Below are 67708 nucleotides of genomic sequence, written 5' to 3'. Positions count from 1 at the left end.
TGCAGGTGCACAAAATGCACTTTACTTTGTATAAGGAGAAATCGGAAAAATATATATAGTGCTATCATCAGAAATTAAACTAAGTTCATAAATATAGTAACTAACTAAATAACGAATTCATGTATATAATATCTTACTCTACTACAAACCTCTCTTAGAATGAAAACTAAAAACCAAAATAAAAAACTTATAAATCACATTGAAGTATATTAAATATGGTATGTAAATTGATTTTTTGGAGATAAAGAAAAATACAGTAAAGTCGGATTAATAAAAAAAGAACCGATTGATTGGAAAAATTAAATTAAAAACGGAGGGATTCTGTGGAATCATGTGTAGGTGGATACAGGTTTATTGTGTGTGGTGAATTTTTGGGGGCATTAGATTGGATTGATCTAAATGGCTTAGATTAGTTTGTAATTTGTATTTTACTTTTGGTTTGTATTTGATCACTAGCCTACAACATAAATGAAATTGATAGATAATATAGTTAGTCTACGTGTATAATATCATTGTTACTTTATCTTTAAAGATGTCAGAAGATACGAAAATCAAACAATGCGAAAGGTATGTGAATATAGAGATAAACATTCAGAATCACTGTAATAATGGGTGGTTGAAAAAAAAATTCAAGTCAGTCAGCCAATAACATCGAACACTGTAAAAATGTCACCAAATTATCTGTCTACTAACATTAAAAGAGGTGAAAAAAAAATATTAAGATGCAAAATTTCCAGACAATTTTTTACGAATGGTTCACTCAATATGAGAATTGAATATTGTATATACATCCCACTCGTTCAAAAAACAAAATTGTTTCTAAAAAGATGTTAAAAAGTCAGCAGATTTCTACCCTGCTAATATTGAAAGAGGTGATACTAAAAGGCACTAAGGTACAAAATTTCTGAAACTAGTCGTTTTTTACGAGTGGTTCATAATTCAATATCAAAATTGTATAAACATGTCCCAGTTATTGAGAAAGTAAAAATCTTTTGAAAAAGATGTTTTCTATAAATATTCCAAACATAAGTTTTTCTCAAAGTTGGGTCAAGCGATTCAAATCTAGACACGGCATCAAATCATATTCTCGTTTTGGGGAAAGTGAATCATTTAATATGAAAAACTTGGAGAGAATCTATAAATTATAAGAGTAATAATTGATCAATTTTCTCTAAAAAAAATTATTCAACATGATTATTTTATAAACTATAACATGTCCATTCTCTTGCAGCAAAACAACTTGAAGATAAGAAACAAGATAAAAAAGAATCCCTATTGTTATTTGTCATAACAAGGAGGGTTCATAAATTTTTTATTGTAATTTATTGATAAATATGTTAAATAAAGTGTTTCAAGAATATAGACTTGAGTAGTTCGAAATGTGAATATCATGCCAACTAACATGCATGGATAACTGGTTCTTTATTTATCAATTATATTTGACAAATTTACAAGAAAATGAGTGGCGAAAAATTCTCTTAATGGTTGATAATTGTCGTGCTCACCAAAAAGTTATTGAAGTCCACAAAAATATTGTATTGTTTTTATTACCACCTAGCAAAATATCAAATATCCAATCTTGTGATCTTGGTATCATAACAAATTTCAAATCTCATTATTGTCGGAGATTTTTTCATAGTCTTTAGGAGGGATTTGAAACGCGGACTCCAAATCCAGAGAAAATAAATATTTTACATGCAATGAATTTTACAATTGTAGCATGGTCGATAAATGTTCAATCAAAGACAATTTCAAAAACTAAAGTAAGTGGATCCTGCAGTTTCAGAAGATGCAGACCAACTAGCTAAAGATCTCCAACAATTAAGTCTTCTCATTAAAAAAATGAAATATTGTGACGCACTGGATGTTGAAAGGGTTATTGATTATTTATCCGGGTAAAAATGATACAGTGGTAGACTTTTTGGACGATAAAACAAATCATTAGTAGTGTTATGGGAAATGAAAAAAAATATGAGCTCGAGATGACATTACAGAGTTAGAACCAGCCTCACGAAAGGATGTCCTGAGAGTAACAATTATATTACGTAATTTTGTCTTGCAATATGAACATAGTTCGCAAGAACTAAATAATGCATGAAGAATGATTCAAGATGCAGGTTTGAAGTGTAAGAAGACATGAGCGTGTAAAGAAAGTAAGTTTGATTGAAGCCATATTTTAAAATGTATCATAGAATAGATACTTATAATTTCATTGTAATATGCAATTATTAATAATACAATATAGAGAAAAGTTATTTGGAGTCCCACCATTTTTGGAGTTCCCGGAGTCCCAATCCTGACCCTCCATTTCATTCTCATCTGACGGCTGTAGTTTAATTAGAATTATATAAAATTTAAATAATTAACTACTTTATCTTTCCAAATTAAGCGCTCACTCATCTCTTCCACGATTGTAGCGTTAGTTATTTTGTTGCTGAGTTTGTGGGAAGATATTATCCTGCCATTTGTTCTGCAACCTTGTTATTTTACACCAACTATGAGAAAGATTGTAGAAGGGGGGGTTGAATACAATCTTTTACAAACTTAAAAGATTCAAGAATGGTACACTAAGAACACAGTAAACAGAAAAACACCAAGTATTAAAAATACGGGTGGATTGAATGATCCACCCGTGAGATTTTATATAGAAGAATCTGTGGATTGTTTACAATTCGCACAGCTGCTGGTTCATCACTCAACAAGTTCTAACTCTCAGATTTTTCTCTCAAGTAATTTGAACAAGTTCAACTGATGCTGCTAACTTGGTTATATACCCCAAGTTTTACAAAGCTTTTAGCTAGATTACAAAATGCACTCTAATCTAAAAACAATGCTGCACAACTTTGTCTTATGCATGCTTTCTGAGATGTCTTCATCTTTGACCATCATCTTGATTTGATCCAGATTGCACTGCATGAGATAAGTATGTTTCTGCTTCTTCTTTATTTTCCTAATTAGGCTTCCATGTCTATTTTAGTGTAATTCGATCCATGTGATTTGTCAGACTTAAGCTCTAGTCACTTTCAACTGCTCTTTGCTTCATCAGTTGAAGGTTCTGGTTGCTTTCAACTGCTATTGACTTTATCAGTTGAATGCCTGGCTCATCAGTTGAATGAATTACAAACTCCATCCGTTGAATGCTGTTCCAGTCTTATCAGTTGAATTCCTCAGCATTATCCGTTGAACACTTTGTCTTCAGTTGAATGCTTGATTTTCATCAGTTGAAACATCATCCAGTCTTTATCAGTTGAACAGTTACATCTCATCAGTTGAATATCCTTCACTTAGATAAAATTACATGGCATTGGATATTTACAATTAGCCATCCTATTCTACCCATCCGTTGATAATTCCCAAAGACAAGAAATGTAACAATTACAACTGAAATTTGATAAAGATTCTAAGTAAGACATGTTACAAAAATGTTTATGTTATCATCAAAAATTATTGATTCCTAACAAACCTTTTCAGTGGTGCGTTATTTCTTTTTCTTTTTGTTCTGCGCATTCTCTATCGGACACCCAGTTGTGTACATATTTTTTGTAAACCGCAGAACATAGTTGTGTCCTGCATAGTTTCATGTTCTTAATTTTGTTTTTTCTCTGTTGTTAATATTTGTAGAATACGTGTACAAACTGGGTTGGTGATTTGCAGATATTCTGTATGATATATGAGTTGCAGCATACCCTGAAAAGATTCCGCATTGAATATATAAATTATGAGTTTTTTTAGTAATGCAAAGCCAAGTTGTGTATATCTTATTTGTAAACTGCAGAACATAGACCATAGTTATGTCCTGCATAATTTAATGTTCTATGCTTAGCATTGTGTTCTGTGTTACATCCGATCCGTGTCCTACATGCTATTTGGCATTATTTATGTAATGTCTATGTTGTGCTGCATGATAAAATTCTAATGTGCGTATTTATGGTACTGCAATACCTGTAGCTATATAAATTATTTGAATAATATTTCTAATGTCTGAATGCAGGACAAAAGTTGGATAGAGGGCTATGCACGATTGTTTCGGAGCTTAAGATTAGGGATATTAGAGAGTTTTAAAAATTTAAAATATGTAACTGCTTGTATCCTGCAGACCGTAGGATGGAAAGATGATCCAACGGTGTTAAGAGTGGACTCCAAGGACTCCAGGAGTTATGGGTTTCCAAGGAGCCCAACTCTATATATATATATATAAATAAAATATGAGACTTTTTTTTTTTTGAAAGTAAATAAAATATGAGACTTGTATACTTTAATAAAAATATCTTATAAACTTAACAAATTATTAATTTATATTATAGTGCCGAGCTAAAACAAAAAAAAAATTAATTAATTAAGGTGATTAATTTAAGTATTAATTTATCGAGGTTTTAGTGTATGCACGACATTGTATCTTGAATTTATGAAACAAGAAATAAGGGTCTGTGTCGTATTCTAAAAAGGGTGTTAGTTCTTTTTTTTCCTTTTTTGATCTGATTTATTAGAGAACTTAACAAGTCTTTAGATTATTTGAAATCCGAAATTTATGACCTCGAACATTGTACGTTTAGACTAATTGTAAACGAGGAGCTTTGTTTTTTTTAAAATAAATATTTAAAGGATATATATGTAAACCTTTTGTTAATAGAAAGGAAAGAAAGAAGAAAAATCGTATTGCGGTGTGGGCAATACGATTTTTGGTTATAATCGCAAACCAAATCACATGTGCAGTTTGGTCAATTTCTCAAATCGCCACCGTATCACAAAGAATTAAAACTACATAAATCACACCATGAAAAGATTGTGTAGTTGCGGCGCGGTTTAGACATCCAAATAGTTTGTCAAAATTAAATTATAAATTTTTCAATAATCAAATATTTTTAGAAAAAAAATATGAAAATACAAATGATGAAAGTGGAAATTAAGTCAACGAATACATGTTCAGATTAAATTGAACTTCTATATTTTAGCAAATTATAATGGACCTTAAATTTCTTGAATTATAATATCACACTAGAACTCCACCTTTCAACTAGTTATATTTTTGTAGATGTGATAACAAGCGTTTAAACAAGTCTGCAGATTTGATAGGTTTGGTAGTTTGATTCTCACTTGACCAGTTGAACACATATTACATAATGTAAAATTATAAATTAATATATATTGTAATATGTATTATAAGAGGAATACATAATATATTTATTATATAATATATTAAATACGTTGCGATTTAAATCGTATTTTGTAAAATTAAAACCGTAACTCGCACCAAATGACAAATTTCAAACCGTAACATTACAAAAATTAAAGATCATATATCGCAATACGATTTGATGCTGTGAGGGCGGTTTTTAAGATTTTTATTGTTTCTTGCTCGCCATATTACATTACAGAGTAATGTGTTAGTTTGTGCATGGTTTATAGTTTGGGCTTAGATCCAAAGTTAATCTTGTGATGTGGTTGTGGAGTTTTGTATGACAAAAAATGGTGAGCCACGAAATTTAATCGACCAACTAGTTACATTGTTGATTTGGTTTTTGTTTCGATGTAATTTTTAAATATTTTAGACCAAATCAAAATTGAACCAAAGAGAAAAATAACTATATTAAATTTTCAATTCTAACAAATATATAAATAATATGACATATATATATACACATATATACTATTTATCTAGATAAATTTTGTGAACGTCTACGCACACCAAAAGACATGGATACTAATCTCTTTTGTACGTGGGATCATTTTTTTAAAAAATATTTATTTTTTATGCACTTACCAAAAGACATGGATACTAATCATTTCTCTACGTGAGATCATTTTGTTTAATAACTTTTATTTTTTCTACACTTATATATTATTATGAAAAAGATAGACTGGCTGTACATATTTTCGATATAAAAAAAAGACACAAAAACATGCATAATGTTGAAACAATGAATAAGTACCTGTTGAAAAGCAGTAATTTTTTACCAAAGTAAAGAACAAACACTTTTAAGAGAAACTAAACTCTGTTATATACACACACTTAAGTGAGATTGCTCAAGTGAAAATAAGAAAACAAAGATTGCTCAAGTAAAAAGTAAGGAAACAAAGTTTATATTTGTTGTAGATTATTTTGTTAAGATTTATATTGATTCATTTTTGTTATTCCTTCAACTTATTATTTATACGAAAAAAAAAATATGTCTTTTGTTTTAATAATTGTTGGCTTTGATAATTGCTTGTTTGTTGATTTTGTGATATAATAATTCTTCTAGTTTAAAATTTTTATTTGAACTTTAAAGAAATTTATGAGATATTATATGTTTTTATTTGAATGGAGTTCGAAATTTTGATTATTAGGGACAAAAACGAACCCGCTTATTTATAATGATCCGTTAAGACTTAAGGAATGTAGCGTGCTATATTAGTATGATCTATATCGAGTAAAATTTTAAATTTGAGATATCTATTTGGTCATCTAATAGTTCACATTATTTGTTGTTTGATATAGTAAAATTATAAATGTCAGTCATCTGTTTGATTATAGCCACTCCGCTTATCACACGTGTCTTCTAAACTGTGGTCAGAAATGGGTCCTCACAAAAATTATATTTTGTACTTTAAAATATTGAAAATCATAACCTATCCAGAGATGGCACTAGGTATTATTATACAAGAATTTCATTTCTATGAATTAGATCCATTCATATATTTCGTTTTTTTAATCATTTTCCTAACAAAATTATTTTTGATTCACATAATCTTTTTCCTTATAATCATATATTTACTATATAAATGTTTAATAAAAATTAAATATAATTAAGCAATTCTTTCGGTAAGAAAAGGCCCGATTACTTGGGGAACAACCACGTAGTACTTGAACTTAAAACTTAAATGAGATTATTGCAGTTTGTAACTCTCAACTTTGGCTGATTGGCAGATGAGTACCCAAACTTTGAAACATGACAGTTAACACCCTAAAGTTTATAATTTGTTATAGTTTGTAACCCTTCTGTTAAAAATTTATGTTAAAGTTAAATATAAGGTGTAGTTCAGGTGCATTTCGTACTTGCATAATATAATTTTTATTTTTTATCGAAAAAATTATCTAATAATTCGATTTTATGGCCTAAAATATTTTTTTACTTTATTACTAATACTCCCAACTATCATAACTTAAAAGAAATTAAATATAAGAATTTTAATCTCATTAAAATTGCCTAAAATATATTTTTCTCGAATAATAATTTCTTAAATTGTAAGAAATCTAATCTCATATTTCGTTTGCATAATATGATTTTAAAACATACAATTAAATCATACTTTATTTAATTAGAAAACTGTATGTTATTATAAAAGAATTAATATTTTTAAATATTAAATCGAATTATTATAAATGACATTTTGAAGTTATATTATGCAAGTACGAAAATGCCCCTGAATTAACACCTCATATTTATTTTTAACGGAATTTTTAACGGAAGGGTTAGAAACTGCAACACATCATGAACTTCGAGTTGTCAATTGTCACGTTTAAGAGTATATGTCCTCATCCGCCAATGAGCCAAACTTGAGGCTTACAAAACGGTAATAATCTCAACTTAGAACTAAGACCAGGTGCAAGGACAAGATGTGTTACAAAGACACAGCTGAGTGTAAAACCAACGTACGTGTCGCATAGTCAGTCCTCTTTATTTGTGTTTTGGGTACTCCACACACATCAATTACATCTCTCTAGATTTTATCAAAGCCCTCTTTTGGGGTTCAACTGGTATGTTTCTGTATCTCTTCTCTCCCCTTACTAGATAATTGTTCTTCTGTTTGTCTCCACACTATGTTCTGCTCAGTTAATATTTGTTTTGGTCTTGATTTTGTGTGCTTTCTGTTAATGATTTGTTTATCAGTTTATGTTCTTTGCATGTTTTGATTAGGGCTTTACTTGATGTCTGTTAAATTCGGTGATATCGATCTCAACTCAGATTTGTTGCCCATTGAAGAAAATAAGGATTTTGATGAGAATAGAACGGCTAGGATGGTGAATTCATTGGCTGATGATACCCTAATCAATCAATCTAGTAATCAGATTAGAGTTGATGGGGCTAGGGTTTGTGGGGTTGAGGAAATTAGGGTTTCTGGGTCTGGGAAGGCGGTGGACTCGGAGGTGGGGGGTGTGCTGAAAAGTGGTGGTACTGAAACTAGTGATGGTGGGGAACAATTGAATGGGATGGTCTCGGAGGATTTGAATGGAGTAGCTGGGGAAGGAGGAACTGAGGTTAGAACTGATTTGGGTGTGAAGAATAACGGTGTAGCTGCGGTTCATAGCAGTGTAGATATGGAAGATGCTTCTTTCCAAGGGGGGAACAATGTGCTGAGTCTTGTTGTGAATCTATGCACGGATGATGCTGCATTTGGGGAAACAAAATTTAATAGTATGGAAGGGGAGAGAGTAAATGAGATGAATAATCTCTCGGAGAATCCAAGTATTGTTTTGGACGGCTTAGTAAACAATGCCGCCACTCAGTTAAACAGTATTGAGATTGAAAACCCGGGCGTAACATCTGAAGAGAAAGAGGCATGCATTAAAGAGGTAGCAAATAGTAACAAAGGATGCCAAAAAAATGATGTAATCAAGGAGGACTTGCACATAGAAAAGGAAGGTGATTATCATGTGTCTGATCTTGTTTGGGGCAAGGTTACGAGTCATCCATGGTGGCCTGGCCAGATATATGATCCTTCATGTGCATCAAAGAAGGCATTGAAGTACAAAAAGAAAGACTCCTTCCTGATAGCTTATTTTGGGGACCAAAGTTTTGCCTGGAATGATGCTTCACGTATCAAGCCATTTCGGATGTATTTCTCTCAGTTGGAGAAACAAAGTAATATGGAATCGTATACTCATGCTGTGAGTTGTGCTTTGGAAGAAGTTTCAAGGAGAGTGGAGTATGAACTTACGTGTTCTTGCTTACCAAAAGAATTGGTTTCTAAAATTGAATCGCAAGAAGTTGTCAACGCTGGCATTCGAAAAAAGAAAGGTGTCACTGTCGGTGGAGACATCTTTTCAACAGCTGCTTCTTTTGCACCTGACGGACTTGTTCAATATTTGAAAGAAATAGCTGCAACTCCTTTAGATACAATTAATAGTTTGGAATTTGTTACTGCAAGAGCTCAGTTGTTGGCGTTTCACCGGTGGAAAGGCAAAGGCCATGCTCAACGACCTTCTTTCACAATGCTTGGTGGTTTGTTTGAGAGTGATGATTTCCTTATATCTGAGAAAGAAAGAGATCTTAGTAAATTGACTGATTATGCACTTGCAGCTACAAACGTTGATGGGGAAGGGAAATCTGTTGTGGAAGATAGTTCTTTTAGTAAGCAAAAACACATCACTAGGGATGGTTTACGTCCCAGGAAAAAGAAGTGCATGGTAGACTTGATGCCTGAGGACTACCTAGATGACGAGGATGATGTGGAAGAGGAAGTTGTCGAGAAATACATATACCCAGCTGGTAAGGAAAGCCTTATGGTTGAATCTACTAGGCCTACAATCTCAAGAGGGAATAGTGGGAAGATTCACGTGTCACCTGCTGAAAAGCTTTTTGAAGTTGGAGATCGCATACGCAAGGTTGCAAGCCAACTTTCAGGGTCTGTATCATTTCTCAGATCTGGTGAAAGCACATCTCAGCATGTGAAAATAGAGGGACTAAATCATTGCAGGTCTTCTGGTGTTTCATTTTCCGGTCTTGAGAAGGTTCCAAAAGCTGACATGGGAAATGAATATCCTGTAGCTGAGATGTTGTTTCATCTATCCTTAGTCGCGGGGAGTCCAATGGAAGTTGGCAGCAACAAACTAATTTCAGTGATTAGGTTTTTCACTGATTTCAGAAATTCAGTTTGCTTGGATCCAGAAAACAGTCAATTGTTAACAAGTGAGTTGTCGACTAACTGTAACCCAAAGAATTCCATTGATGGGTTCAATGGAGTTGAAGCATCATACCAAACAAACATGATCAGTCAGAAAATTTCTAGGGAGCATATATTAAATGAAGTTGAGACCGAAAAGGAAATGACTAATGTTGAAGAAGCAGCGGGACAATCTAACGTGAATCCAAGTGATGCTAATGAGGAGCCTGAAAAGGATAGTCCTACTGCATTTATACTCAACTTCAGTGATTTGGAATCTATTCCTTCAGAAGAAAACTTGAACAAGATATTTAGCAGACATGGTCCCTTGATTGAATCGGATACTGAAATTTTGAAGAAAAGCAACCGTGCAAAAGTGGTCTTCAAGAGGCGTGATGATGCTGAAAGTGCCTTCAGCAGTCCGGGGAAGTTCAGCATTTTTGGTGCATCCCTTATTAGATATCAGTTAAACTATTCACCTTCACCGCGTAAACCTTCAAATTTGGGGAGGAAGCGGAAGAGAAAAGATGTGACATCTGATAATGATAAAGGGAAGGGGCATCAGGTGATGATCGAGTCCCAGTGATTTGCATAGATCATCTTTAATTTGTTTTCTTGGTAATTAGGTTGAATCCTTTGTCGTGACATCTTTGTAGAAATGTTAATTACTTTGAAATTGTAGGATTTATTTCTTTGTTTGGATGTTGGGTTTTCTATCTAGTTTGGTTATTTGGATTAAATATTAGATTCCTAGTTCTTTTTATTACTCAAATATTGTCAGTAAGGAAAGAAATAAGTGACGAGTAACTTAGCCCGGAGATATTTGATGACGGGTAAATATTGTTATTTATATTATATTAATATTTTCAGGAGTGTCAATTTTCATATTATATATGGTACTTATTATATTATATTATATGATATGCTGGATAACAATTTAAGGAATCTCAGTTTTCATATTATATATAACTGGCTATATGTTTTGAAAGTATTTTCATAAGAAATTTAATAATGTAAAATGCATGGTCAAGATCAATTTATGTATTGTATTACATCTTAGTTTCTAGAATAGCTAACAATTTTGTTGTATGATATGTTAAGTATTGTAAAAGATTCTATCATATATTACTCGCTCTATAGTGAATCATTTAAATTAATTAGAGTTCGATTGAAATTTGAGAATTTATCAAGTATACAGTTTTTTCAATTTTATTTACAAATATACTATTTTTTCTAAAATCGTGCAGATATACGATATTCACCTCTTATACCACTAACATTATTATCCACATGCTTTCTTTCCTGTATTCAGCGGCATATGTCGTTTTGATGGGGTTATCACCTACCATCACAAAATCTATGTTTTGGTTGCTTAAACAACACATTAACGCCATCAATGTCATTATACACACTCATTTATAAAATAAATCACCCGAATAACCTACTGGAAAATCAAAATGAACACTCCAAACGACATCGTTTCAATCTCATTCTTCAACTTCCCCGAAGAAGTTCAACTCAGAATCCTCTTTTTCCTAACCCCGTCATAAATCACAACTTTTTCCTGCACATCAAAATGATACGTCTCGTTCTTGAACACCGATTCAAAGCTCTAGTTCTTTCTCCGTGACCGCAAGTTCGGCTAAAAAACTCAAATTAAAGTATGGGGTTTTAGGAATTGAATGCGCGTCGATCGGTTGTTCGATATGTTTATTTTAGTTGGTTACTTTGAGTTGATTTGTAATTTTAGTTGCTTTTTAGATTGCAACATTCATATTAGATATGGCTCCGCAAGAGGGTTTTTTGCCTTTACAGCCAGTTCCCCCTCCGTCCCTCTCATTTTTTTTACGGTTTTTTCCATTGCTCGACACACATTTTAAGGCTCTTATGTAACATAGGTCTATTACTTATTTTTTAAATTTTCTTTTTGTGTATAAAAATTCAAATATCAATTTTTTATTCAAAAAAAAATTAAAATATAAATTACGAAATTATGTTTTCTAGAAGTATTAAAATGCGTGTCAAACTCTCGTCCCCCAAGGTAAAGAACCTAGGGGGACAGAGGGAGTACAACTTATTATGCAAGTAAAGTGAATATAATTTTCAAAAGATTTTTTCAAAATTGCATTTCTGGTTGCATATATGGTTACTAACAGTTGGAGATATGGTTGCATATGCAACCACCGTATTCTTGCAATTTTTTTTTAAAAATAGTTTTTTTTTTCAATTTGTTTTAAAAAGTGACAGTATATTTGCAAAAATTCTTTTAAGCTTGGTTATTTATAAAAAATAGCCCTTTAATTTTTAGTGAAATTTTATATAACAGTTATAATAAATAATATATAAACTATGAAAATTTTGTTTTATTAATATGAAAAGAATTGAACTTGATAAAAAGTCGCAGAATTGATAGGATTTTAGCCCATGCTTCAAAATCTCATGGATTTTGGTGGAATTTCAAAAAATTTAAAATATATTGGAAAATCCCACAAAATCTATCATTTTATGAAATCCAAAAAAATCCATCAATATTTGAATACCATCAGATTTTAATGGATTTTAAACAATCCCAACCGAATATCATCAAATTTTAAAGTATAATGTAAAATCCTAATTGAATACCACCAGATTTAGCATAAATTAAAATTCCAATTGCATACCCCATAATTTAATTTGATTTCAAACAATTTCAATGGTATACCCTCGGATTTCATGAATGAAAATAATGGTTTAAAATCCCAATCCAATACACACCCGCGAGTCTTTGATTTACTATTTTTTTTTTAGTTTTGATTTACGATTGTTAAAAAAGAAAAAAAAAAAATAGAAAAGAGGGCGAACCGCCTTTGTAAATTTTCAAATTTCAGCTCTCTGCCCCTTTAATTTGGTATTCTCTATTTGTTCCCATTTCATCTCTTCCTCATCTTCGAATTCGCTCCTCACTCGCCCCCACTCTCATTTGTGTTTTAAATCTCCCACATCAATCAATTAATCAATCCGTGTATCAATGGAAAAGAGTGATTGCTTCTCTCTGATCGACGAAAACGATTCTCTTATATCCCCCGATGCTGATGATGCTGCTGATCTCACTCACCTCCACTCAGGTTTGTCCCTTCATTCGATTTCACATTTTTCGATGCATCATCGTTTCCTTTTTCTAATTTATGTATGTCTCTACGAGCGGGGTACACTGGATATGTTTAATTTGGTTTGGTTTATGTCTGTTCTATCTATGTACTTGTAGACTGTATGTTACATTTTTTATTTAAGTATTAATAAGCCACATTTGAATCGACATTTGTTTTATATATATCGGGGTTCGATTGTTCTATAACTTTGAATTTTACTATTAATTATCATGTAGAATTGGAACGCGTTGAGTCAATAGGAGATTTAAGTGCAGACAGTAAGTGTAGTGAACAATTGCCACAACTGCTTGAAACAACGGAACCTGATATTCAGAAGAAAAAAGGAAAGTTGAATCTGCGAAAGAGTTTGGCGTGGAACAGTGCCTTCTTTGAGAGTCCAGGTTTAACTTTTAATCAAATTTATGATTTTTGTTTTTGTATTGTTACATTTAGTATGATTGTGCAAGCTTTTGGTTCTGAGAGATTTTTCGATCAATTTAGGTTTTCTGGATGCTGATGAGATTTCAACCATAATTGATGGGGCGGAAAAGGGCAAGAAGCAACTTTTACCTGGGATTGATGAGGATATAAGCAGATCTTCCGAGTCAATCTCAACTTTAGCAAGTGATAATTTGGCACTAGAAAGTCTCGAGAATGAATTGTTTAAGGACATCAGAGCTTCAATCCAGAAATCTAGCATCTCAGCATCAAATCGCAAGGCAGCACCTAAGGAGACAGATAAACTGGTTAAACGTTGTAAGTAACTATCTCATTATTTTGTCTGGCATTACTTCTCACTTAAAGTAACTTGAGAACTCATTACCACATATATTGTATATGCCTCAAGTCAGCAATGTATATGTGTGTTTATTCTAAAACTGATCTTGTCACAAGTTACACAAAGTTGCCATGGCCACCACATAGGATGTCAGTTTGCCTCTTTAGAAAATTTTCAGTACCCCAGGAATAAAATACTACTTGTAATGTTAAGTAATCAAGTTAGCATTTGTATTAGTAAGATAGTTATTGGCAGGATGTTTGTTGTGCTCTTCTTAACTTTGACAGGCATCCAAGTCAATGCTTGCATTAGTCACTTTGGCCGGAGGACATATTGACTGTGTCTGTGTCCAATCACACATGAATGAAATTTGCGCGTCTTGTTTTAGCTCCCCTCTTTCATAACTTTATGCTACTATATGTTTAGCAGACATTTAGTAGTGCACGAAAGGCCATAAGCTACGCAGCCATTTGCGAGGACTTCTTTTGGTCTTAAGTTTCATTGACTTTGGGATACTGGCATCTACTGGTATTAAATATTTTAAGTGGGACTCTTGTGTGCGGATCACGTACCTGAGAGAGCTCACTCTGAAGTGTGCTATATGACTAGACGTTTATGTAGCATTATTTGTCAATATTGAACATGATGTGCTGGATCAATAATGCTAAGATTGTTATCAGATGTCCTGATCAACCACTGAAATTTTGTGAAAATTATTGCAATATGTAACTGGAAGATGCTCTTCATTATTGATTTTCTGTTAATTTGTGCAATTTGTAGTGTTATATCTCCTGAAAATTGATTTTAATATAGTGCTTTGCTCACAGCTGTTAAGAAGGAGGACATCACTTCAAGAAATGGGGTAAGTTCAGTTACTAGAAGACTGTACTAGAAGTTTCCATATGCTTATTCATCTGAAATATCTCTTTTTTGGACTTTCAGATTGCAACAAATGTTACTTCTATTAGGCAAAGTCGCGGAATGCTAGGATCTGCAAGGATTTCAAAGAAGGATTCCAGTTCTGCATTAGTTAAACAGGTATAACTCATAAGTTAGCTGAATGTATACATGGTAATTGTGTTATGTTTGCAAATGAGTCACGTTGTACATTTAAATTGGTCAGGTTTCCTGTGTAGATCATACACTTCTTTATTGTTTTAGGATATGCAAATACTTGACATGAAATTGGAAATCTCCTTATACTTATATTGAAAGATGCTACATCATTTTTGTAATTGTAAGACGCAGATACGGTTTTCTTTGGCTTCTACTAACATAGTGATTATATCTTGATTTGATAAAGGCTGGTTTTCGCAATGGAAAATCCAGTTCATCACTTCCTCAATTGCCAAAAGTCATCCCCAAGCCGGAAGCTATGCCAGCAGTAACAACCAAAAGGGCTGTTTTAGGGGCCAACCGTATTAAAACCGAAACTAACAAGTCGAAAGGTATATCTGGCTTTCAAAAATATAGATGTATTTACTTTCAACTTATCCTGCTGACATGAACCGAATAATTGTGACAGTTGGAGGTAAAGTACAAGTTCATGTTCCTGTAACAACTGGGTTGGATAATCCGCGAAGAAGTGTGTCTAGGCCTGCATCACTTCAGAAAGCACCAGGCTTGGCTTCTTCTAATGCTGCTAAGAAGGAGGTAGGAAGATCTTCTAGCTCGAGTAACAATTCTAACAGTACTTTCACTGAGAAGATTCAGAAATCTACATCTATATCGGGAACTACAAAAAAACCCTCCAAACCTATTATTCAAGCTTCATCAAAGATTCCATTGAGTAGAAAGGCACCTAGTAAATCCGGTCTGCCAGCTACGTTGACATCGTCTAAGATTTCATCAAGCATATCACCTTCTAGTTCTATAAGTGAATGGTCTTCAGCGTCATCAAGAACAAGCATTGATACCAATAGTTCCCGCAGATCCATGGATAGTGAAACCCCTTCTATTATGTGTTCTGATGTTCAGTCAAATGATGGCATCTTAGACGGGATTCTGAACCAGTTCAAAGAATCTCCTAGTCAAGATATGAAGATAAATAATGCACAAACCAAGGTGGTTTCCCGATCCCTTATGATGAAACCCTCTGGACTTCGAATGCCGTCTCCAAAAATTGGGTTCTTTGATGGAGTAAGTTTACTTGCTGAAATTTTGTGCTCTTGCAATCGTATTGGATGTTATTTGTCCAGGGCAGTAAATTGCCAATACTTGTCAATTGGTATAATTTTAAAGAAACAAAAGTATATTGTTTTTCATGCTTAGCTTCTGGTATAAAGTTTGCATTAAAAAAATTCAAATTACATTACTCTGAATAGCACAACATGCTTCATTGAGCAATGTTTCCTGAAATAATGCTAGTATATGTTTTTGATGCTGCACAGGCCAAATCTATGGTCCATACTCCCAATGCATGCAGGGAATCCCAATTGCGCGTACCAACTGGTTTGCCCAAAATCGGAGCTGCAATCCGTAGCCCAGTTGGGAGGTCGAAGAAAGCAGAAGGAAATATGCCATCTGGGAAAAAGACAATATCAGGTGCAAACACAGTGTTGAATACTATAAAATCAGCTTCTCCAAGACCATCTCAAGAATCATCGAGGGCTTCGATGGAAGGCCATGGTGATTCGAAGAGTGTATCAAGTCTTAACATATCTTCTGAGGTGGGGAGTTCAAACAAGGGAACTGGAAAGCCATGGCTTGAAATGACAAGTACAAAAATTGAGCTTCCAGGTCAACAATCTAACTCTCCTAAAGCATTTCAAGAAAGTGCTTCTTCTGGTATGTCTTCAGAGCAAACTCAGTTACACTTACCAGCTGGTTTGCCCAAAATCATAGCTGGAATTCAAAGCTCATCTCCGAGCTCGAAAATAGAAGGGAGTATTTTAGCTGGGAAAAAGGCAACAGCAGGTGCAAACACAGTGCTGGATACTCCAAATGCTGCTGATCCAGAACCACTGAGGGCTCTAACGATGAAGGTCCATGGTAATCATAGGAGTTCATTAGGTCCGGACATATCTTCTGAGGCGAGGAGTTTAGATGAGGGAACTGGAAAGCTGTGGTCAAAAATGACTTTGACAAGTATTAACACTGAGGTTGAAAGTCAGAATTTGAATTCTCTAAAACCATTTCAAGGAAGTGCTTCTGTTGGCCTGTCTCCAGAAAAATCTCAGTCATGCTTACCAATTGTTTTGCCCAATACTGAAGCTTTAATTAGTAATCCCGTTGGGAGCTCGAAGAAAGAAGAAAAGATTATGACTGGGGAGAAGGCAACATCAATTGCAATTGCAGTGCTGGATACTTCCATACCTGCTTCTCCAACACCATCTCAAGAATCATCAAGGGATATGACATGCCATGGTGATTCTAAAAGTGTATCGAGTCCTAATTTATCTTCTGGGATTAGGAGTTTCAACAAGGGCACTGGAAAGCCATGGCCTGAAATGACATTTGCAAGTGCAAACATTGAGTTTGAAGATCAAAATTCTGATTCTGCGGTACCATTTCCAGAGAGTGCCTTTTCTGGTCTGTCTCAAGAGCAATCTCAATCGCACTTACCAATTTGTTCGCCCAAACTCAGAGCTGCAATTGATAGCCCAGTTGGGAGCTCGAAGAAAGCAGAAGGCAAGATTCCAACTAGTGAAAAGACAACAGAAGGTGCAAATGCAGTGCTGTATGAGTCAGAATCTGCTGCTTCAGAAGCCTCTCAAGAATTATCAAGGGATTCAGTAAAGGACCATGGTAAGCATAGGAATTTGGTAAGTATGGGCATATCTTCTGAGGTGACGAGCACAAACATTGAGCTTGAAGGTCAAATATCTGATCCTTCCAAACTGGGTCAAGATAATGCTTCTTTTGGCATGTCTCCAGAGCAGCAATTGTGCTTACCAACTTGTTTGCCCAAAACCGGAGCTTCAATTCATAGCCCAGTTGGGAAGAAAGCAGAAGGTGCAATTGCAGTGCTGGATAAGTCAGAATCTGCTACTCCAGAACAATCTCAAGAATTATCAAGGGAGTTAATGGACCATGGTGATCATATTAATATAGTAAGTATAGACATATCTTCTGAGATGACGAGTTCAGATGATGTAACCAGAGAGCCATGTTCGGAAATGATATCGACAATTACAAACAAAGAGCTTGAAGGTCAAAAAGTTGATTCTCCTAAACTGTCTCATGAAAGTGCTTCTTTTGGCATGTCTCCAGAGCATCAATCGTGCCTATCAACTGGTTCGCCCAAAATCAAAGCTCCAAGACATAGCCCAGTTGGGATCTTGAAGAAAGCAGAAGGAAATACTCCAACTGGGACCCAGACAACTGAAGGTGCAAACACAGTGCTGGATAAGTCAGAGTCTGCAACTCCAGAAACACTGCAAGAATCAACAGGGGAGTTAATGAAGGGCCTTGGTGATCATAGGAGTGTGTTAAGTGTGGACATATCGTCTGAGGTTACAAATTCAGTCGAGGCAGCCAGAAATCCATGTTCAGAAATTAAATTGGCAAGTACAAAAAGTGAGCTTGAAAGTCAAAAAGCTGATTCTCCTCAACTGTTTCACGAAAGTGCTTCTTTTGGCATGTCTCCTGGCCAACCAACTGGTTTGCCCAAAATCAGAAATGCAATTCATAGCCCAGTTGGGAGCTCAAAGAAAGCAGAAGGAAGGAGTCCTGTTGGGACCAAGACACCTGAAGGTGCAAACACAGCCCTGGAAAAGTTAGAATCTGCAACTTCAGAACTATCGCAAGAATCAACAGGGGATTTAATGAAGGACCATGGTAACCATAGGAGTTTGTTAAGCTTAGACATATCTTCTGAGGTGATGAGTTCAGTTGAGGTAACTAGAATTCCATGTTCAGAAATGGCATTGACAAGTACAAACATTGAGCTTGAAGGTCAAAATTCTTATTTTCCTGAACCATTTCAAAAAAATGGTTTTGGTTTGTCTCCAGAGCAGGAACTGTGCCTCCCAACTGGTTTGCCCAAAACCGGAGCTGCAAGTTGTAATACAGTCGGGAGCTTGAAGAAAGGAGAGTTTTTAGCCGGGGAGAAGGCAACAGTAGGTGCCACAGTGTTGCATACTCCAAAACCTACTCCAGAACCATCTCAAGAATCACTGAGTGCTTTAATGGAAGGCAACGGGGATCCTTGGAAATTAAACACTAATGAGTCTTCTGAGGCGAGGAGTCCAAACATGGGAAGTGGGAAGCCATGGTCTAAAATAACATTGACAAGTACAAACATTGAGCTTGAAGGTCAAAAAGCCGATTCTCCTGTACCATTTGGGCAAAGTGCTTCTCCTGGTGTATCTCCAGAAATTCTCAGTGAAACAGACAGATCTAATTGTGGCATGGCTGAGGATGTGAAAATCAGAAAACATCAGAGCGCAGAATGGGCTAATATGTCCGATGAGGAAAATAATGAAAATCTGCTTTTCATTATATGATATTAGATCTCTCTGGTCTCCAATTACGTACATTTGTTTCATCTTTGTCTATTTTAAACGGTTTATATCTTTAATTGAGAATATGAACTTTTTATACTGTGTCCGGATCACAATTTTCTAAATCTACTTGCAGTTCGATTTTGAGTTGGAGTGTACCTTATTATACTTGGTGCTCTTACCGTATATACGTTCACATATTCTCATCTTGACCTTTACTGTGTACTGTATGAAACACAAACATGCGAGTTTGCACCTCGACCTGAGAAATTAAACTCTTACTGTATAAAATTACGTTCAACATGAATTTTTACACAGGCACCTGATATTTTCCACCAAATTGTTTCCACCAAATTGTTTCCCAGCTGATCCTTCTGTCTCGCACTTGTCGACAGACAATCCGTTGCCAACTTTTAGTTCGACTTATCCTTTGTCTTTGTAAAGTACACCTGTATAAGAGTGCTTTAGGCCAAAGTGATAGCAGACAGGGCCGTTTGGGACTTTTTTGAGGCCCTGTACTAACTTTAAGAATGAGGCTCTTCCAAATAACAAAACAAAATTTTAAAATATTTAAAATAACATGATATCATAAACAAAATTAGACTACTACAACTGAAAAATTGTTTTTTTTAAGTAGTTAGACTTAAATATGACTTAAATAATGGTAAAAATAATGGTAAAAATAATGATAAAAATTAAAGAGACTTAAATTAGTGTTTAAATAAAATAATAGTAAAACTTAAAGAGATATTAATATTATATTATATTTGTCATGAGTATACCAGTAATAGATTGGGGCCCTAAATTTTCATGGGCCCTGTGCTGTTGCACTTGTTGCACTCCCTCAAAACCGGCCCTGATAGCAGATAATCAAGAAATCAAGTCTGCATGGCTAGCTTGCGCGGATTGTAATTGTAATCAGGTGTGCCCGTAGTCTCTTGGGTCAGTAATATCTAATAAGAAAAGGAAACCTTCACTAACAGCAAAGTTAAAACTTAAAAGTTATGATGTATGTATAAATATTCAGACGTTGTTTAACTTTTCTCTAATATTTCAATTTATCTTTAGCGAAGCCGATATATGCTAAACGTCTAGCAAAATTATACACATCGAAATGATTTAATCTATTTACAATGACATCAAATACTACAAAAATAATGTTTTCCAAAATATAGACAATTATATTATCTGAACCCAAATACAACACCTTAAATATGCTGGCTATTATTTAATTTTTGCGAAGCTCAATTTTGTGAGCTGATAGAAGTCTCGAGTGCATTTTTTTGCCCTTCTACCAGAAGCTTATCTTCATTGTTTTGTTTGTCCCTCCAAACACAGATAATAGATATGTACTTTGTTTGGATCCAGGCATTGTTGTTCAACGAGCCGAGCCGAGCTTTCTTATCGAACAAAAATTGAGCTTTAACTAACGAGCCGAACACGAGCTTGTTTACGAACAAATACGAGCCGAGCCGAGCCAAAAAAAATCTGGTCAAATCGCTATTTGACTGTTAAAATCGCAAAGCAAATAATTTTATTTTTTTTTTGAAATTTTGGGTATTTCACTAAAATGTATATATGCTAACATCGATACGGTTGATTCTATGAAAAATATTTTAAAAAAAATCGAAACACTAAATTAGGTTTAAACACTAGTTAGTGGTACTAGTCAAGCTTCCACTTGACTGTTAAAATAGCAAACCAGATAAAATTAATATTTCCCAAAACTTTGGTTACATCACTAAAATACATAAATGTTAACATCCATACGGTTGGATCAATGAAAAATATTTTTACAAAAATCAAAACACTAATTCAGGATTAAACACCAATTATGGGTACTAGTCAAATCTCTACTTGATTGTTAAAATAGCAAATCAAATAAAATTATTTTTTTTCCAAAACTTTAATTACACCACTTAATTATATATATGTTGACATCTATAAGGTTCGATCGATGAAAAATATTTTTAAAAAATTCAAAACGCTAATTCAGAATTAAATACTATTTGACGGTACTAGTCAAATCTCTACTTGACCTTCTGCAAGTTTACTTGATCAAAATCCTTGGCTTCTGCATCTGGTCATGCAAGTAATCAATTTACTAGTAGCAAGGCAAAAGTCCAGGTCATTTCTGAAAAACAAGCATGTACAGGTCATTTAAAGTTTCATTCTTAGGAAAAAGATTTTCATGTCATGTACTTGTCTATGTATTCTGCCACATAATTTGTATTTTGCTTGTTAATTTGTTTGACTTTGAAAATGCAGAGGTCGATCAAGTTCTGGAGTAGACCAACCTGTTGCTGCAACTTGCTATGGAGTTTTTGTCTATGCCTTTATTTGTTTTTGTAATGGCATCAAAACTTATTCCACTTGTTTAAGCATGGTATATATAATTTATATACCCTAAGTGGTTTTTCCACATTCTAGCAGTCTGGTAGTATTTCTATTGTTGCGGAGATTTGTAGTTGCAGACTTGCAGTGGATGTCAAGGCTGTGTAAAAGACTCAATTTGTTCAGGATTGTATAAGTATTTTCTTAATTATTATTAATATATTAGCCGTTAAAAAGGGTATGTATTATAAAAAATATTGCATTTTTTTCGAGGTTTAACGAGCCGAGCTCAGCTCACTAAAAGCTCGGCTCAAGCTCGTTTTCTTAACGAGCACATTTATGTGTTCGAGCTCGAGCTCGAGTTCTTAACGAACCGAGCCGAGCTTTTATCGAGCCGAGCTCGAACTTGTTCGCGAACAGCTCAGTTCGTTAACAGCCCTATTCAACTCCTGTTGGTCTGGCTGAATTAGAGCCAGAAAAGTTGTACAATTCGAAATAAAACAATTAGCCAGTTTAACAAGCATGGCTCCAGCAAAACAAGAACGCTAGCTAAACATTTGCTCATCAATTAAATACAAACTCAACCCAACTGTCCTGAACTGTACCTCCCAGAAAGTCAGAAACAACTGGCAGGACTTTCATTAGCACCGTGCTTTGGACACTAAACAACCATAAGGTAGTAAAGATGAAAACTAAATCAAATTTGATACATTTTAATTTCCTATTTGGCTATTCCAACAAGGAAAAGAGTCTGTTAAACTAATAAGCCGCTAATTTCGATTAGAAGTTGCAAAACAATTATAACCCAAGTCAACGTATCCAAAATTTTAGTGCAATTACTAGGGAGAGATGTCTTACAAATTCACTTAAACAGGAAAAATGCCTTCCAAGTACATGGGGAAATAAACAAAAGGACTGCAGTACAGGTAAAAAATGAACTTTAACAACACTAAGATCTTGGTTTCTCCTTCTTCTCCTTGAAAAGAGCCAGAAGGGAAACCCCAGAAACCTTGACAACCTTGAACCTAACACCAGGAATATCACCAACAGCGTGACCTTTACGTCCAAATCCAGCAATCAGCACTTCGTCCTGTACATTCAGATTTAAAGACAAGGTTAGGGTAAAAATATGGAAAGAATACAAAGCAAACTTACTATAAGTGGATTCATAAAACCATACATTTTCTTCTATGTAGTTTAAGCAACCATCATTGGGGACAAAGGCAGCAATCTTCTTTCCGTTCTTAATGAGTTGCACTCGGGCACACTTTCTGATAGCAGAATTGGGCTGCTTAGCCTCAATACCACTGTATACATCAACTATTGTGTTTTAGAATAATCATAAAAAATGCTCAGAGACAAAAGTAATATACCACAAGGGAAAATTCTCACATTTTTTCAAGGACAATGCCTTTAGCGTGGGAAGATCCAGCAAATGGCTTCTTCCACTCATTACCAAGATGGGACTTCTTATATGACTTATCAGCCCATCTTTGTCTTCGACGGTGGGACTTGAGCTTGCGCCCAGCTCCCATTCCTCTAGTTTTCCTATAAGATGGTATTTAGTAATATCAGTACACTGATTGTTTACAAAATTTACTAGCAAAACTGAATTCACAACAACACGCTACAGTAATTCACACCAAAGTTGCAGCATAATTCAAATTATTTTGGATTTAATATGAAACACCTAAAAGTCCAACAACCGCAAGCAGCAGAGTTTCAGCATTCCATTACTTCTATCCATTGCAAACATATCACCAAAGTATTTATTGCACATAAATGAAACAAAACAACAAAGTATGCTTACTACATTTGTAGGAAACTCATAACCATTAGTTACACTCATGAGCAGAGCTGAATAATAGCAGAAAGGGTAACTTGAGTGGTACACTCTCCGTCATCTCCGTCTTAGATGAGTGCCTTAATAAAGAATATGATTTCATCGGTAACTATATTTACAATGCCACAACCAGATTAGGCATTTTCTTATGAAGTGATCACTGCCATAGCGGAAAAACCAGGTTTCAATTTTTTCAATCAGCTCAAGTGCTATCTAGGGCTACAGTATAACCAAATAACTGAATACGGATGACAAGGGACAGATTTTAATCCACACATTATTAGGCACAAAACTAAAAATCTTAACACATTGCAAATTGCAGTCATTAGTTCAGTAGTTCTCATGAATTAACCAAAATTTAAAAAAAAACAATTATATTTTAGAATTGGAGAATGATACAAGCAAACCCTTGAAACATATGAATAGTTATTACATATAAATATATAATACATGTGATGAAACACTTACCCCATGGTTACAGATTGAAGACGCTAGAAAGATCGATGCTTTGATAGTTTCAAATATGAAGATGAGGCAGCAGCGGCAGAGTAAAACCCTAGCTAAACTGAATGCGCGCACGATATATACAGTCTGAAATTTGGGCCTGGATCATTTCGATTAGATCCATATTGTAACTTAGTACATTTGTGCTTTGTAGTGGGCCTTTTGTCTATCTTGGTCCTCCAGGAGTTTATGGGCTCCTGAGAGTACCGTTTATTAGCGTGCGAATTAATTGATTTTTTAATTATCGACCAGACGGTTGGTCGGTGATGCAGCGGAATATATAATAGGAGTACTATTTTATTACTCTTCCCCGTTCGATATTGTAATTTAATATTTTCTTTAAATTTTATTGAGTAAAAATAAATTTAAAAAAAGTTAAAATATTGTCGCAATTTCTTTATCGTTAAAATAATATATAGATCAAATATTTATTAGACATTAGACATCTTTTTAAGAGATCTGGAAAAAAAATAATTATACTGCTCCGGTGTTTTAATTATTATCAAATATTTGATTTTTGCTTAATTAAGAGCATCTTCAACCATAAAAAACTTTTAGGTAAAAGGTGAGTTGACATACTAAAAATAAAAAAAATTAGCCAACAGCTCGAAAAACTCATACTCCAACTCCAACCAAACCCAGTTGTTATCTATATAAATTTAGCCAACCTCCTATGAATCGCTAAATTTATCGAACCTCAGGTCTGTAAGAAATCTGTAAGAGGATTGCCCATCGTTTATTATCTTATCGAACTGATATATTCTATTTCAACAATTTAAAATATTAATAACATACTTATATTTAAATTATAGCCAACCAATATAACCAATAGAATCAAAATATCTTACAAGTTCACCAAATTTTACATAAAGTCTTACATGTCTCATTTAGCCAACGATTATAGTCAACATAGTTGTAGATGTTTGTGATATTTTAACTCGATTAATTTCTGATCACGAAATGGGTTTAAAGATTCTCGAGTTCTCGTGCTATCTGATACAATAAATAAAAGTGAAAAATTGTTCAGGTTTCACTTTAACTCCGCTCTCACAGTCTCTCCCTTCACATTGAAGCAAAGCAAAAAGGCCTTCCACTTCACACTCTCTCAGCGATCTCACTTCAAAAAAAGAAACTATGGTATCCATTTCTCACTTGTTTATACATCCATCTTCTTAATACACACACATTATATACTAAATAAACATGAGTGAGCTAGCAAGCAACAAGTCATGGCGAGATGAGCTGGCCAGCCTCGTGGAAGACGCAGGCATCAGATACTCCGGCGCCGTCGCCGACGGAATCTCCGTTTCCACGCCGTCGTTTAGCACTCAATCCGAACCGGTCGAACCGGAGAGCTTCGTGGATCAGGTCAAGGGGTTTGGTAAAGCGTGGGGAGAGATTATTATTGAGTTTGGGAAAGGATGTAAAGATGTAGCTGCTCAACAAACCATTTTGACTAGTGATTCTTATGTTGTCAAGAAGATTAGCGGTCCGTGTGCCGAGGTTTTAGGTAGATTGAGTTTTTTGAATGAGTTCTTGCCTGAAGATCGCCATCCGGTTCATGTCTGGACTATTTTGTTCTCCGCTTTTATTCTCTCACTCGCAGGTACTACTGTTCTACCCATTATCAATAAAGTCGCGCTCTATGGAGAACATTTTTAGTGTGAAATATTGTTATGCACTTATTTTGCACTCACTATATATATTTTTTTAAATTATTGTTTCGGTTGTTCTCGTGCTAAAAATTGTTCTCGTTTGAAATAATCTGTGCATATACATGAGAGATATATTAAGGTTTGCTCTATATTATTGAATGTTATGACCTTGTTGGCTTTTGAATTTGAAAGTAAAAAATGATTGTTCAGGCTGAGGTTTTCACGATGTTATTTTGTTGCTTGCCCTGACCAAGCCGAATAGTTTGATGATGTGAATGTATTTTCCCTAATGATTTCCAAAGTCGATCTCAAGTATGTAGTTGGATATGATCTGATTAAACTATCATCTTTCCATTTTCTTTAAGAATCAACTGGCATTACAGTAAATAAGCTATTCATTTTTAAATTCTTTGAGTAGAGCCCTCGTAATGAGTCTAATGACTAATGAGTATGCTAAGCTTTCAGTTCCCTATGAAGATTTTTTATTATAGTTATAATGTTTTATTAGTTTTGTACCAATTTTAACAAGTTTTGGAGATGCCTAGGGGTAACGGTTGTTAAGTGACCATTTCTCCTAAAACCTCAAGGTGTTAGGAGAAGGGCTGACCACGATAATGTTATATTCTAGCAATATAGAACTCATAGATATATATAGTTGTGCAAACTTGTGTAATAATTCTATGCTGATTTTAAATGATTGCAGTGTTGGGTGTAAATACTAGAGATGTCAGTTCAGTCCCACTGGTGAAGAAAGTGTACATACATCCTCCCACTGCTACTCGGATTGTGCTACCAGATGGTAGACATTTAGCGTATCATGAGCAAGGAGTTACTGCTGATAGAGCTAGACTTTCTTTGATTGCTCCACACAGTTTCCTTTCTTCTCGGCTGGCAGGTATTTTACCTTGCATGAATGTTATTTGTCTCTGTTGTATTTCTTTTATGTTTTATTCCCATACGAAATTTATCTCACATATATAAATAATACTGAAATATGTAACTATTAAATATTTCCTTTTGAAGGTATTCCAGGAGTTAAAGTGGATCTGCTAGAGGAATTTGGTGTTCGCCTAATTACTTACGATCTTCCTGGTTTCGGCGAGAGTGATCCTCATCCCAGCAGGAGCCTGAACTCATCTGCTCTGGACATCTTATATTTAGCAAATTCTGTGGCAATAAGCAACAAATTCTGGGTGTTAGGCTATTCAGGTGGAGCCATGCATGCTTGGGCTGCACTCAAGTACATTCCTGATAAAATTGCAGGTAACTGAACCTGCCTTCTCTGAAACATATTAGAGTATTGTTCATCATTCAAGCCGCGAAGTCCATGTCCTGTCACTTACACTACCTAGACTTAGATTTAAAAAATTGGGGAGGTAAAAAGTCACTTGGTTAATGGTTTAGTAAAGGCTGAACAAGCATACCTTGTAAATTCATAACACTCCATCTTATTTTTCTATTTGCCATGATTGTTTTTCCATTCAGCTATAAATAGCCACTCTATCATCTTGTTATTTCATTATGCTTTATCATCTCAGAATATGTTATTGTGTAGCATTTTAGAGGTGTGAAGAAGAGGAAAAAGTATGCAGATGAAGCTTTTCGTGGCCACCAAATTTTTTATGCTACTTTATTGTCAATATGGCCCTATAGCATTACAGGCTACAGAGAATTGTATTGTAAGAAGAAAATTGTGTGTTATCATGGTCTGTCTTTCCAAAGAATGATGTGGTCTATCATTTTAGTGGAATGTCTATGTTGCGGTATCATGTATAAAGAGTTTAAGAAAGAATGAGTTGTTATATGTTATTTTCTATTACTTTCTCTATGTTGCAACTGTGAGTTTGACTGATGAAGTGTTTTAATAATTTACAAGTTTAGTGCATTTATATTTTGTAATTCTTTGTAACTGTGTAAATATAATTTGACTTCCCAATAGTTTTTGAGATATGTTTATGTTTAAAAACAGCACCAGAATGGGGAAGCGAACTTTCTGCAATTGATAGGATAAAGTTTGTATGGTGGGACAAAGTTCCATACTTGAATTGAACAATTTCTAATGCATCTGCTTACAGGTGCAGCAATGTTTGGTCCAATGGTTAATCCATATCAATCGGGCATGACAAAGGAAGAGATATCTGGAATTTGGGAGAAGTGGACGCGGAAAAGGAAGCTGATGTACTATTTAGCTCGAAGCTTTCCTAATATGTTGGGTTACTTCTACCGCAGGACTTTCCTATCTGGAAAGCATGGTCAACTTGAAAAGTGGTTATCTTTATCACTGGGAAATAGGGTGAGTTCATTTTCATCTATCTTTCTCAAATAATGTCGGTAAAGTGTCAGGTGCTCGCTCATTTGAACATCAGGCATATATTTAATAGCGCTGATATGGATAAGAGCCTCATATATCAGACGAGTAACATTATGCTTATCATACTATGATAGTTTATTTATTTGCTCGAGCACTCAGACCTATAGTAAAAGACTTGTTCTGGCAATGTGTGCACATTTCACTATCAGAATATGTGAATTGGTTAGGAGATATGATTATTGAACTATTTTCTTCACACTATACAAACCAGGGAAGCCAAAATATTTTCTTCTCATATATTTCCGGTCAGTTAAGTCCTTTTTGAGGAGCTAAACCTAACTATATAACATTATTAGCAACGCAACTATAATCCAATAGTTTTTGTTTTTTGTTTTGCTAATTAATAGTCCTGTAATTTTATTTTGTACTGGATCCTACAATTCGATGTCTGCCTGTAGGGTGTCATATGCCTTGACATAGAAAGATATATAAATTTAAACCAGTAATGTGTTTTATAATATGGTCTTATCTGGTAGATCCCTCCATGTCTCGTTAACAAAGGTATTTGTTATCATACCTACAGTACTGCCACATATTCAGATTCTGAGAGGTGCAATCTCTGGGCCAGATGGCCCAGATACCATCTAACAAATTTTAAGATTTTTGGTTGCTTCTGTTCAGGTTTATAAAGAGTGTCCATGCATTACCATCTCTTCTTGTGCATGACTTTTTGTTTACAACTCTGTATTGTATATTTCTTCAAAAGCTGCTTTTAATATCAGATGCTGCAAGTGTAATACAAACTCGGTTGAAATTCAGGATAAAGCTCTGACTCAAGGACCTCTTTTTGAAGCATTTTGGCATCGGGATGTTGAGGAGTCCGTCCGCCAAGGGAGCACAAAACCTTTTATAGAGGAAGCTTCTCTACTGGTATCAGATTGGGGTTTTCGTCTTTCAGATCTCCATGTGCAACAACAGTGTCCCAAAAAAGGCATCTTCTCTTGGTTGAAGTTCATGTATGCTCAAGAGGAATGCAGGTTAACTGGATATCTTGGGCCAATACACATATGGCAGGTAGATCTAATTATCTCTATACTCATACTTGAATCACCCTGAGAACTACTTCAATGAATCAATGGTTTCAATGTTTCATGCTTCGTAGTACTTAGATAAAGATGTATTATTCTGAAAGAATCCTTGCTGAATAGTTGAGTTAGTTAATTCAAAATGTTAATTTCATCTTGTTTACCACCAATGTTGGACAGGGAATGGATGATAGGTTGGCTCCACCCTCCATGGCTGCCTATGTGTCTCGAGTTCTACCAAATGCAATGGTGCATAAACTTCCAGAGGATGGACACTTTTCATATTTCTTTTATTGTGACGAGTGCCACAGGAAAATATTTACCACTCTTTTTGGAACCCCACGGGGGCCTGTCAATGACACAACACAGATTGAACCGGAAGAGTCGGAGTAATCTATATGATATTTGACAAAAAGAACTGGAGAAGACAGAGTAACATAACACTTGACAACTGGCAAACATTTTTGGTTCTCTTATATGAATGAGTTCGATGGTTTAGCCGTTAATTTTAACATCTTGGTTTTTTAGTTAGAAAAAGATGGAGCATAAACCACATGTCTGTTTATCCAAATTACTATGGTGCATATTAGAAAAGCACTGCCATATCTTCCTTGATATCAAATTTGTTTTCAGCCATTTGATGACCTATATATATCTGTAGATCGATAATGTCCTTTGTGCCGATTGTAATAGTAGGGGGAAAAAATTTATTGAGGGCCAAAAGAAGCAAATACAGTATTAACTTGAGAGTGTTTCTTATGCCAGTTAAGTTGGAAATAGCATTAACCAGAGTCATTTTGATACAACACAACAGCCGAAATTAGAGCCCTGGTTGTCTTATTAACTCTTACTGTTAGAGGCCTCTTAACAGTATTCAGGAATCAAGGATGCTATATATGAGTATATGACTGTGCCTGCTAACTCAAATTTCGTTATCACATTTGTTAACATAATATCTGATAAAAAAAAACTGAGAATCAGTGCACAGAGCTTTAAAGCCTGAAGTGATTCAAATGTTGAGCCATTGCTTCGCAACCTGGGAATCCTAAATTTATTACTGGAGTTGGAGGGGATTCGAATGGAACCTTACTGGGGAAATTATACTATATCCCTTTATTCCAAATATATTACTGGAGTTCAAGGGGATTCAAATGGAACCTTAATGGCGAAAATTATACTATTTACCTTCATTTTAGAATAAGTTGCCCGATCTCTTATTCATAACCCCAAATTCAAAGAATATTATCACTTTACTAATTCATGAAAAGTCTATACTTTTTTCTCGGTTTTCTACCATGTTCTACTTCTCCGATCCAACACAGTGTATTATTCAATTCAAACCAAAGCTAGTGAACAAAGTCATCTTTTGCAATAGTGAAAGTTATGAGTACCTTCTATCATTACTGAAGGTAATAAACAGTTGTGTTCATCAAATTAATAAAATAAAAAGCTTCCAAAGGTTTTGCATTAAATCCTCAATTATCTAATGGTACAATATCTTCTGTGGCAGCTATCCGTATAACCTGCAACGAAAGCCAACTTCATAGTTTACTAAAGCAGAATCTCTCACTCCGAAAATTTGCTTTCCCTGTAAAATTTCACAGCTCTAGAAATATGCCTCTTTCTGAATAGTTTACTAGTGCTACTTCCCCACCATTAAAATGCAGATCCACTGCCCTTGGTTTTTCTAAGCATCATATCTTTTGCTTCATTGATTTTAGAAGCAAGATAATGGCTGCCACCTGCATCTGGGTGATTTGCAACCATCACCCTTCTATGAGCTTCCTTGACCTTTTCTATTGGCGTACTTTCTCTGTCAGCTCAAACATGGTATATAAAGAAAAAAGTGAGAAAACATGACAAAAAAAGTGGTTGGATAATGATTCTTTGTCATAGAAGCATAGGCAAAATTTTATTCATCTTGTATCCAAGAATATGTTTACTTCTTAGGCGGTTCATAGACCATAAGATATAATCATTCTGCCATACAGAAGATTAGGTTTCAATACATTTTTTTTTTGCTGTTAAAAGTTGGGTCATTCCTAATTGTTAATATTACAATTGCCAACAATCTTAAGAAAATTTATCTATCAACTTAAAATTATTCCAAAACTGTCCAATAACTAGCCACTTAAGAATTTAAAGATGAGCGAAAAGAGGGATGCATTTTATGTTCAATATCCAATAATCTAGCCCTACACAGTAATAGAAGTAGTGAACAAGTAATCCTTTTCTATGAATACTTTACCTCCTTCGATTGATTCGTACAGTGAACCACACACTATTTCAGTAAAATTGCTTTCTAGTTTGCCATTCATAAATCAAAGAAATTCAGCCAAATTATACTAAAGGTACCTGACTCCGAGAATAAGAGCTGCTTCTCTTCTTGTCATAGTAGGTTGGAAACCTCCTTCATAAAATTTGCGCATTCTAGCTGTGGCTGGTCTTGCTTTGAAAGCACTCCATGCTTGGATGCTGTACTTTCCAGCATACGCCGTGGCAGCAACTGCAAGACCTACTATCAAGGGTGTAGCCTGAAGCATGTTTTAGATATAAAGCTTGGTTAATAGTACGCAATGGAAAGTTAAAAGAACCTAATGCATATCAAGAGAACGAAGATGTTAATGTTCTGAAAAAAGAATACATATCATGTTGTATAATCAGAAGACTAAAAATGTGATGCCAGACAAATTTAACTAATTATGAAGACCCAGAGAATAAATACCCAAAAAATAAATAAATTATGCTAGTTGTAGTAATAATACTTAAGAGTCAAGACTGCCACAAATAAAACTATAGTACAAATCATTTTCACGCCTTATATATAACGCACTCCTATAACAAAATTTAAACTTATCCCTGCTCTCCATCTCCGTTCCCCATCAACATGTAAAAAAGAGAAGGTGTATATCATTTTCCAATTATAATCAATTAACCTAACTCTGCTAAATATGACGATATAAGGGCCCTCAATCTCTAACTTCTACATCATTATGTCCTCAAGCAGCACAGGAATTGACGCAGACTGCTAAACAAAATATGATTAGACAGCCGATTTTTATTATGTTATTCTGTTATAATATATTACTAAAGGGAGGATTCACTTTCCGATCCCAACTTTTTTCCCACTTATCTTTAATAAAAAGCGAATATACGAGGCTGGTGCAAGAATCACAAGTGGAAGTAGATACCTTAAAAAGTTGACTACTTTCCTTTCAACCATAAGTTGTGCTTGCATAGATTGTGATATTTTAGGCAGTCGATTTTTTTTTTAAATCTTGTAGTAATAATTACAAAGTACTTTAGCTCCAAAGGGATCGAGGGAACTCGTTAACAGATGCAAGACACTATTAAACAAAAAAATTATCGGATAAAACCATAAAAAGATAGGCTTGGTAATTCTGTAAAAAATCATGGATTGCAGCCCTCAGTAAAAACAAAATCTGAAATTCAATAATGAAAGAAAGTCTGAAACTAATAATAGATTACAGTTTCTCTTTCTCTTATACCTGGTTTTTTCCAAATATGGAGAGAAAGTTTTGTTATCTTATCATCTAAATCTATCAAATCTCCTCTTTCATATTTTACCCCTCTCTGATTGTCCTTTAAAAAAACTTTGAAGCACAATAGGGGGGAAATTTCAAAATCTTCTTCCCATATCTCTTTGTCTTTTCTCCCATCACTAACTCGGGAGTATAATGTGTAAAAGAGAACCGTAAAACTAATCCTAATTTTATGAATATCAGGAAATTACTTGTTCAGTTGATGCTATTACTTGTCATGATTAGATAAAGGAAACAACTCCTTTCATAATCTAAATATCTGAAAAAGATTATAATAATATAAATCATCTTATTCCTAAATAATGACATAAAATAAGTAAAGTCAATCTTTCCTTATCCACGTCATAAAGTAGGATATGAATGAAAAATTTAGAGGTCATTTTCAGACGTTGAAACATTTTAGGACAAACGTCAATAAGTTAATTATGTTATTGTCTATGTTGCATGGGGACGCCAGAGTGGGAGAGTACAGCCGTCTGGGAACGTCTCGGGGACGGGGAAGTGCCGTACGGGTTCTGGTAGTGGAAGTGGAAGTGCTACAGCTACCGCGGCCCGCGGGTGACCGGAAGCCCGAAAATCAACCTCCTCTATGGGATTATGTGACAAAGCTGGAGAAAAAGGGGGAACCGGAGGACTGGAGTTACCGGTGCCATTTTTCTGGTGAAATCCGATTTGGAAGCTATTCAAGAGTGAAGGCACGTCTACTTCAAATTAAAAATCAGGGAGTTGATGTTTGTAAAAAGGTCATTAGAGAAGATAAGCTTGAAATGGCAAGGCTTGATGAAGAGTGGGAGAAAAGAATAAGAATTCGGGACCAAGAGATGTTCCATTGCCTCTATGTTTCATATATATAAAAAACTAAATTAATATATTAAATGTCGTACATGTACCCTATAATTTTAAAATTGTCGTTTCATGTCCACGTTCCCGTACCCGACTCCGTGCAACATAGGTTATTGTTGACCATTGTTGCTATGGGATTTAAAAAGTGGCATAATAAGTTAGATGTGGAAATTGATTTAAAAACTGAAGAACAACTGTTATGATCACGAACATAAGAGGGATGTTTCAAACTATAATCGATGGCTAAAAAGGCTTTCAAACCTGAACATAGGAAAAAGGTTTTGCGACTGGGGGTGGATCTAGTAAGAGGCGCAGGGGGACACGTGTCCACCCTAATAATTTTTTTGACATGGTTTGACCATTCTAAATTTTAAAAAATTATAGAAGTGCCCCCAGAAAATATGAAAATAAACAGATGTTTTTCATAAATTTCCTTGGTGCCCCCCTAAGAAAATAATCCAAGATCCGTCCCTGCCGATTGCTAAATATAAACGCTTCCAAAAGGCAATTAACTGAAATCATCAACGTATCAAAAGTGGTGTGTGTCCATCCATCTGTGCCCATGTCTCTATTTTAAATTAGGCATTAATTAAAACCCCAGCTCTGAACACCCAACATAAGTACCGCAACAGTAAAAATAAAGCAAAATGACAGCTCTACTTGCCTCAAACATAAAAATGCGAGCTTTAACCAGATTCTCACATAGCTATAACACAAGGTTCATTCTTTGTCCCTTAATCAAGTGAAGTAATCATTTTATAACATTCTCTAATTAGACACATACACAAGAAGTAATTAGTTAAAACTCCAATCTTTTCGATCTGCGGCTGGAAATAACATGACCCAAGAACATCTCATAAAACCCAAAATCAAAATCAACAAAAAGATTGACAAAAGAAGACATAAAAAACGCAATACAAACTGTGAAACAAACCCTTTCAGAGGCAGCAAGAAAGGAGAAGCATAAATTATATAAAAATTGGAGAAATGCAAACAGATGTATAATTAATAAGGCATATAGAAGTGGGCTAACCATGTATCGTATCGTGTGCTTCAGAAGAGCTTGAGAATTATATGTATGTATATGTATATATGTATCTGCAGATTCTGTATACACGCCGCGCTTTACTTCTCTCTGGCGAGTCTGGAGAACAAAATACTACTCCAGGATTCCAGGCCCTTCTTGTAGTTCCAGCACAAAATATATTTGCAACTTTTTTTTTTTTGAAAGATATATTTGCAACTTTAATAATACAAATTAAATTTTTAACCTCGATTATTCGTCACGTAATAACTAATAAAATAATAGTATTGTTAAAATAATAAATTTTTAATATAATATAGATTATGTATTTTTATATGACCCTTTATAATTTTTTATTTTAATTCTAATACTATAATTTTAAAATGAATTAAGTGTGTTTCAAGTCGTAACCCTAGCCTTTTTTCCTTCTTCTCCCGGCCACCTCCCTCTTTTCTCATTTCGATTTCGGTGGAAAACCCCAAATCCTTCCGTTTAATTGCTTGTTTTTTGATTGTTCTTACGTGTTTCATTGATTTTTTTAATAAATCTCTCTATGTGGGCAAAGTTTTCTTAGATCTCTACCGAAACTTTTGATTTCTGTTTCCATTTGCTTTCGGAGGACTTTTAGGATTTGTGAGTGGATCGATTATCTCTTAGTGTAAGTTTGTGGTGAAGATCTAATCATTTTAGTTTGCAGTTGAATTTTATCTGTTATAACTTATAATTATACTTCGATTTCTCTCCCCGGTGAGAATGTTAGAGTTGATTTGGATTATCGATAAATTGCATTTGTGGTTGATAGCTTAAACGGATTTTTTGGAAAAGATGAACATAGAGCAAGGATCTATAAATAATATCATAAAGTAAGGATCTATAAATAATATTATTGTCAATTTCAAACATCGCTTATTACATTGTCAATTTCAAAATGTGGCTTACACCTTAAAAACCCTCACGCATAAGCAATATCATAATTACATGAACACATAGTTTGTACTTTGTACAAATATTGCAAATAACAATTGGAGCTTATTGAGTACAGATATGAAACATGTAAAATTTACTACATTCATAAAAGCAATCAAACAAATGTAAATGAGGTTCTTTCTGAGATGATTCAAATCCCTCAACCACTGAGAGACTGTTGGAAAGACTCATCCAAGAAGCCAAATTCTGCACCCCGAAACTCATTTTAACCAACAAAAAAATTAGGGAAAAAAAAAAGGAGTGAAGTTTGAGCATATGAAGTAACTGTTGTGTTTCTGTTTAATTTACTATCTCCCCCCTTTCATAAACCCTGTTCCTCCTGCTTCACATTGGTAAATAAATTTAATTGACTGGGATATCATTCACGTTGTTATCTGCAATAGAGGTGCTATCCAACCTTGGTGGACCTGAATGCCGCCTTGGCCTGGCTGGTGAAGCTGGGAAAGAAAGCCGCTTCTTCGCATAACCTGCTGGTACTTTTTCTGGAGTTCCATCCTCCATGCCCAATGGACTTTGCATACGTGATTTCGCCTTCGCAGAGCGTGTAGCTGCCATATAACCTGGAACTGATGGAGAGCTTGCTAAACTCTCATCATCTCTCACAGATGATCCAGCAATGCTGTGCCTCCTATTCTGTTCTGACTGCACACTCATCATGCTCTTTGAATCATAATCTATGCTCATTACACTTGCTCCTGGGCTTGGAGGCTTAAATTTTCTGGCCGGTTTTGGTGATGTTACCTTGGATGATGGAATTGAGGGGGACTGGAGATTAGAAGGACTACTTAGCTTGCGTTGAACTGGTGCAATAGGTTTATCAGAATTTAGTTGGTGCCGAGCAAAGGACTTGGCAATTTCATTTCCAGCGAAGTTCAGACTCGCACCCTTAACTGAGGAATGACCATTAGTAACTTCTTTCTCTGTTTTAGACTCTGGACGGGCTGCCATCCAGCGTTCCAGCCAACTCCATCCCCATTGAGGATTAGTAGGGTCAATAAAAAGTAGGTTTGTAGTTCTTGCAGACTTCTTCCATGTTTGCTGTTCATTGAAAATTCAAAAATAAGATCTTAGATGCAGAATTTCTCTGAAGATGAACACAAGTTTTCTTAACAAAAACATTAGATTCCGTGAATTGCTATGATAAAATAAAAGGTTTAAACACAATGTATTCAAGGGAATAAAAAAATAGAATCTACAGGATTCATATGTAATATATGAATAGATGGTGGTTGAATTAGTGTTGCATGTAATTTGACTAGCAGAACACATCTGTAAACTTAGGCAGTGCAATATGTTTTGACAACGAGTGTAGGGCATGCAGTTCAGACTGAATGCATTCAGAAAGCCTCATAGTCATCTCCCATTATAAAGTAGTCGTAAATAAGTAACAACAACATAGATTTAGAACAGCAGGCTACTGCTGCAATTTATTTACACACAGACATCAGTCTAGTTGCTTATGAACCTTAACTTTCCCCTTTCTATGGTAAAACTTATATGTTTTTTACATGATACTGTTTTAAAGGGTAGAAAGATGCATAACGTACTTGATGAGAGAATGAATAAGCCATTGCTCTTTCTCTTCTCATGGTTGCTTCGTACTTGCTCAGTAGCTTTGCTTCAATTTGTTCCTTTGACTGTGCACTGTCATTCCAGTCCTCCCCCATCTGCACAATGTTTAAATTCATCAATTGTGCCAGGAATTAACAGGTAAAACAGGAGAAAAGCATCTAGAGGAACCAAGGAAGTGGGATATACTGGGTACGTTTGGTTGATTGATTGGTAATCACAGTTAAAAAAGAGCTACGTTCCACAATAGTACAAATTGTGTATCGGGAGTAATAACAAACAAAGACAGTACATTTTGGCCTAAGGCCTCACGATCCCTGCAAAAGGTTCAACACTAATGATCCACTAAACAGAGATTACAGAAGTTATGAGTAACAAGATGACCAAAGCAAGTCATGGTGATGTGGGACAAGTGTGTGCCGTATCACATGGCTTCCACAAGTTATTACACTAATGTAAAATGGGTGCCACAAAAGACTGATAGAACCCAATAAATTTGCAAGTCTAGAATAATTTTTTTTTTGCGATTTCCAGAGTGCGAAGAGCTGATCTTATGTCATTCACACATGGCATATTCTTAGAAAAAATTGGAAAGATAATGCTTACCTGCAAGCTCTCAAGTTCTTTTGCACGCTCCTGCAGAAGCTGCCTCTGAAGAGCTTGATTCTCCTCTGTCATCCTGATCCTCCTATTGTTGATCTGGGACTGCACACGAGATATACCTTGCATGCTTCGTAAAGTATTTGTGGTCTGACGTTTGACTGTGGCCCCTTCAACTAGTGACTTTAACCTGACAAGGCCTCTTAAGGCCCTCAATGCCCTTCTTGCCTGAAAGCAACAGAAACCAAGAACTTTATTCATTTAAATTCATTGTTTCATCATAGAACAATAGAGTAAATATATAACGCATATTTCTAAGTTCCCGAAAAGAGAATTACAACACTCTACACTACTTCCCCGTCTAAGCATTTGTCGGCATGAAAAAGTTATTATTTCAGCAAAATTTACCGTCTTTCCTTAATAAGGTGGAAGGGCAAGGTCATGCCATGTGTTTGTAACATATTATACCTTATATAGTTATATATAAGCTATTTTTATACAGCTAGCAGCCTTAAACAATTAAACCTATAAAATCCCAAAGCAATAAGAATGAGGGGCTGGTATGTTAATTTCCCTTTCTTTATCACGAGAATATATACAATATTTACATTCTACTTTTGTAAATTACCGGACCACAAAATTGAACATAGTAACATATATATTTCCAAATAGGTATCATTAAATTATGATATGGCTTTTGAAAACAGTAAATATTTTTTTAATGGATCTTCCACGTAAAATAAGAAATTAAGACGTCGCTTCGTCACAATAAGTGGTATTATTCGAGTATTTCAAAAACGAATAATTATCTGATCACTCCCTAAAAACATTGTAGAAGAAGTGCATGCAGAAAGACATATACCAGGTATCCCCGGAATGTCGTCTGAATCCTGATGGCAGCCACTTCTTCCCTTGACATTCCCGTGAAGCGAGTTACTGGAGTGGGTCGAACAACTTCTGTAACGACCTCGGGAGCTTCAACAGCAGGCACATAGGATGAAGTATTGGCATCTTCAACAGAATAAGCATATTTAGACTGCTCATCCACTATTTCGGTTGTTTGAACCACCGGTGGTGGAGGAAGATGCTGAGAGGTGCTGATGGTTTCTAAAGTGGAAAAATCAGGACTTGAAGATTTTTCCTTCTCAACCGAATTTTTTGATTTGTTTGCTCTCTGAAATCAGAAATAGACATGGTGAAAATCAGAAAACAAACACACAACAGTTCCGAAAAGAAAATTACAGGTAGACAGAAACCTTGTTTTTCTTGTCCTTGGAATCTGGACTAAAAGCTTTCTTGACAGACGAAAACCAATTTCCTTTCCTTCCCATCGCTGAAATGCCGTAGAATTCTGTTTCGTGACAATAGACAAACAAAGTCAATACGCACTCAAACTATGTCCACATCAACAATTATTGCCAATGAATGCACAAAAATGCATAATTCGTCAAAAACATAAATGATAGTTAAATACTAAACATGTGAGAATATGATCCAATCTCGGTCAATAAAGCCGACATTATGAAATAACATTACAGCTGATCCGGTAATCAGCTACATAAGCACAACACAATTAGAAACACACAAAATTGCTGCAATCTAACAGAGCGATACAAATTACAATTACACATAAAAATGCACAGGCAATTCGGGAAACTTAAAAAAACAAAACTTTTAAGGTCCACATTTTCTTAACCACCATACAAAGTTAAAATCACAACATATTCAAAGATTAAGAGCAGATCTCAAAAGGGCAGCAATTGTGTACTACTAGAAACAAAACAAGGCAATTCCCAGATGACAAAACATAATAAACAGTGAAAGCGTGATATAAACAGTGAAAAAGACATGATCTTTAAGCACAATGTAGTAAAAGGAGTGAAGAAAATACCTGAGAATTGAAGTAGCTAGATCTGTACAAGTAATTGCTGTTGCACCTGCCTGCAGCAGCCTGATGTATGTATAGGTGTGCGTATTAATGGTGAAAAGAAGCAACAAGATGATATGGGAGTGTGTGTAATGTGTACGTATAGGAGTATATAGTAACCAGATCTTGAGGGAAGAAAGAACCAAGAAGATGAAGTGTTCAACGAGAGAAAGAGAGAGAGAGAGATGGGGAGAGAGAGAGAGCTGCAACTAGTAGTAGTAGTAGTAACAGCTGGAGCTTCATTGTGGGCTCCATTCTCTTCCTTAATTATCTCCCTCTACACAGTGACCAACTTCACCCTAGATTATCACCATACCCTGGTAAATATTCTGGATAATCATTTCATTTTTAATGGCGAATTATTTAAGTACTCTCATCAATATGGATTACGTATTTTCTTCACTCCATTTTTTTTTGTTTTCTCGGTACTGTTTCAGGAAAAACACTGGACTTTGTGACTTCTGAAAATTAATATTGTGATTGAAAAATGTTTTTCTTTTTACTACATTATCTTAACATAATTCTTTTAAAAAATGATCATTTTTTACTTAATCAAGTGTTTAATGTGACATATTTCAGGATATCTAAAAAATTATCCACAGTAAATTGATCATGTAGAAAAAGATGCGCCAAGCTGCCGATAAATAATTGTAGTTAATAATGGGATTAAGTGTGAATTAAGATACATGGTCCATTAAGTATAGAAAATGAAGATGCTACAGGAGCGTGTCGGTGTTAAAGTGACACATGGCCACGTTCATCTGTAGCTGTATAAACACTTCATGTTGCTTATTAAATCAATACGTTATTATTCATTCTTCTTTTTCGCTTTAAAATTAAGGTACTCCTACAAGTTACAACTATTACAAACGAAACAAATAAAAAAAAAATTAAAGTATAAAACAAGTTTTAGTTAAATAATTGAGAGTCGAGACATGTTGAGGGTGAGATTTACATGGAAGCATGTATCCAATTAATTATTCGGTCAGCAGACGAAGGTCTGCTCTGGTTGTGACCGTTAGACAGCCTTGCAGAATACAGCTGCACTTAATATCTCATGTGCTGCCACCCTTTACGATTTCCTTCTATTATTTTCTTCTCTATTTTTTAAGATTTTACTTCTAAATCTTAAATCGACATGTTCGATTAATTTTGATTACCAATTTTTACATCAATTAAATATATCTATCATGCATGTTCATTTACCTAGTACATTTGTAACTCGAGCTTCTGAATATTATGTTCGTTTACCTCGTACATTTGTAACTCGTGCTGAATATTATATCTATGATTAGGTTTTCCCTTATCTTTACCTCGTACATTTGTAACTTGTGCTGAATATTATATCTATGATTAGGTTTTATCTCGCATAAACAAGACTATGTAAGATACGTGGGATGATAGATGATATAATTTTCACCATCTGTGCCCACTTATCCTGTTTATTCTCTGCGAACTCTTTATGATTAAACAAAAAGGACTGAATTTAACTACGCATTTGAATGAGTATTTGTTTTTATCGACTAGCTACTGATGCGTGAGGTGGGGTGGGGTGTTTTGTTGGTATAAGAAGATTCCAGAGCAGAATCATGGAGCAACCTTGTGCTGGAATTCCCTTCACTTCTGTTTCTTCTTCCAGTACCTCTTTCTCCACAAATTTCATTGTCTTCTGCTGCTCAAAACACCCAACAAATAAAACAATTTCAATTATTTCTGCTAGTCAGCATTGTGATATTTCATTATCAGAGTCTGCGGGATGGCCTACAGACAAATGTCTATAATTTAGGATAAGGATAATAAATGTCGACGATGAACCTGTGAAGTGTCTTGGATGGAGGAAGGACGGCCCCACCTCTCGGGATCCCAGAGGATGGAGCTGTTGAATGCAAAGCTTGAAATGTGAAGAGGGGATTTAGTAGTGTCTGCAGTATGGTTCTTCTGTTTTTTCAAATGCCATCCTATAACTTGTGATGAATCGCATACAGGTCCTTCTATTATTACCCTCTCCCTGTTGGCTGATAGAATTGCCATTGGCCATGTCCCGAACACTCTGCAAAACATCCACAAATTAATGTTCCACCAACTATAAGTATTTGACATATGACATAATGATATAGCGATATGTTAACAGATGCTCCCTAGTTGCCAAAGTTTGTCTTTTTTCGTTTCCAGTGTTTCAATTTATCTCATTTTGCCGACATTATTGCAGACTGAGTGTCTCTTGAAATTTGAAAAGTGTTCGATGATTTACTCGTAGGCTGGTAATAATCTCATTTTGCTGTATACTTGTCGATATAATGCATTAATATAAATGTTACTGAAAAAAATTACTATAATGTTTGGTTTTAGTCTAATATTGATTATTACTACCTGTGAAATATTAGTGTAAAACAAACTATAATTGGCCTAAAGGAGAGAATTCTTACTCAGTAGCTCTGATCTCATTGAAGAAGCTGAGATCATAGACATTGTCAAGTCCAGCAAAATGAACAATGCCACTCAGCCTATGGTGCTCAATGTGATTAAGCGCCACGTTTCTCTGGTGATCCATTTCCATTTCCAGGTCTGTAATATTCTCCTTAAACACTACATGCCTATACATAACACCACTCTTCCTCAATATTTCAGATACTTGAGAAGAATCAGACTGCTGTTCAACGACCATCCATAGCAATGGCGGAGGCACCAGCTTTAATGTGTTTGCTAGCCTCATCAAAAGTACTTCTCGAAGATGGTTCCTCTCACTTGTTGGAGTAACAATTATGACCAGCCTTCTTGAACTCAATTTATCAGTGCCTGGTTCTTCTGCTTGCTCTTGCTCCGAGGGTCCAGTCTGTAAGGATTCATTAGACCGCATTAAGACTGCCCGATGAGTTCCATCCAACAAACTTCTGTTAAGAGTATGGTATGATGAAATTTCCAATGGCTGCATTGAGAGTTCTGACTGAGTCGAGGCCACAACGTTACCAAAAAACGTCCAGGACTTGTCACTGGTTGGGATAAACCCAGTGAAGAATCCCATAATGAAGCATAACAAGAAATGGAAAGCAGCTCTCTTCCACAATTGAAGTTTCTTTTTTGACCTCTCCATGGAAAATTGGGACTAAAAGTAAAATATTAAATTAAATGCCTAGACATATTAGACAAGGTCAAATTTGAAAACTTGCAGAAGATAACAAATAGAAGGGTCCAGCATATCCCTTGATTAATGATATAGGTGAGTATGATCTGAGTTCCAAGTTATTGATAGGAGAAATCGTTTGACAAATGACAATGTCATCACTTTAAGTTAAAGAAAGCTAGTACTAGTAATAATAAAGAGATATTTGGTGCTCTCTGCACCAAATAGTTGTTGAGATGCATGTTCATCACCTAATGTTTATTGAAGAATTTAAAACTAATGACAAAAAGTTATATATTAAGAATTTGGTAAGACATCATGTAGAGTTTAGACAATTACTTCAAGATTAACTGATTAAGATTGGACAGGTCTCCTAGAACTTCCCAGATTAAGTTTAGACATTTTGATTCTGCTCTCCACCTCAATCAAATTAAGCATAATTATTATATATAATCTCTGTTCTAAAAGTCGGTGATTAATCACGATTAATCACCGATTAATTCCTGTTCCGTAGCTCGCCGAACTGATTAAATCTCCGATTAATCACCGATCAATCCGATTAATCCCCGTTCAATTTAATTAATTCCCGATTAAATTCGATTCTCGTTTTTTACAACACTGTATATAATTAGTTGCCATTTACAAGGCCAGAGGTGTGTGATTCACGTGAATGTGAAATCAACTAATTCATGGTGGTAGTTGCTAAACTTTGACCTGATGATGCAGCAACATGATTAAGAGAGTTCTGAACATTTGCACGGGACCTCTTTTGGGCCAAATATAGACAATGCTCCGAGGAGTCTTGGCAATACCAGTCCAGTAGAGACACCAAAGCCTCTTGAGTTATTAATCCAAGTCAAGGGTCCAGAAAACTTTCATTGTCCTGTGCTGCAGCTGCACGGTGTCTAATTTAAATAAGTTATTTATCATTTATAACTTCTAGTTATATATTTATGTTGATTAATACTATGATAATAAATTAATTTTTGAATGATCACATTTATTATAAATTAAATTTTAAATATCAAAATAAATTAATAAAAAAGTAGAATTTCCGATTTTTGAAAATTATAACTTGTAAATTATATTTAATTTATAAATTTAATGTAAGTTTGTAACACAGAGTCCTTGTTACCCGATTGTGGATTAGTGGTGGCCGAACCGAGCGGTCCGGGCTTATTGCTCACGAGTATTGGTTTCAAGATTTTATAGAGTATAAACCATGCATGTCATTTAATTTAGATTTTGTATATTAATTTTGTTGGTGCACGTGTCTGTATCTTTGCATCTGGAGTTTTATTAATTAAATACATACTCTAGATTTAAGTATTTGTGTCTTATTTATATCATATACAATATACTTCACTGAATATTTTTTAATAAATATTTAAATACTAATATGTAGAATACTTTATTTATAAATTATTTTACTTTTTAACTTATAAAGCAAAATAAAATAATTACCATATATATTGATTAATTTGTACTATTTTATTTATATTAACCGCGGGACGAATCAACTCGCAGACCGAATCTGATTCGCGGGTCGAATTAGCTCGTTGACTCAGCTCGTTGACTTCCCCAAATTCGTTCGTTCGTCGAACCGCGGGTCGTTCGTCTGTGTCTGTGGCTCGTTAATTCGCGGGCCGGTCCCGGACCGGTTCCGATTTCTTATATCAGGATTTGTATTCGCTTCGTAATATTTTACGGGTCGGTCCGGGCCGAATCAAACCCGTTCCGAATCGAATTTTGATGAATTTTTAGACGGGCCGGTTACGAACAAGCGGTTCAAAACCGCTCGTTTGGCCACCTCTAGCCATGATATCTTATCTTTTAAAATTGGACTGCAGACTGCAGCTCATGGCTTTCGGACAATGTATAAGCAATTCCATTTCATTACTGTTACTGTTACGCGTACATGTGCCAGTTACTAAGCTTAATCTTTTTGACAGCAAGAAGTGAGAATAAAAACTCTAATTCTTGAACCCCATTTCCGAGCGTGAGATACTAATTTACCTTGTTTGTTTTTAGTTTTGAGTCTTTTGACTGGTCACTGACTGACTTGACTAGTTTTGCGTGCATTAGTTTTTTTTTAAAGTTTTGTTTGAAGTGCCAGGAAGACTGTCTGAAGTTATATAGTTGACATTTTTGCTCTGAGATCTTGTTTATAAACAAAACCTATTCCTTCACTTGCTAAAGTTAAGTAAATATAGGTATTACCAAATGTTTGGTTTGACCTAAATTTGGTTTATAGACTAATAATTTCATATCAAACTCTACTCTGTAGTGACGGTGAAGACTGAAGAAAGGTAGAGGTGGAGGTGTGGAGCCATACATTTTGGATTTTGGTTGCTAAGACTTGCAATTTGCCCCTGCCAATTTAAATAACCACCCTCACCAGCCAGTGATCATTTTCTCAATTTCCAAAACAATGTACTCCCTCCGTTTCTTTTTAGTTGTCACATTTGATTTTGTGCCGATCAAATTGATCAAAGTTTGACTAAAATTTATTAATATTTTATTAATTGATAAAATAAAAATATATATCATCGAAAATAATTTTTAATCTACTTTAAGATGTAATTTTTAATTTTTTAAAATAATGAAGGAATGACTTATAATTTTTAGTCCAAAATTAGTCAATTTAACCAAAAAAATAGAAATGTGAGTAATTTGTAACCGAAAAGATGTAATACGGGAGGATACTTGCCGCATCTGAATGATAATATTTTATATTATTAAAAAAAATTGTGACGATATTCTTATAAAATTATTAATTTATATTAATGTGATTTAAAATTTATATAACGCTCTTTATTATGGAGGAATTGGTGATAATAAATTCGAAGATTGCTGGAATAACCGAATACCAAAATAACGAATTTTGAGATTTTTGATTGTTTAAGTCTTAGCTTGAAAGGTGTCTCGACTCATATGTTTCTTGAAAATATTTGTGTATCCGATTTATGTTGAGATTAAATCAGCGCAGTTTTGTGAAGATGAGGAATCAAGTCAATACAGTTCTATTAAGATTATGTTTTTAGATAAGGATCAAATCAACACAGTTTTGCTAGAATTAAATTTTTATTTGTTTGAGGATGTATTGAATTTAGTTGATTTTATCTTTCTTATTATACTAGCATAAAAGCCCGTGCGAGGCGCGGGCTCTAGTTTGTGTTTGTATTTTAAATAATATCCATGTGTCTTCGTACTATTTCGAATGTAACTATTACGTTTTATTCTTTGACAAAATATGTAAACATGAAAATGTAATATTTGAAACCTAATAACATTAATGGTAATAATAAGTACTATATTTTTTAAAAATTTATGGATCAAAAACTCGATTTGAACTGATTTTTTTATATTCAAATTCATTAGGATATAGAGGCCACTACCATATTATTTATATGTTCAAAATTATATTCGAAATTAATATTGAAACTTTTAGATTTTAAATATATTATACCTCATTAAAAGTATATGTAATTTATTGTTGAAAATTATTAAATTATTTCATCTAATATAACATGATTTTGATGAAAACTTTTTCTTGACATGTGAATTACGATATCCTAAATCATGATTAGATGAAGATGTGTGGTCTGCGTTGTTATAAATTTATTTCTTCTTATTGATCATAGGTTTGCGTAATAGTTAAGTGATACATGATGGGGTGAATTTTAACATATGTTGCACACACTTTGTACAAATAGATTGAAACATATGTTGTATCAAAAAAGAATCATACCTTGTTTTATTATAAAAGCATCAATTGAACTACTAAGTTTATAATTGTACCCCAAATATATTCTGACACCTTTGATGTGGCTTACCCTGTTAATTTTCATATCAATTATATAGTACTTCAATGTCTTAGATCTCAAAATGATTTTACTTTTTGATTTTAAATATATACCTCATCAATAGTATCTGTAATTTATTGTTGAAAATTATTAGATTATTTCATCTAATATAACATGATTTTGATGAAAACTTATTCTTGATATGTGAATTATGATATCCTAAATCATGATTAGATGAAGATGTGTGGTCCGCATTGTTTTAAATTTATTTTTTCTTTTTTGAGCATAGTTTTGCTTAATAGTTAAGTGATACATGATGAGGCTGATTATCAAACACATTCTTTTTCAGCATATGTTGCGCACACTTTGTATAAATAGAAATTATAACATATATAAAAGCATCAATTGAACTACTAACCTTATAATTGCACATATATTTTTCTTTACAACTTTGATGTGGCTTACCCTTTTAATTTTCAGATCAATTATATAGTACTTCAATGTCTTAGATCTCAAAATGATTTTTTGGAATTTCAAATAGCAAAACGAGAGTAGATTTGAGTTAGGAACCATGAAGTTCATAATAACATGAAATATTTAGTTTAATTAGTTGTGTAATCATTTTTTTAGCTTTGTTTGTGCAAACTCACATTTTTAAATATTTTGGTACTCGTATTTTTTAGGGTAAGCAATGTAGCATATTATGTTCAATTGTTAAAGATCAAATCAGGTATTCGATAGTATGGATTATGGGAAAACTATTCTCGTTTTAGTCTTGTGGAGTCATATATTAGTTTTCACCATATCGCGACGGATTATCCGGTTCAGAATTAATTATATTTTATTAGTTTAATTTGTAAAACGACTAATTAATTTAATTGTAGTTTGAATCATTTTATTTAACTGGTACGTTATATATTGATTGATTGCATATTAAAATTATAGTTTTAAGACTTTAATATATATATAACTTATTTCTCCGTGTTATTTTATTTTAACCGAGTAAAATTTATAACTCAATTATTTTTAGTAGGTCACATAAACGCTTTTTATTATAATTTGGTTAGACTTTTGATTACAAATTTAGAATTTCCCTAAATTCACCTTTATATCACAAGTCATAATATTTCAAATTCATATATCATCAAAATTACATCATTTAGATATATTTTCTAACACCAAATTTGATATTTTTGTCATTATTGATAAGTGGTATTTATACACACTTATAGGCCTTCATTTCCACTTAAATTGGTTGATTGTACTTAAGTGTTTAGTGTCTTTTGATGTGTTTTTATTGTTTTTCTGTGCAGGTCACGAGTTGAGGTGATGAAGTGATTTTCTATCATTTTAGGTTGGTTTTGGTGCATTATCTGCAAGAATAGAGAATTGTGGACTCATCACGACTTGGGATTTTGTGGGTATATCTTCTACAAACCCTCACGAGAGCACACTCGTCCACTAGAGCTATCTAGGGGTTTAAAGGGCTTGTTGCATGTGCTAAATGCAACCGTGATCACCTACGGAAGTGGTACTAGAGCGAGGAAGGACATGCACGCGAGAACGAGCTGAACACGAAGAATCAGGGCTGCCATGACAGACAGTAGCGCGCCCGCGCTACTTGTTAGCGCGCCCGCGCTACCTTCTGCTGTCACTAGCGCGCCTGCGCTAGTTTAGCGCGGCCGCGCCCAGCAGAAGTGCCCCGGGCCGATTTTTGAAGCTTTTCTGACGGATTTTCGCAGCGGTCGAGGCCCGGTTGACTTGGTCAATGTAATTTAATTTCTCGTGTGTAAAACCCTAGCCTCGCAGAAGTAGTTTGTAGTAGAGAACAATATCGTAATTTAGTTTTATCATTCAAGCACATTATCAGTTTGTATTAGATCGTTCTTCGCGAGGAAGTGACAGTTTCGAGCGAGATCATGAACATCAATTCTGTAACGTGTGATCTTTATTATTAATTCAAGCATTTTTATTCCGTTAATTCTTGTCATTTATTTATCATGTTTTCATTAAAACCCATGATGTCGATTAGTTCGATTATGAACTAACCGCCTTCATGGGATTCTAATGGACTTATCGATGTAGTCTAGCGGAGAATATTACTTGTGTGATTTCGCGACGTACGTTGATTTCTTTGCATGAGCCGTGCTTATTCTTCTTAGAAGCATAGCTAACTTCTAAGTTGTTTGTTAATTCTTTCTGAAGCGAGAGTGGATGATTGAATTTAGAACCTTGCCATGTAAACATAGGATTATGTGAATGAAACATAATTTGTGGTAGACTTGAACTATTTTTATCACCCTGTGTAATCACGATAGACGACTTGCTATTAAACCTCGCTGCTTACACTACCGCTATAGAGATATAGGGTCTGAGCTTTGTTGGTGTCCATGAGATTTCTGTCTTAATTGCGGATTTTGATTGGTATGATATGTGTGCAACGAGAGTTGGCATGTATTACTTTCGTGTTGTCTGATTAGGATCAACAGTCGCATGTTAATCAGTAATTTCAATTCTAGATGAATTCGATAATGAAGTTAGAATCCCATGTGTTTTCCTATTCTGAATTTGATTCGTAATTTTAGTTATTAGTATAAAAGAACCCATCCTTGTTAATTGTCTTAGCAGTGAAAATTGATCATACATTGTTGCATAGGTGCGTATTCTTAATTCACCAGTCTCTGTGGGATCGAACTTAATATATTACTTGTGATCACGTGCGCTTGCGTGTAGATTTTTGCGAACAATTATTCTTATATCTATAATTTTTTTAAAAAAATTAACACGACAAAGTCCCTGTTAAAAGTCCATCAATTCTTCCTTTCAAAGATGCTCACTGAAATCTCATTTTTATTCGAATATGAATTATATCTATTTTTAGAAATCTGAAACATGGTTCGAGCCCGATTATTTAGATTCTTTTTCATTTTTAAATTTATTTACGTAAATAATTAATTTATAGATATTAACCTATCATGTAAACAATACATGCAGCTTAACTGAAATAATAACTTACCTCAAATAAATAAGATATTGAAAAGAATATAAATAACAGTTTTAATGTACATGCTTAATGCTTTTCAATAAAAAACTAACTGATTGTGTAGCTCAAGCGGTTTGAGCTGTGTATTTATATCAGAGAGGTCTTGGGTTCAAATAATAACAATTTTTTTATATAAATGAGGAGTCAGGTTCGGAAACCTGTTGGGCTATTATATATATAAGTAGATAAGTAGATTTACGTTAGGATACCTTCCGAAATTAAATGATGTCACTGGGGATACCGTGGGTGTTTTGCCCGGATTTTTAAATCCGGCTTCTGGAGTTATAAGTTAGAAACACCTATACGTATCGTTTGTGTAAAAAATTAAGAAATATTTATAAAAAGCTAAAAATGCTACCTTTTGTTTCATGACTTCTACTTTTTTGTCAAACACTTTAGTCACTTATAAGTCTTAAGTTGCCTTTAACTTCTATTTCACTTTTTTTTTTACTTTAAGTAAGAAACACTTATTTTAAACTCATCCAAACGACCCTATAATCTAAATTAATTAAAGAAATTGTTCTAAAAATTGGTGATTAATCGTGATAAATCTCTATTTTGCAGTTCATTGAACCAGAGAGACGAAGTGTACAAGGGCTTACCTGGGCTTAAGCTAGCTCTGGGTAATTTTCAAAAAAATGTTTAGTAATTATATATGTGAATTTACGTGTTAAGTAAGCCCAAACCCACTATCAACTAAGCCCAGTATCAATATAATCAAGTAGATTCAGAAAATAGAATAGAGAATTCTGATTAACTGGATACAGTTCTCATCTTTTTCGGTTCCTAGTATGAATGAAAATAGATTTTTTTTCGTTATTCACTTGTCAAGCCCACCCCAACCCAAATTCCTGGTTCCGTCTTGCATTAAACTGACTAAATATCTAATTATCTAATTAATCATCCAGTTAATATCCGATGAATCTAATTAATCTTTGACTTGTCCTTATTCATATCTTTGCCGATTAAGTTTAAGTTTGATTTACAATTCCTATAATATTGGTTAGAGGTCCTCATTTCAAAAAAAAATTATTAATAAATTAATAATAAAAAAATCGAAAGATTATTTAGCCCGACAAAAATAAACAATATACTTCAGAAAAATTTCGATCGGACCTTGTTTATGAACGGAGAATTTATCGAAGAAACTATACAGTAGCAGTACACAACTACACATGGATAGATTGCTAGGTTCTGTTTCTGTACTGCATGGAGCATGTTCCCGTTAGAATCGCAACGATTTAGCAGATCTTTCTTTCTCAACATCGGATCCTGTGCCTCCAGCCATAGTCCAATATCTGCTCGGTGGCCTGTCATTTGGTCTCTCAAAGCTCCCCCCAACATCAAGCTATTCATCTGGAAAATATGTTGGGGAATTTTACCAACCAAAGTTTTCTTAAGTGCTAGAATAAAATCTTTCAGGCCTATTTGTGCTTGGTGCAACTCTAATATCGAAACATTAGATCACCTCTTTTGGAGATGTGAAATAGCTGTTTCGGCGTGGAATTTTATTGGCAAATGGTGGAGTTTGGATTACTGTAGCGGAAGACCTGGCCCTTTCTCTCTTATGCACCTTTTTCACGTTCGACTCCCCAGACATGCTCAGCCAATATGGAGGTTGGTGGTTGCGGCCACTCTGTGGACAATTTGGCTGACTCGGAACCAATTAATTTTCAACAACATTAGGATGAAGGTTCTGATGGTGAAGGAACTTATCCTAATTCGCTCAGAGAAATGGGGTGCAGCGGCTAATATCTTGCCTTTCGGGTCAACCCCGCTGTGGAAAGTCAATCCTATGGGCTATGGGGGCTATAAACTTGCACCACCACCATGCAACTTTAAATTTCTGGAGTCTACTCAAAATGTCCTACGATATTATTTGCATGGTTGATGGTTCTTGGAAAGTAAATTCAAGAGGTGATTACTCTGGGGGAATTGGTGGCAGCATTGTACGATGTACGGGCGAATCTCTAATGATTTTTTCAGGTCCGGTTTCATCCATGACCGCACTTGAGGCTGAAATAGAGGCTGTCCTATATGTGTTAAATGTTATTCACAATGCAAATCTGCACAACAGGAGAGCGGTTGTGTGCACAGATTCCATGTCCGCAATAAATTCTATCTACAAAGGGCTGGGAATTGACTTTCCGTTATTGGTTCCAAAATTTGATCTGGAACGGTTGCTAAATGAGTCAGTTACCATCAAATTTATTCCTCGAGAATTAAATGGCAATGCTGATCAGTTAGCAAAAGAAGGAGCATCCAGAAGCAATTTTTTCTTGTACCATCCAATGCTACCTAGAGGTGACTATAACCTTTTTGATGAATAGTCTGTTGTGCTCCTGTCTTTTTAAATCTTTCTGAGCAAAGAGTCTGACTTCTGAGGTGAGTGTATCTAGAGTTGAAGATTCGCAGCCGTTCTAGTAAAATCATGGCTATGTCTAGCTGTTCTAAGATTGGGTGGAGCACAGTGTTATTTGATCTACATGGGTCTGGTTTCTAAAAAACCGAAGTGGGGCAAGTTGAGGATCAAGGAAAGTGACTCAGAAAATTAGTATGTCTGTTGGGTACCATCTTCAGTTCGCACGGATGTATGCTGTGCAATGCCTGTTAGGTTTTATTTTGGTTGCTTGGGTTCTCCGTTCTTCATACGTCTCCTTTGTAGGCTTAGTCCTAAAGTTCTCTGTGCTTTGTTTGTAGGGCTCCTAGTTTGTTTTCCAGTTTAGTTGTTTGCATGTTATATGCTTTCACTGTTTGTAAGTACTTTCCGAGTTTTATGATCTTCATGCTTATCAAAAAAAAAAAAAAAAAAATCTCTACTCTCACGTGAACCCTCAATTTTTTAACGGGAGAGTTGTGGTACTAGCAGACTGAAAACGACATAAATCGCAATTTATCAACAATTTAATTTCATACAAAAAAATACTACTAGCCCTTTGCTCACGTCGAGTGTAGGGTGACGTGTCAGTCATTCCCAAGGCCAGAGATAAAGATCTGACAACCATAAAAACCTACGTACACAGTTTAATGCCAAACCAGTGATTAAAATATTTTCATTTAGGAAAACTTTGATAAATCACAGACAAGCTCTGCTATGCCAAACTTATCAAACACCACAAGCATAAACATGTACATGTCCTGATAACACATGTACATGTCCGTAAATTCGTGTATTAATACAGCAAGATGAAGGCCGGTTCGAAGCCACTATCGAGTCCGAGCCGGTCGGAGAAGTTTCCGCCACCATTAATGAGCTTTTTGAGAAGCAATGTGGGGAGCAAAAGCAGAGGAAAGTCACGCTCAGGGCCTTTGTTTTTCCGCAAGAGAAATATTGCTGCAGCTTCTGAAACACAAGAACCATCTTCGCCGAAAGTCACTTGTATTGGTCAAGTCCGAGTGCGTCGTTCAGTTCGTGCGAATTCGAGCAAGTCGAGAGCTAAGGTCAAATGTCCCACTCTCTGGTTCCCGAAAAATCTGTTCTGTAATTCGAGAAAAAATAATTTCGGTTCGGTTCGACCGGTTTTGCGCAAATGGGTCTTGTTTTTGCGGTTCGGGTATTGCAGGAAAGTTGATGTAGAGGAAGATTCACCGGTGTCTAATCGGAGAAGTGAGTATATTAAGGACACTGAAACAGAGGAAACAGAGGAAGCGAAACAGAGTTTTGTTTCTTCAACTCCGCCTAAAAATGCGTTTTTATTAACTCGATGTAGATCTGCTCCCTACAGATCTTCATCCTTGGCCTCCCGTTTCCTGGGCTCGCCTCTGTCGAGCCCCGAAACGGAAGAAAATTTAGAAAATTTGGATTACGAGGAACACGAAGAATGCTCGGAAGAGGTCAAGAGTTCGATACATGGGAGAAACAGTGAAGCGAGTACGCAAAGTTTAAAGGACGAAGCAGCTCTACTGGAACCTCTAATACTAACAAGGTGTAAATCGGAGCCAGCAAGAACAGGGGAGAGGCTCATGAATCAATAATCTGCAAAGTCATTCACATTGCCAAGGTTTGCTAATTGTGATTATTTGATTAAACCATAAATTAGTCTCAAGTGTTACAAGCTTGCTATTATAAATACAGGAATCTTGTATTTAATGTGGAATAGTAGTAGTACTTGATATAGTTATAAATGTATGATAAGTAAAGACCCATAAATAGGAATCTGTTAGTGTGATAAGAAGTTTGACTGTCTGGGGATGCACAAGAAAAGCTTCAAAGCCACCATGGTGCGGTGATGATCATAAATGTAATAATACAGTATTGGTTATTCTTGTTGTGTTGGTCATTTTTTGTTATGTTATGTGATAAAACTGTCATTGCCCTGTGTGTTCTGCAATTCACATGGGCCACTTGATATGATGAAATTACACTGTGCTCCATCCCCTTTCCTTTTTGAAGCTTGTGGTTTGATTTTTTTTTAAGGTGAATGAATGACTCAGAATGAGCATACGGTTTCTGAAATATGCATGATTCTTGTAATCTAGATTATCAACAATGTAATCATATGTTAATGACAAATAAAGAAATGATCACGTGGATGAAAACAGAAACATTACCCCCTTACGCTATGTTTTTGACAAGTACCCTTTAACTGCAAGCAGTGTCTAAAACTACTTCACTATCTAGGCATATGAAATAGTCTCAATTGGTTGCTTACCGTGTAAAAATCAGAAATCGAAATTAATTGATACTCCCTCCGTCCCAGTCAATAGTATACATTGGGGGACGGGGGCGCGGCACGGACTTTAATGCTTCAATATAGTATAGTTCTGCAAATTATTTTTAAGATTTTCTTTTTTTGTATAAAAGTATAACATTTATATTTTTATACAAAAAAAGAAAATCTTAAAAATAAGTTGTGGAACTATGTTTTATAAGAGCCTTAAAAAGCGTGTCGAGCAGTGAAAAAGAAACGTATACAATTGACCGGGACAGAGGGAGTAGTTATTAGTAATTAATTGAATACCCTTTTCATTTGATCCTCAGAATTGTATTACAGTGAACACCCCTCTTTTTTTCGTAAAGAAGGTTGAGGGTTCGAACTTGCAATGCTTCGAACTTTAATGGGTAATTTACTTTTTTTTTTTACCTGGTCTTTACCAAAGAGCATGAAAAACCTTCATGTTAAATAAAGGCAAGTACTGGAGTTTATAACTACCTTAAACGGTGCTGCAGATTTGAATAACAAGAGGCCATTCGGCTTGTATATTTTCTCTTGGTGACAGAGTTGGAATTCATGTATTTCCTCTTGGTTTAGTTCAAAAGTGATCTATATTGGAGTTGAGAAACTTTACTAGTATATTTTAGCAGGGAAATGAGCCACCGAAGCAAAGCAACATGACCATCTCTAACAAAATTGAGTGGATCGATGATGGAGTTTTCGGGATGCAGATTAATGACACAGGGTAAGGTTCCATGCATGTACAAATAAGACTGAGGGGTCGTTTGGGCAAGCTTAAAAGGAGTGATTTCTTGCTTAAACTAAAGAAGTGGAGCAGAAGTGAGAAGTAAATAAGTTAATAAAGTGTTTGGAAAAGAAGCAGAAGCTGTGAGAGAGAAGGTAGGATTCTCAGCTTGCTTCTACTTCTTTACACAAACGGGTCAAGAAGAAAAGCAGAAGGCTACTTCTCATTAACAAACAGGCCCTGATTCTTAGTGAAAAAAAATTATATCCAATTTTTAACTATCAGGAAACACTGAAACGATAATGTAACTGATACTCCCTCCTTTTTTATGTGTTATTTTTCTTATTTTAAGTGATATGCTTGTATAAATAAAATTATTTTTTTTGCTTTTTTACTTTTTAATTGTGAAATACACAATTTTTTTCAAACAAAGAGATTCCAAAGACAATAATGTGTACTATTATATAACTGAAGTGAAAATAATAAAATTTTGATTGGTTTATTGATAGTTTCGTAAGATAATGTATAAATGTTAGGTGTTAAATTAAATAGATCGTTAAATGTAAACAATTTCTATTTCTGTATCTAGCTATTCAATATCTAAATTAGAAATTTTGTTATTTAAATTATAATTTATTGTTATATATTAGAAGTTTAAAATATAGATAAAATTTATAAAATATCACACCATTTCTGTATAATACGGTGTAAGTTATACAATGAGCGTAGAAAAGTCAATAAAAGTAGAAAAGTCATTAAAAAGGAGAGCAAGTCACTAAATTAGTAAACTGTTAAAGTGTGAAAGCTGTGCCTCCAATTGATGATAACGGAACGAATTTCCAAGCTAGTGCTTACGGCAATCTTAATGCATGAAGTGGAGCGTCACGGTAATTTTGATCATGCATTAGTTTGAAAAATAAAAAGTAAAACGCCTGTACGCTGTACATGCATAGGCCTGTAAATGAATTGTATATCCGATCCAACCCGGTCCGATCCGTGGTTAAATAAATGGATATGGATCCTTATTTAAAAAATCTGATCTGTTAATAATCCGATCCGATAATAATCCGGTCCGATAAAGAATGGATATGGATATGGTCAAATCCGATCTGTTAACGATCCGATCCGATTCATGCTTAACTATATTATATATTTTATATTATATTGTATTATAATATAATATATTATTATTAATATATTACATACAAAATAAAAATTTCTAAAGATACAAGACAAAACCCTAATCATATTTTCTTATAATTGATCAGCCGCTCCTAATCCTTGACATGACTCTCACTCTTGTTATCCGGTTAATCTAATAATCACTCTTTTTTTATGTAGAGTGAGTATAAACACAGGAGCTAACTCTTCCACTGAAAACCTCCTCAATCACCTGGTTCCGTATTTAAGACATATATATCGATTTTAATCCTTATTAATAGAGGAGCAAATCATAATTTGCTTCCTCCAAAAGTATTAAGCAACTTATTTATTATTTTCCATTTACTTGATAAATTCTATGTTGAAGTTTTTATAGGAACAACCAACAAAGTTTTTATTAAATACTGCTTTATTAGTTTTTTTTACCTATTACGTTAAAGTTTATGAATTAATATAGTTAGAAAATATCACTTTTTTTGTATGTAAGTTAAAACATTGTTCACGGTGAAAAAATATATTTCATAATTTTTAGTGGATCGGGGCTCCGATCCGATTATCCATGATCCGAGTGGACCGGATATGGATTGACTTGTAAAATATCTGACTTTTGATCCGATCCGATCCGAATCCGATAAATTTAAATGGATTAGGATATGGATTTAGCTAGATCCGATCCAAATCCGATCCGTTTACAGGCCTATACATGCATCATAGTAATAGCAACTCAAAAATATTATATTTTTTATCAAAAAAATAATAATATTATATTCAAAATTTGATATGAACTCACTTTGATGAATTAAGCCTACTCAAAAACTGAAGAGATGATTTTGGGTCGAGATTGCTTAGTATGTGAGGACCCCCGTATATTTGGCATGCTTACAAATATAGCATAAGATTCAATTAGGACATTCCTTTAATACTTTAAAATTTTACATAGACTCAATCTCAATATGATATTAGAACTATCATCTTGAAATTTTTGATGGACTGGTTCTCAACATTTAGAAAGTGCTTTGATTGAAAGGAAATTATATATTTGAACAACTTAATTTGGTTGATCAAGATTAGAAAGGCGAGAAAAGTCATTTCATATTTATGGGACGTTTTTAGACATAGTTGGGTTGTGTCATCGAAATTAAAAGGCCATGCTCTATACTATGGTGAGCCACTTCCATTGAGGAGTAATGCGCACACTATCAATTCGGGTAAGTCAAGGAATATCTTAAGCTCGGGGAAAATCCAAGTTCGAGTGTGATTCAAAAAGTCGTGGATCAACTAACAAGTTTCGAGGCTTAAGCCGATGCTAGAAAGGCGGTTGAAGTGAAAAACCAAATTCTAGTAGATTTCTTAGACAGCAAGGACTATATATGACTTGATCCGCTGTACATACACATATTGTTGGCATTGACGATTTTTCAGAGTGAGAAACCTACAGAGAAATCCTAAATTTCATTGCAATAGTGAACCTAACTTATATTTCAGCCATCTATTAGGATGAATTCCAACGAAAAGTCGTCGCAACCAACTTGATTTCGGTGACAATCTTAATTTTCTTGATCCCAAGATTTCTCAGCTAACAAAAATATAATCCCTCTGTCCCCTTTGAGTTGTATACATTGGGGACGGGGACGCGGCACGGACTTTAATACTCCTGTAAAGTATAAAGTATAGTTCTATAACTTATTTTTAGGATTTTTTTCTGAATAAAAGTTTGAATGTTACATTTTTATTCAGAATTTTTTTTAAAAAAATAAGTTATAGATCTATATTTTACAAGAGCATTGAAGTGTGTGTCGAGCATTGAAAAAGAAACGTATAGAATTAAATGGGACAGAGGGAGTATATTTCATTTAGATTTTATAAGTTAAAAAAAAATTCACTTTTAATAGATTATATCTTCGGGGTTTTAAATTATAAATCACTTTTAACAAAATCAGGCATATTAGGAAAATTTATTTTTTATAAGAAAATTCATTCAAAAATATATTTCTTATATTGACCAAATATGATATGTAAAATATAGTTAATTTTATAAATAGAAATTAAATATAAGTGATATATAATTGATATCAAAAACATAAATAACAAAATACAAATTAAAATGAATTGCTAATTTTAAAATTTTTGCCTATTTATATGGTGGATAGGTAATTTGAAACGACAGAGCAGATGATAGATGATAGGATTTAAACACAATTTTTTTAATTCTCATGATTGGGAAAAAAGCTAAAAACATAAATTATGATAGTAATATTTGATTGGTTACACTCACATTAATAATGATGAAATTTCATGTATGCAAATAAATCATCCAATTATAATAAGTCATTTGTTTGTCACGTTATTTAGATAAAAAATTTGGGACATGATTTCGGGTACATAGCATTACTCTCTCAAGTAGGAAAATGTTATTTAGCCAAAAATTGTTCCCAATTTTTTTAAAGATCCTAAGTGGCAATATTTGATTGATTTTACTTATATTAATAATAATGTGATTTCATGCATTCACATAAACTATCCAATTAATATCAACCATTTATCTGTCATGTAATTTGTGAAAAAAAATTTGGAAAAAGATTTGGGGGGCATAACATTACTCTTTCAAATAGGAAAATGCTAATCAACCAAAAATTGTTTACATTTTTTTAATAATAAAATCCTATATATGCACATAAAGTGTGAGTCAGTGTTCTAAAAATCGCCGAGTCGGCCGAGTACCCATTCGGAGTACTCGTTTTTAACCTCTCGTCCGATCCGAGTTCCGAGTAATCGGGTTCAAAACCGATTTATTAAAAAATCGGTCAGCACTCGGTTTGACTTCGAGTACTCGAGGTCAAATCCGAGTTTGACTTATCAATTTTTTATTATTTTATTTGAAAATTATCAATGAGACTAAACATAAATTTATATATGTTTTGGTCTTTTTTTGCAAATTATTGACATTAATTAGAAAGTATATGTGTTTTATCATTAAAACTTGTGAATGATTATTATGTCAAAAACTATCAAACAAGTAACTTTTATTTGAACTTCACTATTTCAAGCGTGTTATTAAAATATTAATATTATTAGATAGTTTTATAATTAATTAGTATATAACTATATATGAGAGAAAAAATTAATTAAAAAAATACCCGATTAGTTATCCGATAACTTATTCTGAGTACTCTCCCGAGTTTCGAGTACTCATTTTTCCGGAACCAAACCGAGTTGGACCGATTTCCGATTTTTACAAGCTTTGACATAAACTATTCAATTACAATTCAGCATTAGTTTCCGCATAATTTGAGAAAGAAATTGGGATAAGATTCCGGGTACATAGTATTACTCTTCAAATAATTTTAATTGAATACTACTACCAAATTAAATTTTTATGCCTAAGTCAAAATCTGTGTTAATTTTTCATAAGAGCTCATATGATATTCCACATTCATATGTCCAGTACTTCCGAAGGGTACACCACCAATCCCCTGTACAGTTGTAACTACGTTCTCAGCACTTTCAAAAGCCACTCCACCAAATCCTAGTGTCAGTGTAGCTACATTCACAGAAGAAGAGGCATGGTTGTTTGCAATCGACATTATAATATACCGGCTGAAAGAAGACTCTGCACAATTTAAAAGTAATTGTAATCTTAGGTATGTATAAAATTAAGATACATTACCACTTCCGAGTATGAAAATATGTTATTAATTAACTTACTAGCTTCGATGTATGAGGGTAATGGCTGGAAAACTTTGATGGGAGCTGCCGACTTGCCCGTCCTTCTCTTCTGCAGAAGTTGCCCAAGCAAAATTCGGTTTGGATTTCCACCAACAATGCTCGAGTAATAATGATAGTCGACCCACTGATTTCTACCTTGTGCAAACTTGTCGTACCATCCATAACCTTATCCAAAAACTTCTGGAATTTCTGCATTTCACATGTTAGTCCCAAAAATTATATATTACAATGTTGTTGATTTGTTAACTAAATGTGCTATTTAATTTAACTTTTAATTTGTTATTGTGCAACATAATCATATACAATAAGGGTCATTTTCGAAAACCTGAAGGTGGCTAGCCACTTGTTCTCTGGTTAGCCATGGTACATTCATCATTTCAACAATTTGTTTGGGAACAGACTCTGCATTATTCGAAATTGTAATTACTTTTGAGTTGATATGTACTGTGAAGTCTTGCGGTTGATATGCAAAATTCAATTTATGACTTACCTTTAGGGCCAAGGATTAACAAAACTTCCACAAAACAGTTGTGGAGGTCTGAGGTCCAATTAGCTTTATTACCAATCCTTTCTGTGTCAAAGCCAACAACGCATCATTTATACTATACTATATATAAACATATTATAAATAATAATTTAGGGGTTTTTAACCTCTAGGGTAATAATCCTCCATAGCTGAACCAGAATCAGAAGGCGAGAAAATGCTTATTCTGGGTATATTAGCTTGATTGAATTGTCTCCAAGCATGTCTTTCCCTATTCTTCCATGTTATCCAATGTTGCCACATTATTTTTGCTTGATCAATTATCATTGGCTTTACCACGAATGCAGGTGCCCCTAGTCGAAGCCCTTTGCGGATAACATTCGTCCTATCATCAGTAGAATTCACTGTTGATCACAAGTTTAATGTTTATTAGCAAACTTTAACATAATTCAATATATGACTAAAAGAAAACAATTCATTTCCCAATCAGAAGTGAAATCAATGTGTAAACTTTTAATTTATTCATTCAATTCGTAAATATATAAAACATAAATGACATGATATTAAGAAATAATGCAGAGACTCTGTCAAAAAACAATTCATAGTAAAAACAATGCAGAGACACTTACGGACAACGGGTAAGTTAAACTCTCCATTAATACGTCGTAAGAGTTCAAAGCCATCCATCATAGGCATATGCACATCAGCTAAGACCATATCATATGGTCTTTTCCTTTCATCTTTCTGCTCCAGTAGGCTTAGGGTCGCATGAGTGACAACCGTCACTGCAATTCATTGTAAAAACAGTCATCAGGGGGTGATTATCTCTAAAAATTGTCACTAATATACTGAGAGGTAGAAGTTCCAAACACGTAACTAATAAAAAAACATATACATACATCCATCTATCTATATATTATTGATTAATAATAAAATAATTCCTACAATTCTTTTGAATAAATCAAGACCAAATTTAAATGGTATTTGATGATAAAAATTAATAATTTCTTAACTTTAGTATACTGCCTTGTGATTATACTAGCTATTAAGCAAGAATTCGATCAATATTTTAGATGACGATTGTCGAACAATATTACTCCCGACCACAATAATACACACACATTATCTATATTATGTGTTGCCTGTTTATAAAATTGATTCAGAAGATTATGCTAAAATAAAGTACCAAGAAGATGGCCAGCCTATACATTCAAAAGCAAACAGTTTGAATCACACGAATGAAAACTTTCTATTTGAAAAGTTTATAAAGTTGATGAGTAAACTAGACCTTCATAACTACATCTCTGGACCGCCGCTTCGGCGACTAATAAACCTGTTAGATCGTCGTCCACCACTAATATTCGAATCATTTCCTTTGATGTGTATAATTATTGGAACAATTATTGAAAATTTTTATACATTTGCTTTCCTTAATATTATCAAGGGAAGAGTACTTCTAACGAGTTGACTGTAACAATACAAGAATCCCTTCCCCCAATTTATAGCTGTGTAGAGTTGTCTGTAAATTAATTTCAGTTATGGGGTTAATGGTTGGATATTACTCGGTTGAAATAAATGTAATGTTCCATCTAATTTTACAAGATTTTATTTTCATATGAATACTTTAAATTTAATGAAACAATCTTCGAGATATCATACACTCATTTCTTATTGATATGGAAATTAATTTCATGCATTTGGACTTTTACACAGACGTTACATTTTACACCATCTTGTTTTGTCGCTACCCACAAATTTACTTTTGATTATTTCATTATGGCCCTATTTGGGAGTTAGCGATTAGCTTAGCAGATTATATTAGATGTTTTGACTAGCTGATTGAAATAGATGTTTCGACTAGCGGATTAAATTACCGGTTTCTTGTAAAATCGTTTGGTAAATAGCTCGTTGATTAGTTTTTTTATGACATATACCAAAACCTCTAACCCAAAACACTACTCAAAGTGGCTTTTTGAAAATTAGTTTTCTAAGCCCAAACCTCTATTTCAATCTGCCAACTTCAAACACTAACATTAGCGGATTGAAGTGGTCAAACCTCTAAAACACCCCAAACCTCTAATTTTACCCCAAATCTTTAATTTCCAAACACGGCCTATATATATCTCTAGCTACAATGTTATGAGGGAGAGTTTTTTATTTAGTGAATTTATTGTTCAACTGAATTCATTACGCCTACTCCCAAATGATACTCCCGCATATCTTTACACTCATTTCATATAGATATGAAAATTAATTTCATGCATTTGGACTTCTATACATACGTTACATTTTATACGGATTAAATGACGGTTTGGTCACTCAACTGACCGGAAACTTGCAATTGGGTCATCCAACTCAAAAATCTTTCAGTCACTAAAAATTTTCATTCAAGTCACTGGTCGTTACACTCTGTTAAGAATTTGACGAAAAACTTACTAAGCGTCGCGACTTAGCTTAAATAGAGCCATCGTGGCATGTATAGTTAGCTGAAGAGGCATTTTGGTTACTCAACTGACTACAAACTTGCAATCTGGTCATCAAACTCAAAAACTTTCATTTAGGTCACTTATCATAATATCCGTTAAAAATTGAAAAAAAAGAAGAATTAAAAGCTATCATGCAACACCTTTTTTCTTCTCTTAAAAATTTTGAATTAAACTTATTAACAAATGAAACAAATACACACACATAAAATCAATAGTTTCACCCACAAAAACTTGATCTTTGGTTATCTCTTATCATTTTATATATCTTAAGGGCATTTTGGAAAAACTCATTAAATTTTTTTTTATAAGAGATGAAGTTTACAAATAAAGTCCATCAAAAATTTAATAAGTGTGAAGTTTACAAATAAGTAATTTTTGATAAGTATGAAGTTTACAAATAAAGTCCATCAAAAATTTAATGAGTTTTTCCAAAATGGCCTTAAGATATATAAAACGATAAGAGATAAACAAAGATTAAGTTTTTGTTGGTGAAACTATTGATTTTATGTGTGTGTATTTGTTTCATTTGTTAACAAGTTTTAAAATTTTTAAGAGAGGAAAAAAGGTGCTGCATGATAGCTTTTAATTTTTTTCTTTTTTCAATTTATAACGGATATTATGATAAGTGACATAAATGAAAGTTTTTTGAGTTTGATGACCTGATTCCAAGTTTGTAGTCAGTTGAGTGAACAAAATGCCGCTTCAGGTGACTGTACATGCCACAGTGGATTTATTTAAGCCAAGTCACCACGCTAATTAGTCAGTTTTCCGTCAGATTTTTAACAGAGTGTAACGGCCAGTAACCTGAATGAAAATTTTAAAAAGTCTAATGGTGTGACTGAAAGTTTTTTGAGTTGGATGACCCTGTTGCAAGTTTCGGTCAGTTGAGTGACCAAAACGCCATTTAACCCCATTTTATACCAGCTTGCTTTGTGGACCCACAAATTTGCTTTTAATTATATCATTTATCTCTATCTACAATGTTCTGAATGGCAGCTTTTTAGTCGGTGAAATTATTGTTCAACTGAATGTATTATGCCTACTCCCAAATGATACTCCTGTTAAATGTCGGAAATGTAGCATATAGTTATTAAAAAAAAGTGAAATTGTTTACGATTAAATAAATAATATATGACTTTAAAATATTTTATCATATCTCCCTTAAAACCTCATCATCTTAATTGGATTACATGTCCCACATTTAAAAAATATCACAGATAAATACAATTTTATGATATTTGTTAAAAAAAACTATTCATATATTTATATATTTCAATTTTTATAATACATATATGTATAGTGAGTTTGTTATATATTTAAATAGGAGTGAATTGAATTTTGTATATATGATCTATAAGACACCATGAAATTCACCACATAATTACCAATATTACAAGAATGATATAATAATATACATCTCAAAAGTGGAAAATCATTTCACGACTTTAAAGTTCGCACTATATTTCTTTCCGTATAAGTGATAATAATGGCATAATACAATTACTATAACTAAGATCACAATGACTAAATAATAATATTGTATTTATAGATGTCCATCTCAATCGAAGAGGTTTAGATGCTCATATAGAGCGGTCGACAAGACACGAGTCATACTCAGAAAATTATAAAACTAATTATCGTCTCACTATACGTGCTTTTTGTTCTTTGACTGAAGTGCTCATCACTATTTCACACTTAAGTATTTAAAAGTATTTTAAATAGCAACTTGTGCTCAGCAAGTTTATATCAGATTAATTTGCAACACTTGATAGCACAAGTTTCAATATTTGTAAAAAATCACCATTCAATGACTAGTATAATAAAATGCCAATAAATTAATTATTACAATAATATTACGATCAATCCAAATAATTCATCAATTTAAAGGAAATGTTCATTATCAAAACTTTTAATGATTTGTTGGATAGTATCTAGTGATGCAATCAACATTACAAAGTCTACACTATTTTCCTCTGCTACTCTGTCGACCCTTTCACGACCAAGTCAAGTACTACTTTACTCTTTCTTTCCTAGTATTCATCGGGTCCGCTCATAGCCCCGACTTCACGGGAGCTCATGAGAACTTTCCACCGGTAGAGATCCGGTGAAAGCCTCGACGGCTGCTAAGCAAAGGAAAAAGAAAGATGAGCGGTTAGAGAGAAAAATAAGGTTTGAGATGCTTTGGTTATGTGAACTATAACGAGAGAACGAGGTACATAGTATTACTCTTTAAATAATTTTAATTGAATACTACTACCAAATTAAAATTTTATGCCTAAATCAAAATATGTGTTAATTATTACCAGATTTTATTAAAATTTAGACATTTAACTGGATATCTCGATTCTAATTTGTTTTTCCTAAATATTTGAAATGAAAAAGTCTTATAGGGGGTGTATTCGATTGAGATTTTAATGGATTGTTTTTAGTCTATGGATTTTAATGGATTGTATGCGATTTTGATTTTGTGCGGATTCTTGATAAAATGTCGCAGAGTTGATAAGATTTAGGTACAATGCTTCAAAATCCCATTGATTTTGATGGGATTTCAAAAAACTTAAAATACACCGAAGAATGCCACAAAATCCATCATTTTATGAAATGAAAAAAAATATATCAGCATTTGAATACCATCAGATTTTAGTGGATTTTAAACAATCCCAATTGAATACCATCGGATTTTAAAGCATAATTTAAAATCTCAATTGAATACAACCAGATTTTGTAGCATAATTTAAAATCCCAATTGAATACCTCAAGATATTAATGGATTTCAAACAATCCTAATCGAATACCCTCGGATTTCATGAATGCAAAAAAATGTTTTAAAATCCCAATTGAATACCTCAAGATATTAATGGATATTAATGAATATTTTTTATAAAATCGTAAAAAATATTTGGATCGAATAGCTTAGCGACAAAATTGGTTGCAGTAAAACATTTAACAGGCTAAAGTTTCCAGGCATATTCAGCTATTCTGTGGGCGACGGTTTCAATTCTCAACTGAAAAGTTTCACATGTAGTAACATGTTCCGGCCCTTCAAATCCTCTTCTCATCACCTTATATAAGTATCAGTCCTCTCTCTAGTTATGCAATACTAAAACTAGCTTTCTTTCTAACAGTTGTAGTTTGAGTAAGTTGTTTCTGGATAACTTATGGCGCTCACCAGTACTCGTAATGATATCAACCTGTGCTTTGTTTTTCTCCTCTTGGCGGTAACTCCATGTCTGTCAGCAGGTCGGTTATATTTTCTCCTCTATATATAGTCCAATTTTAGCAATCATATATGAGCTAGTAATGTAGTTTGTTATGCATTTGATCCAATTTTTTGTTAACAAATTTTTATATGGGCAGGACGGTTGGATCCTGCAGCAGCGTTATATGATATTGATTATCATGATCCGCATACAAGTCCTCCTGGAAGCCCTCCTTCGAATACAAGACTATATGATATTGATTATCATGATCCGCATACAAGCCCTCCTGGAGGGCCTCCTCCAAATGCAAAAGCGAATCCTCATGTAAGCAGTCATTGTTATTTGTTGAATCGTTTACTATATATTGACATCTATACATCACTCCTATAATGTAAGACCTGATTTTATGTAAATTGATGATTTTGATTTTTGCAGGTGAAGGAAGTCCATGGATGAAGAACCGCTGAAAGTGCATGTTATAGTTGCACAAGTATGTCGAATCATTTAGTTGATCGGTGTAATATGAACTTGTGAAGTACTATGATCAATGAAGTTAAGCTACATTTGTGCCTTCGTTCTATGTATAACTGTAGTGTACAATATATATATGAGATCATGACTGCACTAATGTCCCAATAATATTGTTCGATTTACAATGCAAGTGAAACATTTAAATTCAAATAAATTGAGTATGCATGTGTATAACATGAACAAGTAATTAACCAGAGCCGTTATATCTCACACGTCTCACATGTTTAATATGCATCGTGTTAATTTCGATGGAACGAAAAGATGAGAGAATTTTTATATGATAAAAATATAATAAATTTAAAATGTAATCTATTCGTATATCCATTCACACTATCAACAAATTCTATATTTAATAATAATTATTATTTTAATCAATTAAATAAAATATATTAAACAAAAATATATATTTTATTTAGATTTTATAAGTTAGAAACAAATTTTTACTTTTAATAGATTATATCTTCTCGCGGTTTTAAATTATAAATCACTTTTAACAAAATCAAGCATATTAGGAAAATTTGTTTTTTTATAAAAAAATTCATTCAAAAATATATTTCTTATATTGACCAAATATAATATGTAAAATTAAATTTAAGTGCTATATAGTTGAAATCAAAAACATAAATAACAAAATACAAATTAAAACGCGCGGCTAATTTCAAACATTTTGCCAATTTATATGGTGGATAGGTAATTTGAAACGACAGAGCAGGTGATAGGATTTAAACACAATTTTTTAAATTCTCATGATTGGGAAAAAATCTAAAAACATAAAATATGATAGTAATATTTGATTGGTTACACTCATATTAAATAATAATAAAATTTCATGTATGCAAATAAATCATCCAATTGTAATAAGTCTTTTGTTTGTTACGTTATTTAGATAAAGAATTTGAGACACGATTTCGGGTACATAGCATTACTCTCTCAAGTAGGAAAATGTTATTTAGCCAAAAATTGTTCCCATTTTTTTTTAAGATCCTAAGTTGCAATATTTGATTGATTTTACTTATATTAATAATAATGTGATTTCATGCATTCACATAAACCATCCAATTAATATCAACCATTTATCTGTCATGTAATTTGTGAAAAAAATTTGGGGTACATAACTTTACTCTTTCAAATAGGAAAATGCTAAGTAACCAAAAATTGTTTACAGTCTTTTAACTAAATATCAGCTGAGAATATTTGGTCAGTTTTACTCAAATTAATAATAATAAAATCCTGTATATGTACATAAACTATTCAATTAAAATTCAGCACTAGTTTCCACATAATTTGGGAA

The 67708-nt window shown here is 33.9% G+C and overlaps 8 protein-coding genes across 9 annotated transcripts; 3 read left to right on the top strand and 5 right to left on the bottom strand.

The window, feature by feature from the left end:
• Positions 1 to 7576: 7576 nt before the first annotated feature.
• Positions 7577 to 10566, top strand: LOC108215614 (PWWP domain-containing protein 5). Its single transcript, XM_017388128.2, has 2 exons — positions 7577 to 7738; positions 7899 to 10566. The coding sequence occupies exon 2, from the start codon at positions 7910 to 7912 to the stop codon at positions 10448 to 10450; it is 2541 nt and encodes an 846-aa protein (XP_017243617.1). The 5' UTR covers positions 7577 to 7738; positions 7899 to 7909; the 3' UTR covers positions 10451 to 10566.
• Positions 10567 to 12739: 2173 nt separating this feature from the next.
• Positions 12740 to 19363, top strand: LOC108215827 (uncharacterized). The gene is made up of 8 exons (XM_017388414.2): positions 12740 to 12968; positions 13229 to 13393; positions 13494 to 13748; positions 14598 to 14632; positions 14713 to 14808; positions 15074 to 15218; positions 15296 to 15909; positions 16161 to 19363. The coding sequence occupies exons 1-8, from the start codon at positions 12872 to 12874 to the stop codon at positions 19215 to 19217; spliced, it is 4464 nt and encodes a 1487-aa protein (XP_017243903.1). The 5' UTR covers positions 12740 to 12871; the 3' UTR covers positions 19218 to 19363.
• Positions 19364 to 22364: 3001 nt separating this feature from the next.
• On the bottom strand, positions 22365 to 24011 carry LOC108216598 (small ribosomal subunit protein uS12). Its single transcript, XM_017389404.2, has 4 exons — positions 23860 to 24011; positions 22941 to 23096; positions 22729 to 22855; positions 22365 to 22638 (listed from the first exon to the last, which is right to left on the bottom strand). Exons 1-4 carry the CDS (start codon positions 23862 to 23864, stop codon positions 22498 to 22500), a joined length of 429 nt encoding a protein of 142 aa, XP_017244893.1. The 5' UTR covers positions 23865 to 24011; the 3' UTR covers positions 22365 to 22497.
• An 888-nt stretch (positions 24012 to 24899) lies between these two features.
• LOC108216494 (uncharacterized) lies at positions 24900 to 29582 on the top strand. Its single transcript, XM_017389263.2, has 6 exons — positions 24900 to 25501; positions 26254 to 26445; positions 26574 to 26813; positions 27626 to 27843; positions 28681 to 28935; positions 29127 to 29582. The coding sequence occupies exons 1-6, from the start codon at positions 25099 to 25101 to the stop codon at positions 29337 to 29339; spliced, it is 1521 nt and encodes a 506-aa protein (XP_017244752.1). The 5' UTR covers positions 24900 to 25098; the 3' UTR covers positions 29340 to 29582.
• Positions 29583 to 30296: 714 nt separating this feature from the next.
• LOC108216695 (mitochondrial import inner membrane translocase subunit TIM14-1) lies at positions 30297 to 34546 on the bottom strand. Its single transcript, XM_017389526.2, has 3 exons — positions 34386 to 34546; positions 31302 to 31480; positions 30297 to 30759 (listed from the first exon to the last, which is right to left on the bottom strand). Exons 1-3 carry the CDS (start codon positions 34386 to 34388, stop codon positions 30603 to 30605), a joined length of 339 nt encoding a protein of 112 aa, XP_017245015.1. The 5' UTR covers positions 34389 to 34546; the 3' UTR covers positions 30297 to 30602.
• Positions 34547 to 35235: 689 nt separating this feature from the next.
• LOC108219357 (protein IQ-DOMAIN 2) lies at positions 35236 to 39781 on the bottom strand. The gene is made up of 6 exons (XM_017392770.2): positions 39424 to 39781; positions 38789 to 38883; positions 38395 to 38706; positions 37539 to 37760; positions 36911 to 37030; positions 35236 to 36401 (listed from the first exon to the last, which is right to left on the bottom strand). Exons 2-6 carry the CDS (start codon positions 38861 to 38863, stop codon positions 35706 to 35708), a joined length of 1425 nt encoding a protein of 474 aa, XP_017248259.1. The 5' UTR covers positions 38864 to 38883; positions 39424 to 39781; the 3' UTR covers positions 35236 to 35705.
• Positions 39782 to 40864: 1083 nt separating this feature from the next.
• On the bottom strand, positions 40865 to 42745 carry LOC108217863 (beta-1,4-xylosyltransferase IRX9). 2 transcript variants are annotated; one of them, XM_017390758.2, is made up of 3 exons: positions 41886 to 42745; positions 41275 to 41509; positions 40865 to 41128 (listed from the first exon to the last, which is right to left on the bottom strand). In XM_017390758.2, exons 1-3 carry the CDS (start codon positions 42548 to 42550, stop codon positions 40976 to 40978), a joined length of 1053 nt encoding a protein of 350 aa, XP_017246247.1. In that variant the 5' UTR covers positions 42551 to 42745; the 3' UTR covers positions 40865 to 40975. The 2 variants fall into 2 exon arrangements, with proteins under 2 accessions (XP_017246247.1, XP_017246246.1); XM_017390757.2 differs by having other exon boundaries at positions 40865 to 41131; positions 41886 to 42683.
• A 16625-nt stretch (positions 42746 to 59370) lies between these two features.
• On the bottom strand, positions 59371 to 61570 carry LOC108217258 (two-component response regulator ARR10-like). The gene is made up of 8 exons (XM_017390095.2): positions 61489 to 61570; positions 60830 to 60985; positions 60368 to 60604; positions 60207 to 60287; positions 60042 to 60118; positions 59852 to 59905; positions 59696 to 59765; positions 59371 to 59600 (listed from the first exon to the last, which is right to left on the bottom strand). Exons 1-8 carry the CDS (start codon positions 61568 to 61570, stop codon positions 59371 to 59373), a joined length of 987 nt encoding a protein of 328 aa, XP_017245584.2.
• Between the last annotated feature and the right edge of the window lie 6138 nt (positions 61571 to 67708).

This window comes from Daucus carota, chromosome 4 (assembly GCF_001625215.2).
Source record: "Daucus carota subsp. sativus chromosome 4, DH1 v3.0, whole genome shotgun sequence".
In the NCBI taxonomy this organism is placed as follows: domain Eukaryota; kingdom Viridiplantae; phylum Streptophyta; class Magnoliopsida; order Apiales; family Apiaceae; genus Daucus; species Daucus carota.
Note: the sequence above shows the minus strand (reverse complement) of the source record. Positions and strands in the feature narration are given on the sequence as shown.

What these genes read in the sequence shown, in the direction of transcription:
- LOC108215827 (XM_017388414.2), top strand. Translation starts at nt 12,872, where the DNA reads ATGGAAAAGAGTGATTGCTTCTCTCTGATCGACGAAAACGATTCTCTT. An exon ending in TGCCTTCTTTGAGAGTCCAG is followed by an intron (nt 13,394 to 13,493) that starts GTTTAACTTTTA and finishes CGATCAATTTAG; the next exon opens with GTTTTCTGGATGCTGATGAG. An exon ending in AGATAAACTGGTTAAACGTT is followed by an intron (nt 13,749 to 14,597) that starts GTAAGTAACTAT and finishes CTTTGCTCACAG; the next exon opens with CTGTTAAGAAGGAGGACATC.
- LOC108217863 (XM_017390757.2), bottom strand. Translation starts at nt 42,550, where the DNA reads ATGGAGAGGTCAAAAAAGAAACTTCAATTGTGGAAGAGAGCTGCTTTC. An exon ending in AATGAGATCAGAGCTACTGA is followed by an intron (nt 41,510 to 41,885) that starts GTAAGAATTCTC and finishes GATGTTTTGCAG; the next exon opens with AGTGTTCGGGACATGGCCAA. An exon ending in CCATCCAAGACACTTCACAG is followed by an intron (nt 41,132 to 41,274) that starts GTTCATCGTCGA and finishes TGTTTTGAGCAG; the next exon opens with CAGAAGACAATGAAATTTGT.
- LOC108219357 (XM_017392770.2), bottom strand. Translation starts at nt 38,863, where the DNA reads ATGGGAAGGAAAGGAAATTGGTTTTCGTCTGTCAAGAAAGCTTTTAGT. An exon ending in AAGAACTTGAGAGCTTGCAG is followed by an intron (nt 37,031 to 37,538) that starts GTAAGCATTATC and finishes AACATTGTGCAG; the next exon opens with ATGGGGGAGGACTGGAATGA. An exon ending in CTTATTCATTCTCTCATCAA is followed by an intron (nt 36,402 to 36,910) that starts GTACGTTATGCA and finishes TTCAATGAACAG; the next exon opens with CAAACATGGAAGAAGTCTGC.
- LOC108216598 (XM_017389404.2), bottom strand. An exon ending in GGCATTGTCCTTGAAAAAAT is followed by an intron (nt 22,856 to 22,940) that starts GTGAGAATTTTC and finishes TGATGTATACAG; the next exon opens with TGGTATTGAGGCTAAGCAGC. An exon ending in TAAACTACATAGAAGAAAAT is followed by an intron (nt 22,639 to 22,728) that starts GTATGGTTTTAT and finishes CTGAATGTACAG; the next exon opens with GACGAAGTGCTGATTGCTGG.
- LOC108215614 (XM_017388128.2), top strand. Translation starts at nt 7,910, where the DNA reads ATGTCTGTTAAATTCGGTGATATCGATCTCAACTCAGATTTGTTGCCC.
- LOC108216494 (XM_017389263.2), top strand. Translation starts at nt 25,099, where the DNA reads ATGAGTGAGCTAGCAAGCAACAAGTCATGGCGAGATGAGCTGGCCAGC. An exon ending in CCTTTCTTCTCGGCTGGCAG is followed by an intron (nt 26,446 to 26,573) that starts GTATTTTACCTT and finishes TTCCTTTTGAAG; the next exon opens with GTATTCCAGGAGTTAAAGTG. An exon ending in GGCCAATACACATATGGCAG is followed by an intron (nt 28,936 to 29,126) that starts GTAGATCTAATT and finishes AATGTTGGACAG; the next exon opens with GGAATGGATGATAGGTTGGC.
- LOC108217258 (XM_017390095.2), bottom strand. Translation starts at nt 61,570, where the DNA reads ATGATTCGAATATTAGTGGTGGACGACGATCTAACAGGTTTATTAGTC. An exon ending in CCAGAGATGTAGTTATGAAG is followed by an intron (nt 60,986 to 61,488) that starts GTCTAGTTTACT and finishes AATGAATTGCAG; the next exon opens with TGACGGTTGTCACTCATGCG. An exon ending in GGAGGATTATTACCCTAGAG is followed by an intron (nt 60,288 to 60,367) that starts GTTAAAAACCCC and finishes GCTTTGACACAG; the next exon opens with AAAGGATTGGTAATAAAGCT.
- LOC108216695 (XM_017389526.2), bottom strand. An exon ending in GCTCTTATTCTCGGAGTCAG is followed by an intron (nt 30,760 to 31,301) that starts GTACCTTTAGTA and finishes TTGAGCTGACAG; the next exon opens with AGAAAGTACGCCAATAGAAA.